Source organism: Carcharhinus amblyrhynchos, chromosome 4 (genome assembly GCF_965287045.1).
Source record: "Carcharhinus amblyrhynchos chromosome 4, sCarAmb.v2.hapA, whole genome shotgun sequence".
Taxonomy (NCBI): Eukaryota; Metazoa; Chordata; class Chondrichthyes; order Carcharhiniformes; family Carcharhinidae; genus Carcharhinus; species Carcharhinus amblyrhynchos.
In genome coordinates this window covers 832,108-893,055 of record NC_137327.1, presented here as the reverse complement: position 1 = coordinate 893,055, position 60,948 = coordinate 832,108, and the positions used below count along the sequence as shown (strand labels likewise).

Here is a 60,948-nt window from a genome sequence, read left to right as displayed (position 1 = left end):
GGCTGTGGAGGCTCAGGCATTGAATATACTAAGAAGTGCGATTGATAGATTTCTGCATGTTAAAAACATCGAGAGGTACAGGGATAGTACAAGAAAATAGTGTTAAATAGATCAACCATGATCTCACTAAATGGTGGAGCAGGTTCGAACGGCTGTATGGCCCTCTCCTCCCATTTCTTATAGGCATTCCTCTCTAAGACAACTATAACCGCCCTTGGGACCAAAACTGTACCCCAGGTGAGGCTCATTGAGGCCTTACACACTTGCCCTTTACATTGTGATAAAGCCTAATGTAACCCTTGCTAGCACACTGCTTTATAATGTGTTGTAAATGTAAATCTTTCTTTATGTGGCAGAAGTGACAGTGTTTAAGGAGAGAGTTTGAATATGCGATCAAACTAATTTTCCAAAAGACAAAGGGCATGCTGGCTGTATAAGGCTGGATGATTGGCTGGGATGTGGCCATGGAGGGACAAAGAATGAAAACTTTAAACAGAATGTTTTCAGGGACTAGGAACCACTGGGAATCTGTGCGATCAGTGAGCAGGGCCTGGTGTAGGATAATATGGTGGCTGCCTTTGGGCGAGTTGCAGTTTGTGAAAGGGGAGGGAAGATGGTTTTGGGAATATTAGTGGAATTGATGTTGAAGAGGGCAGAAATGTGATTGGATGTTTGAAGTGGGGATAGGTCATGTGGAAATGAATATTCTTGAGATATGTTCTCAAGCAAGTTTGCAGATGACACTAAGATGGCTGGACTGGCAGACAGTGAGGAGCAGTGTCAGGCAATACAGCAGGATATAGATAGGCTGGTATATTGGGCAGATAAATGGCAGATGGAATTTAATCCAGATAAATGTGAGGTGATGCATTTTGGAAGAAATAATGTAGGGGGGAGTTACATGATAAAGGGTAGACCTATTAAGAGTATAGAAACGCAGAGGGACCTCGGGGTGCAAGTGCACAGGTCTTTGAAGGTGGCAGTACAGGTGGAGAAGGTTGTGAAGAAAGCTTACAGTTTGTTAGCCTTTATAGGAAGGGGTATTGAGTGCAAGAGCTGGCGTCTAATGTTGCAGTTGTATAAAACGTTGGTTAGGCCGCATTTGGAGTACCGCGTCCAGTTCTGGTCGCCTTACTACCGGAAAAACGTGGAGACCCTGGAGAGAGTGCAGAGGAGGTTTACCAGGATGCTGCCTGGTATGGAAGGACTGGGTTATGAGGAATGACTGGGCAAATTGGGGCTGTTTTCCTTAGAAAGAGGGAGCATGAGGGGAGATCTGATAGAGGCGTATAAGATTATAAAGGGTATAGACAGAGTAAACAGTGGTAAGCTTTTTCCTAGATTGGAAACAAATATTACGAGGGGCCACGGGCTTAGGGTGAGGGGGGGGCGAGGTACAATTCGGATGTTAGAGGGAGGTTTTTCACACAGAGGGTTGTAGGGGTATGGAATGCACTGCCAAGTAAGGTGGTGGAGGCAGGCACACTCGAGTTGTTTAAGGGATACTTAGATAGGCACGTGAGCGGGATGGAGATGGAGGGATATAGGAGACTGTTTTAAATAAGGATCAAGAGTCTTGGGACGTCCCTGGGAATCAATTAATTCCTATGGACCTTCCAACATATTTTCTGGCTCACTTGTTTTACTTTTGAGCTTCTGGGGATTCCCTTGAATGTTTGAGTAAGATGTGCATGTTATTGATGTTTTTTTCTTTTAATCCACAGGTTCTTCGGTCCGCCTTGTTGTCCAACAAGGGGCATACACGCGGTGGGTTGTGCGAGGGCTGCTCTTGGATGTTTCGAGAGTAGCCTAGTGCTTCACGTCGTTAGTGTACGCTTAAACTGGACCAGCTGATAGGCAACATGACAGCTCAGTGACTATCACTGTTTGCTGTGCAGATACATGGATTAGGGCCAGTGTCTGTGGGAGTTTGCGCATTCTCCCCATGCTTGTGTGGGTTTTCTCCGGGTGCTCCGGTTTCCTCCCACACTCCAAAGATGTGTTGTTAGGATGATTAGTGTAACAAATTGTCCCTAAATTAGTCTCCCCTCAATCAGGTTTCCAGTGTGGACTGCCGTGGGTGTAGATAAGGGTCATGGGTGGAGAGGGGACTCACAATGTTGAAATGGCGGTGCGGGCTCGTTGGGCCGAAGGGCCTGTTTCCCGTGCTGTGTTGTTCTTTGTTCTCAACTCTGATCTAAACTGCCCTCCCCTTATCTTGAGGCTGTGCTCTCTAGTCCAGCTATCCTTTCTAAGCAGGAAGAATCTCTCTACCTCTACCCTATCTAGCCCCTTCATTATCTTATATGTCTCTATAAGATCCCCCCTCAGCCTTCTAAACTCCAACGAGTACAGACCCCGTCTATTTAGTCTCTCTTCATAGGCTAACCCCCTCATCTCCGGTATCAGCCTAGTGAACCTTCTCTGCACTCCCTCCAAGGCCAATATATCCTTGAGCAAGTGCAGTGACCAAAACTGCACACAGTACTCCAGTTGCAGCAAGACCTCCCTGCTTTTATATTCTATCCCCCTTGCTATAAAGGCTAACATTCCATTCGCCTTCTTGATCACCTGCTGCACCTGCCATTTGTAATATATAAGTAAATGATTTGGAGGAAAATGTAGCTGGATTGATTAGTAAGTTTGCGGATGACACAAAGGTTGGTGGATTTGCAGATAGCGAAGAGGACCATCAGAGGATACGGCAGAATATAGATCGTTAGAGACTGGGCAGAGAGATGGCAGATGGAGCTTAATCCAGACAAATGCAAGGTAATGCATTTTGGAAGGTCTAATACAAATAGGAAATACCCAGTAAACGGCAGAACCTTTAAGGGTATTGATATGCAAAGGGATCTGGATGTAGAGGTACACAGGTCACTGGAAGTGGCAATGCAGGTGAAGAAGGTAGTCAAGAAGGTATACGGCATGTTTGTCTTCATCAGCTGAGCATTGAGTTTAAAAACTGGCAAGTCACGTTGCAGTTTTATAGAACCTTAGTGAGGCTGCACTTGGAATATAGTGTTCAATTCTGGTCGCCAGACTACCAGAAGGATGTGGAGGCCTTGGAGAGGGTACAGAAAAGATTTACCAGGATGTTGCCTGATATGGAGGGCATTAGCTATGAGGAGAGGTTAGAGAAACTTGGTTTGTTCTCACTGGAATGACAGAGGTTGAGGGGTGACCTGATAGAAGTCTACAAGATTATGAGGGTTATGGGTGAATTAGACAATCAGAAGGTTTTTCCCAGGGTGGAAGAGTCAATTACTAGGGCGCACGGGTTTAAGGTGTGAGGAACAAAGTTCAAAGGAGAGATACGAGACAGATGTTTTACACAGAGTGTGGTGGGTGCCTGAAACTTGTAGCCAGAGGGGTAATGGAAGCAGATATAATAGTGACTTTTAAGGGGCATCTTGACAAATACATGAATAGGTTGGGAATAGAGGGGTATGGTCTTTGGAAGAGTAGGGGATTTTAGGCAGCGTGGTTGTTGCAGGCTTGGAGGGTCTGCTCCTGTGCTGTAATTTTCTTTGTTCTTCATTCCAGACCCCAACCAATCACTGTGTGAAAGTTTTTTCTCACATCTTTTACAAAGCACTTTAAATCTGTGCCCTCTCATTCTCGATGCTTTGACAAGTGGGAACAGTTTCTCTCTGTCTCCTCTGTCCAGTCCCCTCATGATTTTGAACATTTCTATCAAATCTCCTCTTAGCCTTCTTCTCTCCAAGGAGAACAGTCCCAACCTCTCCAATCTGTCCTCATAACTGACATTTCTGATCCCTGGAACCATTCTCGCAAATCTCTTTTGCACTCTCTCCAATGTGTTCACATCCTTCCTATAGTGTAATTGAGGGATAATGAGGGGCATGGACGGGGTGGATAGCGAGCAGCAGTTCCCTTTAGTTGAAGGGCCAGTTACGAGGGGACGCAAGTTAAAAGTGAGGGATGGGAGCTTTTGGGGGGTTTTGGGGAAAAACCTTTTTACCTAGAGGATGGTGATGGTCTGGAATGCACCAGGATAAGTACTTGGCATGCCATAACAGTCAAGGCTATGGGCCAAGAGCTGGCAAGTGAGATTAGATAGACAGGTCAGGGCTTTATATGTTTGTTGCGTGATCGAATAAAGAATAGAGAGCACTGAGGGATGATATTGAACTTGTATGTGCCGTCATGTTTTCGGGTGGTTTTGGATGTAACAGATTTATCGGTTATACAATTTTAACAGAAACTCTCAACTAGTGGACAGTCTGCTGTGGGCACACAGGACTTGTCTCACTTGGATTTCATGGTAACTCAGTGCTAAATGATTGCGGCTTGATGTCATCGTGATATTCCTGTAAACGTTCCTGACCTTTGCCAGCTGTCGGCAGCGGATTCCAGTCAGTAACTCTAGCCTCTCCCTGTCCAGATGACTAAGATATTTCTTTGAGGATGTGGCAGATTTTCAATTGGAATGTATATCCTAAAATATTATCTCGTTCTCCTGTCCACTCTGTGTTCTTCAGCTTGGACTGGTGGTGAGAGGAGCCTTGCCTTGTTCTTGTGTAACTCACTCTGCCTTATGTGAGGACAAAGGATCTGAAATCCTGACCTCAATCAGATAGAATGCTGAGTCTCTCCTGCTCCAAGAAGCCAGTTCAATTTTAAATTTAAAATGTGTTCCGAGGCTCTCAGGTGACACCAGTGATTTCAGTCCAGAGAGTTGCTACTGAATTGCAGTACACTTCAATCGATAGGCAATTGGATTCAAAATCTCTGTAATAAGAACATAAGAAATAGGGGCAGGAGTAGGCCATCTAGCCCTTCAAGGCTGCCCCGCCATTCAATAAGATCATGGCAGATCTGAAGTGGATCAGTTCCACTTTCCCGCTTTCTCCCCATAACCCTTAATTCCCTTGTCTGTCAAAAACCTATCTAACCGTGACTTAAATATACTTAACGAGGTAGCCTCCACCACTTCAATGGGCAGAGATTCACCACCCTTTGAGTGAAGAAGTTCCACCTCAACTCCGTTCTAAACTGCGCCCTCCCCTTATCTTGAGGCTGTGCCCTCTAGTCCTGCTATCCTTTCTAAGCGGGAAGAATCTCTCTACCTCTACCCTATCCATCCCTTTCATTATCTTATACGTCTCTATAAGATCCCCCCTCATCCTTCTAAACTCCGAGTACAGACCCAGTCTATTTAGTCTCTCTTCATAGTCCAACCCCCTCATCTCCGGTATCAGCCTAGTGAACCTCCTCTGCACTCCCTCCAAGGCCAAAATATCCTTCTGCAAGTGCGGCAACCAAAACTGCACACAGTAAATGAGATAACTAATTATCTTTTGTCTAATTACTTCCTTCAGGAGCACAGTCAACTATCTTAAACCCATTCACTGTTCGAAACATTGTGATCTCTGCAAGGAGAAAAGGCTGCTGACATTTAAACTAGTTTGAGTTTGGGTACCTTGGACACACATCCCATACAAACATACAAATTAGGAGCAGCAGTCAGCCATCTGCTCCCTCGAGCCTGTTCCACACTCGATAAGATCAAGGTCGAACTGATTGGGCCTCAACTCCACTTTTCTGCCAACCTCTGATAACCTTCTTCACTTTTGTTAGTCAAGAATCTATCTACCTCTGCCTTGACCTAATCTCTACCACTGTTTGTGGAAGAGTCCCACAGTCTCATGACCATCTGAGAGAAAACATTTCTCCTCATCTCTGTCTTAAGTGGGAGAGCCCATGAGATCTTCCAGGCCCACCAGCTGCGGGAATATTGGCGAGCAGGAAATATTAATTTGTTGTGAAGCCAAAAATTGGATTCTCAATGATGGGGTGAAATGTAGCTGTTCTATTCTTGGGACATTACAAACAGTTAAAGGCAGCTCAAGCTCCTGATGAACAATGTCAGGAAGCCCTTTTGTAAACACAACATGCTCATCAAAAGGTCACCTGGCTGGAGTTAAGCCCTGCTCCAAATTTAAGTTCCCCACCAGCAAGAAATGAAAACGTTCACATTCATGACTGCACAGAATTGCCATGCATCTGGCAATAGAGACTTCTTCCATAAGTAATACAGAGTTGACCCTTCATTGTCATCTTTGGAAAGGCAGTGTAGTAGCTGGTCACTGGACTAGAGACCCAACCCAATGCTCTGAAGACCTGGGGTTCGAATCCCACACTGGAGACAGTGAAATTTGAACTCATTAAGAATCTGAATTTATAAGTCTCATGGTAACCATGAAACCATTGCCATAAAAATCCAACTGGCTCACTAATGTCCTTTAGGGAAGGAAATCTGATCTGTCCCACGTGTGACTCCAGAGCCACAGCAATATAGCTGACTCTTTAAAGCTTTCTCAAATGGCTTAGCAAGCCATTCTATTCTAGGGCAATTAGGGATGGGCAATAAATGCTGGCCTAGCCAGTGATGTTCACATCCCATGAATAACATTTAAAAAAAGATGCTAGCCTATACTTGCAATGGGTGATGGCAGTGCAGTTGCATGGAGGATGCTCAAGGAAGAACTAATGGGAAGGGTGAAACCAAAAGAGAAAACACTGGAAAATCTCAGCAGGTTGGCAGCATCTGTAAGGAGGGAAACGAGCTGACATTTCAAGTCCAGATGACCCTTTGTCCAAGCTGTGGGGAGGGTGGAGCAGTGGCTGTATTATTATCAAGTTTGTGGATAACACAAAAATAAGTGGGACTATAAGTGATGAGGATGGCTCAGTCTACAGAGGGATATAGACAGATTGAGAGAGGGGACAAAACTTGGTACATAGAATATAATATAGGAAAATGTGAAGTTATGTACTTCATAGGAAGGATTTATCAATGATTTTAGGAGGGGGCTGAAGGGTGGGTCAGTAAATTTGCTGATGACATCAAGATTGGTGGAGTAGTGGATGAGGTGGAGGGCTCTTGCAGGCTGCAAAGAGACATTGATAAGAAGCAGAGCTGGGCCGAAAAGTGGCAGATGGAGTTTAACCCTGGTAAGTGCGAAGTGATTCATTTTGGTAGGACAAACTTGAATGCAGATTACAGGGTCAATGGCAGGGTTCTGAGGAATGTGGAAGAACACAGAGATCTTGGGGTTCATATCCACAGATCTCTGAAGCTTGCCATTCAAGTCTCTAAAGCCGTGAAGAAGGCTTATAGTATGTTCGCATTTATTAACAGTGGGTTAGAGTTTAAGAGCCGTGGGGTTATGCTGCAACTGTACAGGACCTTGGTGAGACCGCATTTGGAATACTGTGTGCAGTTCTGGTCACCTCACTATAAGAAGGATGTGGAAGCATTGGAGAGAGTGCAGAGGAGATTTACCAGGATGCTGCTTGGTTTGGAGGGTAGGTCTTACGAGGAAAGATTGAAGAAGTTAGGGCTTTTCTCTTTAGAGCGGAGGAGGATGAGAGGCAACTTAATAGAGGTTTATGAGGTGATGAGAGGGGTAGATAGAGTGGACGTTCAGAGACTATTTCCTCAAGTGGATGTAGCTGTTACTAGGGGGCATAATTATAAGATTCATGGTGGGAGATATAGGAGGGATGTCCGAGGTAGATTCTTTACTCAGAGTGGTTGAGGTGTGGAATGGTCTGCCTGCTGTGATAGTGGAGTCAGACACTTTAGGAACTTTCAAGCGGTTACTGGATAGGCACATGGAGCACACCAGAATGATAGGGAGGGGATAGCTTGATTTTGTTTTTGGACAAAGCTCAGCACAACAATGAGGACCGAAGGGCCTGTATTCTATGTTCTATGTGTTTCTATCTAATAAAGGAGCTGATTGTTTAAATGGAGAAAGAATGCAGAAAGCTGCAGCACAAAGGGATTTGAGGATCCTTGTGCATAAAGCACAAAAAGCTAGCATGTAATTCAGCAGGGAATAGTGAATACAAATGTAATGTTGGCCTTAATTTCAAAGGAAATGGAGCCTAAAAATAGGAAAGTTTTGCTAAAACTGTACAAGACATTAATTAGACCACACCTGGAATACTGTGAACAGTTTTGGTCCCTGTATCTAAAGAAAGATACACTGGCATTGAAGATAGTCCAGAGAAGGTTCACAAGGTTGATCCCAATTATGGATGGATTTTCCAATGAGGAGAGGTTGAGTAGGTTGCGCCTGTATTCATTGGAGTTGAGAAGAGTGAGAGGTGACCTTATTGAGACATGTAGGAGTCTCAGGGGGTTTGACAGGGTAGATGCTGAGAGGCTGTTTTCCCTTGTGGGAGAGTCTAGTGCCAGAGGGAATAGTCTCAGAGTAAGGAGGTCGCCCCATTTAAGATAGAATGAGGAGGAATTTCTTCTCTTAAAGGGGAGTGAATCTGTGGTAATAAAAACAGAAAATGCTGCATAAACTACATCAAGTGTAGCTAAATTTGTTTCCCCCAAGTTTATTCCCACAGATATTTCTAAGTGACTGCAATGGCCCTTTCAAGTCACTTGGATTCTTATCTGGAAAGTAACTCAGTATTTCACTCACATTTTTAAATATTTCCTCATTATCCAATTCAATTCAAGGAAAGTCAACTGCAACATCCACCATCCTTAATTCCTTTTCCTGATTCAACATTGTTTATATCTTCTTCCTGGTATCCTCACCAACAAAGTACTTACTGAGCATATTTATATGACATACCTCTGGACTTTTCTTCTATCTGGAGTTCTTATAGAAAATCCTACAATGCAGAAGGAGACCATTCGGCCCATCAAGTCTGCACCGAACACAATTCCACCCAGGCCCTACTCCTGTAACCACACTTATTTACCCAGCTAATCCCCGAACACCAGGGTCCAATTAGCATGACCAATCAACCTAACCTGCACATCATTGGACTGTGGGAGGAAACCCACACAGACACAGGGAGAATGTGCAGACTTGCAGGTAAAATTTTATCTTTTAAAAAGTATTTAGACAATTACATGGATACGATGGGTATAGATGGATATGGGCCAAATGCGGGCAATTGGGATTAGCTTAGGGGTTTTAAAAAAAAGGGGGCATAGGCAACTTGGGCCAAAGAGCCTGTTTCCATGTTGTAACCTCTATGACTCCACACAGACAGTCACCTAAGCCGGGAATCGAACCTGGCTCTGTGAGGCAGCAGTGCTAACCACTGTGCCACCCTTGTATAATATATCTCACTTAGTTTCTTGCCCATGAAACCCCCTGCCTTTAATGGTTTACCTGTTGCTGATAACAAAACCAACACATTTTCTCTTGCAAAAAAGATACAAATCTCTGCCGTCATCACATGCTATGATATTTTCAAATATTCTTTAGCTAACTCACAAGCTGTGTTTGCAGTGTTTAGCTGCCTCACAACGCCAGGGACCTGGGTTCGATTCCTAGTTAGAGTCACGGTCTATGTGGAGTTTGCACGTTCTCCCCGTGTCTGCATGGATTTCCTCTGGGTGCTCTGGTTTCCTGCCACAGTCTGAAAGACGTGCTCGTTAGGGTGCATTGACCCCAACAGGTGCTGGAATGTAGTGACTAGGGGAATTTCACAGTAATTGCAGTGTTAATGTAAGACTTACTTATGATTTATAAATAAACTTTAACTTTATCTTTCCCTGAACTTACTCACATAGTCCAGGTATCAGGCGGCAGTCACACCCCTTAGACTAACTACCTTGAATTTGCCCAGTGATTCCTCTTCCATGTATGCTTTCTGATACAACTGTTTTATTTCAATACCTTTCTGTTGTAACTCTGCCAATGGAGGAGGAGAAAGTGGGTTCCCGGACATGTGCCCTTTGTTTGAACAGAGGGGAGTACGGTAGGATGAGACCGGAATTGGCGGATGTTGATTGGGGGAGCGCGTTGGAGGGTAGGTCTGTTGAGGAACAGTGGAGGATCTTTAAGGAGATCTTTCTTGGTGCTCAGCAGAAATTTATTCCGATGGTTAAAAAGGATCGTAGGAGGAGAGGCAATCAGCCGTGGATAACGAAGGAGGTAAAGGAAAGTGTTAAATTAAAAGCGGATGCATTTAGAGTAGCTAAGAGTAGTGGACGAGAAGAGGATTGGGAGAGGTTTAAATGTCAACAAAGATTGACAAAGAAGTTGATAAAGAAGGGTAGGATAAACTATGAAGCTGGGCTAGCGCTTAATATAAAAAAGGATAGCAAGAGTTTTTATAAATATATAAAAAGGAAGAGGCTGGCTAGGGTGAACGTTGGACCCTTAGAGGATGAGAGGGGGGTCTTAGTGGTAGGGGATGGGGAAATGGCTGAGGCCTTGAATAACTTTTTTGTTTTGGTCTTCACGGAGGAGGACATGAATAATTTGCCAGGTGTTAGCGATGGAAAGATGGTAGGAGTGGAGGGCCTGAATGACATTATTGTTACTAGAGAGGCAGTGCTCGACAGACTGGAGGGACTGACTGTGGACAAGTCCCTAGGACCGGATGGAATGCATCCAAGGGTTCTGAAAGAAATGGCAGAGGTGATAGTGGATGCCTTGGTGATTATTTTCCAAACGTCGCTGGATTCTGGGGAAGTGCCGGAAGATTGGAAAACGGCTAATGTTACGCCGTTGTTCAAGAAGGGTGGCAGGCAAAAGGCAGGGAATTATAGGCCGGTTAGTTTAACGTCTGTTGTAGGTAAAATGTTAGAATCCGTCATCAAGGAGAAAATAGCGAGGCATCTTGAGGAGAATTGTTTGATAGAGCAGACGCAGCACGGTTTCGTTAAGGGGAAGTCATGTCTGACAAATTTATTGGAGTTCTATGAGGATGTGTCTAGTGCGGTGTATAGAGGAGAGCCGGTGGATGCGGTGTTTCTTGATTTTCAGAAGGCGTTTGATAAGGTGCCTCACAAGAGATTATTACAGAAGGTCAGGGGGCATGGAGTTGGGGGTAGGGTGTTAGCGTGGATGGGGGATTGGCTGTCAAATAGGAGGCAGAGAGTGGGGGTCAATGGGTGCTATTCGGATTGGTGGTTGGTGACTAGTGGAGTGCCCCAGGGGTCGGTGCTGGGGCCTCAGCTATTTACCATTTATATAGATGATCTGGAGGAGGGAACCAAGTGTATGGTGTCGAAATTTGCTGATGACACCAAGATTGGTGGAACGGCAAATTGTGCGGAGGGTGTGGAGAGTCTGCAGAAGGATCTAGATAGGCTGGGCGAATGGGCCAGGAAATGGCAAATGGAATTTAATGTTGGCAAGCGTGAAGTTGTCCACTTTGGTAGGAATAATGGTAGGAAGGACTATTACTTACATGGCGAAAAACTGCAGCAGGCTACGGTGCAGAGGGACCTCGGGGTCCTTGTGCATGAGTCGCAAAAACCCAGCCTGCAGGTGCAGCAGGTGGTCAGGAAGGCGAATGGGATGCTGGCCTTCATAGTGAGGGGGATTGAATATAAAAGTAGGGAGGTCTTGCTGCAGCTGTATAGGGCATTGGTGAGACCGCAGCTGGAGTACTGTGTGCAGTTTTGGTCGCCGTACTTACGCAAGGATATTTTGGCCTTGGAGGGAGTGCAGAGGAGGTTTACTAGGCTGATAACGGAGTTGAGGGGGTTGAGCTATGAGGAGAGGCTGAATAAACTAGGCTTGTACTCGTTAGAGTTTAGAAGAATGAGGGGAGCTCTCATTGAGACATATAAGATGATGAACGGGATGGATAGGATAGAGGTGGAGAGGCTCTTCCCGCTCAGAAAGGACAGTAGGACTAGAGGGCACAGCCTCAAGATAAAGGGGGGCAGTTTAGCACAGAGTTGAGGAGGAACTTCTTCACTCAAAGGGTGGTGAATCTCTGGAATTCTCTGCCCGTTGAAGTGGTGGAGGCTGCCTCGCTAAATATTTTTAAGACACGGGTTGATAGGTTTTTGATAGGCAAGAGGATTAAGGGTTATGGGGAGAGGGCGGGAAAGTGGAACTGAGCCACGACAGATCAGCCATGATCTTATTGAATGGCAGGGCAGGCTCGAGGGGCTAGATGGCCTACTCCTGCTCCTATTTCTTATGTTCTTATGTAGGGTTTTCATGGAATCACAGCATATTTACACCACAGAAGGAAGTAATTTGGTCTGTCATATTATCACTGGCCTTCTGCAAGAGCAAACCGCTTAATCCCACCTTCCAATATTTTCCCTGTAGTCCTCATTAATTGTAACTCTCCAACCCTTTTCTTGCAAGAGTCAAATCCCTTTTAGAAATCTGTGTCCACCAAATCAATTGCATTATCATGAATTGTGTTATCTTATTAAAAAACCTCAGGCAATTTAGTTAAACATGATTTATCTTTAACAAATCTGCGCTGACTTTCCTTAATTAATCCATATTTATCCAAGTGACTATTTTTGTCTAAAGGTTTTCCTGCCATTGAGATTAAATTGACTCATCTATAGTTGCTGGTTTATCCTTACCATTATTGAACAAGGGTATTGATAAGGCTTGGGAGCAAGAATGGGATAGGCTACTTGGTTCTTTGAGCCCGCTCTGCTATTAGATTAAAATCATTACTGATCAGGTTGTGGTTTCAACACCTTATCCCATAGGAACAGAGGTAATAAAAAAATTACAAGTGCCTCTGCAATTCTACCCATATTTCCTTTGGTGTCCTCAGATGTACAGAGTGTAACAAACTATTTATTACATGGTGTCTCCTCTTTAACAGTTTTTAGCATAACTACCCTCCTCTTTCACTGTCACTTAGTCAGTTTTTTAATTTTTGGTAAAGTCAGATGCAAGATACTCATTTACGATCTCAACTAGGCTATGTGAAGGTCAGTAATTGATCACAATCCATTTAATGATCCATCACGCAGTCCAGCCTCCCATCCATTGACTCCACCTACACATCCCGCTGCCTCGGAGAAGCAGCCAGCATAATGAAGGACCCGCACATTCTCTCTTCCACCTTCTTCCATCGGGGAAAAGATACAAAAGGCTGAGGTCCCGTACCGACTGACTCAGCAGATACCTGGGAAGACCAGCAGCTGGAGGTTCCCCTCCCAGTCACTCACCATCCTCATTGGGAAATATATCTCCGTTCCTTCACAGTCACTGGGTCAAAATCCTGGAACTCCCTCGCTAACAGCACTGTGGATTTACCTACACCACAGCGGGTTCAGGAAGCAGCTCACCATCACCCTGAGCGGTCATTAGGGATGGACAATAAATCCAGGCCCAGCCACTCACACTAACCCACACCTTGCGGAAAGCGCGGGAACGGGGCAGGCATCACGGCACTGAGTCTGCGCAGCAGCAGTTCATCCGGGCCATCCCGCTGCAATGATGTAATGGCGAAGTCCCAGCGTACGCGCACGTTGCGCGATGATGTAATGCGCTGTCCCAGGGTGCGCGCACGCTGTGATGATGTATTGGCGCAGTCTACGGGTGCGTGCGCGCTGCGCGATGATGTAATGGCGCAGTCCGGTGCGCGCGCTGCGCGATGATGTAATGGCGTTGTCCCCGGGTGCGCACGCTGCGCGATGATGTAATGGCGTTGTCCCCGGGTGCGCGCACGCTGCGATGATGTAATGCGCTGTCCCCAACTCGCCCGGCCATGGAGCGGAGAGCGGCTCCGAGAGCCTGTGCCCCGGGCCCGGCAGCGGCAGCCTGCACCTCCGGCTCCAGCTGCGGCCCAGGGCGGCCCCGCACTCTCTTGGACCTCCCTCCCGAGCTGCTGGTGGAAATCTTCAGCTTCCTCCCCGGGGTGAGCCTGCCCAACCTCGCCGCCGCCTGCAAGAAATTCCATCAAATCCTCAACACCGACACCATCTGGAGGAGGCGCTGCTGCGTCGGTGAGGCCCGGCCCCGGGGGGGGGGGGGGTGGAGGAGGGAGGGTGTCGTTTCCCCGCCCCCAGTGTCGTGTCGTCCCCCCGCCCCCAGTGTCGTGTCGTCCCCCCGCCCCCAGTGTCGTGTCGTCCCCCCGCCCCCAGTGTCGTGTCGTCCCCCCCCCCCAGTGTCGTGTCGTCCCCCCCCCCCCCCCAGTGTCGTGTCGTCCCCCCCCCCAGTGTCGTGTCGTCCCCCCCCCCAGTGTCGTGTCGTCCCCCCCCCCCAGTGTCGTGTCGTCCCCCCCCCCCAGTGTCGTGTCGTCCCCCCCCCCAGTGTCGTGTCGTCCCCCCCCCCCAGTGTCGTGTCGTCCCCCCCCCCCCAGTGTCGTGTCGTCCCCCCCCCCCCAGTGTCGTGTCGTCCCCCCCCCCCAGTGTCGTGTCGTCCCCCCCCCCAGTGTCGTGTCGTCCCCCCCCCCAGTGTCGTGTCGTCCCCCCCCCCCAGTGTCGTGTCGTCCCCCCCCCCCCAGTGTCGTGTCGTCCCCCCCCCCCAGTGTCGTGTCGTCCTCCCCCCCCTCAGTGTCGTGTCGTCCCCCCCCCCAGTGTCGTGTCGTCCCCCCCCCCAGTGTCGTGTCGTCCCCCCCCCCCAGTGTCGTGTCGTCCCCCCCCCCCCAGTGTCGTGTCGTCCCCCCCCCCCCCCCCCCCCCCAGTGTCGTGTCGTCCCCCCCCCGCCCAGTGTCGTTTTCCCCCCCCCCAGCCCCAGTGTCGTGTCGTTTCCCCCCCTCTCGTGTCGTGTCACCCCCCCCCCCCCCCCCGGTGTCGTGTCGTTTCCCCCCCCCCCCCCCAGTGTCGTCGTTCCCCGTCCGTCTCCCCCCCCCCCGCCCAGTGTCAGTGTCTGTGCGCCCCCCCACCCCTCCCCAAGCTCTGACCGCAGTCACTCTGCTGCAGACGTTGCCTTATCCATTGGGAATCACTGGCTGTTGGCCATCCCTGATTGCCCTTGGGAAGGTGGTGGGGAGCTCCGGAGGATGTGGAGAGAGTCGATCTGTCTCTGCACCGTGGCTATGAGGCAACACTGGCGAGAATGTCCGGGCTGCGTGGCCTCCTTAATTATACTGGCAGCTTTGCCGAGGCAGCGGAAAGTGTAGACAGAGTCAGTGGATGGGAGGCTGGTTTACGTGATGAATTGAGATACATTCATAACCTTTTGTAGTTTCTTGCAGTCTTGGGCAGAGCAGGAGCCCATACCAAGCTGTGATATTCATGATGTGGAGATGCTGGCATTGGAATGGGGTGGGTACAGTAAGAAGTTTCACAACAGGTAAAGTCCAACACGTGAGTGAAGAGATGGGTTCAGAAACATGGCATGTGTAGACAGAGACACAATTACAAGGTAATGGTTGGAATGCGAGTCAATACAAGTGGAGAGAGACACCACAGCGAGAACTGCACCGACCTGCTCAGAAGACAAACACGGGACACGGTGGACAGAATACCCTTCGTCGTCCAATACTTCCCCGGAACAGGAAGCTACAACATCTTCTCCGAAGCCTTCAACATGTCATCAATGAAGACAAACATCTTGCCAAGGTCATTCCCACACCCCCACTTCTTGCCTTCAAACAACCACCCAACTTCAAACAGACTATTGTCCGCAGCAAACTACCCAGCCTTCAGGAGAAGTGACCACGACACCACATAACCCTGCCACAGCAACCTCTGCAAGAGATACTCGATCATCAACACGGATTCCGTCAACTTGCGTGAGACCATCATCCACCAGTTACGTACTCGTGCAACTCGGCCAACGTTGTCTACCTGATACGTTGCAGGAAAGGACGTCCCAAAACACGGTACATTGGGGAGACCATGTGGACGCTACGACAATGGATGAATGGACACTGCTCGACAATCTCCAGGCAAGACTATTCCCTTCCTGTTGGGGAACACTTCAGCAGTCACGGGCATTCAGCCTCTGATCTTTGGATAAGCATTCTCCGAGATGGCCTTCAAGACACACGACAACACAGAATCGCTGAGCAGAAACTGATAGCCAAGTTCTGCACACATGAGGACAGCCTCAACCAGGATCTTGGGTTCATGTCACACCACGTGTAACTCCCACCATTTGGCCTGGGCTTGCAAGATCCTACTAACTGGCTTGAGACAATTCACCCCTCTAACCTTTGCTTAATGCTTTCTCCATTTGCATTGTCTGCACCTGAAAAGACTTGCATTCCAACCATTATCATGCAGTCATATCTCTGTCTATATATGCTGTGTTTCTGAACCCAATTCTCCAAACACCTGATGAAGGAGCAGCGCTCTGAAAGCTTGTGATTCCAAATAAATCTGTTGGACTTTAACCTGGTGTTGTGAGACTTCAAGCTGTGATATAACCAGAAAGAATGCTTTCTATGGTGTGAGAGTTGTGGCTGGAATGCCAAATTTCCTTCATCTTCTGAGAAAGTAGAGGTGTTGGTGGGCTTTCTTAACTTTAGTGTCAAAGTAGATGGACCAGGACACCTAGAAACTTGAAGCTCTTGACCACTTCATCCCCATTGATATAGAGGAGGGCGTACCCTCCGCTATGCTTCTTGAAGTCGATGACTATCCATCTCGTTCGGTTTACTGACATTGAGGAAGAGATTATTGTCATTGCATCAGTTCACCAGATTCTCTATCTTTCTCCTGTACTCCATCTCATCATTGTTTGAGATCCGATTCCCCTACGGTGGTGTCATCAGCATACTTGCAAATGGGAATTGAGGTAGAATTTGGCCACATAGTCATAGGTGTATAAGAAGTATAGTAAGGGACTGAGGACACAACGTTGTGGGGTTGAGGATGATTGTGGAGGAGGTGTTGTTGCCTATCCTTGCTGTTTGCATCCTGTGGGTTAGGAAGCCTAGGATCCAGCTGCAAAGGAAGGAACCGAGCCCCACATCATGGAGTTTGGAAATGAGGTTTGTTGAGTTAATGGTGAAAGGCTGAGCTGTAGTCAATAAATAGGAGTCTGACATTGGTGTCTTTGTCATCTTGGTGTTCCAGGGTGCAGGGCCAGGGAGATGGTGTCTGCTGTGGGCCTATTACAGTGATAGGTGAACTGTAGTGGATGCTGTAGTAATGTGCTTTTCTGTCTTGTTGATTTCCTTACCACCTGCTACAGAGCTACTCTAGTCAAATTTTTGGGATTTGGCCAGCCATGTCCATAGTGATGTTACCAAACCATTCAATGGACATTGATGTCCCCCACCAGATAACCATTCTGGTGCCACCCTCAGCGTTTCTGCCAAGTGGTGTTTGACATGCCTCATGAACTGAGGGATGTGGGGGTGTAAGCAGGTGCTTTCCTTGCCCATGTTTAACCAAATGCCACGAGAATTCATGGAGTCCAGAGTCAATATTGTGGATTCCCAGGACAACTCCCTCCTCACTGTGCTGCTAGTGGGATGGTGATGTCTGGGATAATGTCATTAAAGTATGGTTCTGTGAGTAGTTTGTGTGTCAACTCTCCCAGTTCTAGCACCAGTTGTTAAGAGGATTTTGCAGGATCAGTAAGGTGGAATTTGCCATTATCATTTCTGGTGCCTTGGTCGATGCTGGATACTGGGTATTTCAGAGTCAACCACGTTGCTGTGGGTCTGAGTCATATGTAGGCCAAACCAGGTAAGGATGGCTGATTTCCTTCCCTAAGGGGCATTAGTGGGCCAGATAGGTTTTTACAACAATAGACGATGGCTTCATGATCATCCTTTAGATTTCCTCGCTAAATATATTTAAGACGTGGGTTGATAGGTTTTTGATAGGCAAGGGGATTAAGGGTTATGGGGAGAGGGCGGGAAAGTGGAACTGAGACACGACAGATCAGCCATGATCTTATTGAATGGCGGGGCAGGCTCGAAGGGCTAGATGGCCTACTCCTGCTCCTATTTCTTATGTTCTTAATTGAATTCAAATTTCACCTTTTGCCGTGGTGGAATTTGAACCCAGGTCCCCAGACCATTAACCTGAGTTTGTGGATTACTCCAGAAACCACTGCCTCTGCCAACACTATTGTGTCATATTATATTTTTATCAATAATTTCAGATCATGGTTCCATGGCTTCTGACATATATAATTACTTTTTCGAATTGACTTGCAAGTTACTCCTCCATACTTTAGTGCACGATTGTGTTCTCAGTGTTGGAACAAACTTAAAGCCAGGTTCTGTCTCTGAACTAGTTACAATTTCTGACATTTACTGGAAGCTGCTGATACTTAGACAGTGCCTGAGGATAGGATTGGAGTCTGCTGTGCTACACCTCAATGTTAACTATCCTCAATCTCTTGAACTCATTATGGAGGGTAGCTGTTGCTTTCCCACTCCCCACAAACCCACTGCAATCGGTTGACAACAACTGGCTTTGTCATTTCTTCCGTCAATTTTGGCATCTCTTCAGAATAAAGGGCATTCTTTTTTCTGTAGAATATGGAGTTTCGGAAAACCTGCGGCGTTTGGAGATGGTTGGGGTCGCGTGCCGTGACTTGTACATCAAACGTAAGTAGCAATAGTTCCACTTCTTAATTATTGATTTCTTATGATTTTGGGGCTGCTTGTTTCACTTATTGATTTGTTCCAAGAGGGAGCTGCTCCGGATTGGAGGAGGGTTTGGGGCACGAGACTGCCCCGGAGCGGGGGAGGGTTTGGGGCGAGGTAGTGGATGTGGGGGGAGGGGGCTGACTGTCACCCTTCCGGGATACAGGCGTCTTCTACGACTGCTTACTCATTTAACCTGGGCGGGGTGAGTCAGCAGAAAGGAGTTGAGGGAGCTGTGGTTGTGGTTTCGTGATGTGTCGCTAACACTGCATTGAAGTGAAAGCTGAGGGTAGATGTCTCATTTTCATTGGTTGGCCATTGAGGCACTGGGACAAGAGGGAATATCCCAGCTATAGCTCCTATTTGTCCAGAGTTTGCGGACATGTATTTAACAGGGAGGTAGAGTGACTTGGGCTACAAAAAGGTATAGACGGAATGGTCAAATGGGCAGATAAGTGGCAAATGGAATTTAGTCCTGAACAGTGTGAGGTGATACACTTTGGAAGGTGTAATTTGACAGAAGTATTCTGGGGGAGCGCATTGGAGGGAGGGTCTGTTGAGGAGCAGTGGAGGATCTTTAAGGAGATCTTTCTTGGTGCTCAGCAGAAATTTATTCCGATGGTCAAAAAGGATAGTAGGAGGAGAGGTAATAAGCCGTGGATAACGATGGAGGTGAAGGAAAGTGTTAAACTAAAAGCGGAGGAATTTAGAGTAGCTAAGAGTAGTGGGCGAGAAGAGGATTGGGAGAGGTTTAAATGTCAACAAAGATTGACAAAGAAGTTGATAAAGAAGGGTAGGAGAAACTATGAAGCTGGGCTAGCGCTTAATATAAAAAAGGATAACAAGAGTTTTTATAAATATATAAAAAGGAAGAGGCTGGCTAGGGTGAATGTTGGTCCTTTAGAGGATGAGAAAGGGGACCTAGTGGTAGGGGATGGGGATATGGCTAAGGTATTGAATAACTTTTTTGTTTCTGTCTTCACGGAGGAGGACGTGAATAATTTGCCGGGTGTTAGCGATGGAAAGGTGGTAGGACTGGAGGGTCTTAATGACATTACTGTTACTAGAGAGGCGGTGCTCGACAGACTGGAGGGGCTGATTGTGGACAAGTCCCCAGGGCCGGATGGAATGCATCCAAGGGTTCTGAAAGAAATGGCGGAGGTGATAGTGGATGCCTTGGTGGTTATTTTCCAGACGTCGTTGGATTCCGGGGAAGTGCCGGATGATTGGAAAACAGCTAATGTTACGCCGTTGTTTAAGAAGGGTGCCAGGCAAAAGGCAGGGAATTATAGGCCGGTTAGTTTAACGTCTGTGGTAGGTAAAATGTTAGAATCTGTCATTAAGGAGGAAATTGCGAGGCATCTTGAAGGGAATTGCTTGATAGAGCAGACGCAGCACGGTTTCATTAAAGGGAAATCGTGTCTGACAAATTTACTGGAGTTCTGTGAGGATGTGTCTAGGGCGGTGGATATAGGAGAGCCGGTGGATGTGGTCTTTCTAGATTTTCAGAAGGCGTTTGACAAAGTACCTCACAAGAGGTTATTGCAGAAGGTCGAGGGACATGGAGTTGGGGGTAGGGTGTTAGCGTGGATAGAGGATTGGTTGTCAAATAGGAGGCAGAGAGTGGGGGTCAACGGGTGCTATTCAGATTGGCGGATGGTGACTAGTGGAGTGCCCCAGGGGTCGGTGCTGGGGCCTCAGCTTTTTACCATTTATATAGATGATCTGGAGGAGGGAACCGAGTGTAGGGTGTCAAAATTTGCTGATGACACCAAGATTGGTGGAACGGCAAATTGTGCGGAGGGTGTGGAGAGTCTGCAGAAGGATCTAGATAGGCTGGGCGAATGGGCCAGGAAATGGCAAATGGAATTTAATGTTGGCAAGTGTGAGGTGGTCCACTTTGGTAGGAAGAATGGTAGGAAGGACTATTACTTACGGGGCGAAAAACTGCAGCAGGCGACAGTGCAGAGGGACCTCGGGGTCCTTGTGCATGAGTTGCAAAAACCCAGCTTGCAGGTGCAGCAGGTGGTCAGGAAGGCGAATGGGATGCTGGCCTTCATAGCGAGGGGGATTGAATATAAAAGTAGGGAGGTCTTGCTGCAGCTGTATAGGGCATTGGTGAGGCCGCAGCTGGAGTACTGTGTGCAGTTTTGGGCACTGCACCTGCGCAAAGATATTTTGGCCTTGGAGGGAGTGCAGAGGAGGTTTACTAGGCTGATACCGGAGTTGAGGGGGTTGAGCTATGAGGAGAGGCTGAATAAACTAGGCTTGTACTCGTTAGAGTTTAGAAGAATGAGGGGAGATCTCATTGAGACGTATAAGATGATGAATGGGATGGATAGGATAGAGGTGGAGAGACTCTTCCCGCTCAAAAAAGACAGTAGGACTAGGGGGCACAGCCTCAAGATAAAAGGGGGGGCGGTTTAGAATGGAGTTGAGGAGGAACTTCTTCACTCAAAGGGTGGTGAATCTCTGGAATTCTCTGCCCGTTGAAGTGGTGGAGGCTGCCTCGCTAAATATTTTTAAGACGTGGGTTGATGGGTTTTTGATAAGAGAGGGGATTAAGGGTTATGGGGAGAGGGCGGGAAAGTGGAACTGAGCAGCGACAGATCAGCCATGATCTTATTGAATGGCGGGGCCGGCTCAAAGGGCTAGATGGCCTACTCCTGCTCCTATTTCTTATGTTCTTATTTTCTTATGAATAGTGAGACACTAAAAAGTTCTGTGGAACAAAAGGACCTTGGTGTGTTTGTCCACAGATCTCTGAAAGCAGAAGGGCATGTTAGTAGGGTAGTGAAAAAGGCATATGGGACACTTGCCTTTATGAATTGAGGCGTAGATTACAAAAGCAGGGAAGTCATGTTGGAGTTTTTCTGTGGAGCATCGGAGGCTGAGGGGTGATCGTATAGAGCCCTATTAAATAATGAGGGGCACAAATCAGCTGGATAGTCAATAGCTTTTCCCAAAAGAAGGGGAGTCTAAAACTAGAGGCCGTAGGCTTAAAGTGAGAAGGAAGAGATACAAAGGATGGTGACTGTCTGGAACAGCTGCCAGAGGTAGTAATAGAGGTGGGTACAATTTTGTCTTTTAAAAAGAGTTCAGATACGTAGATAATCTGGGTATAGAGGAATATGGCCAAATGTGGACAGTTGGGATTAGCTTAGGGGTTTTAAAAAAAAATGGCATGGACAAGTTGGGCCGAAGGGCCTGTTTCCATGCTGTAAACCTCTATAACTTGAAGGCACTTGCCTTGCTGCCTGGTTTAAATGTTTTAAAATATTTGGCAATTAACTGTCAGCCACCATCAACCAGTGCATTCTCCATGGCAATGCCTCTATTAACCTGGATCCACTTGCCAACCAATCATAGGTTTGTAATGTTGTGATTGTACTGATGAGTACAAGATGAAAAGCTTTGACAAATCTTTTTTTTGTAATACACAAGTAGTGTGTTGGTATTGTTTCACTGTATAATGGCAAAGATGTGAATATGCAACTGGACCATCCAGAGTGAGGGAAATTTACCTCAACATTTCAAGTTGAATTTGTCAGGTTCTGTGATGGTTGGAATTGTTTTGAATTTGTGGATTGTCAGATTGAACAGAGCTCTGGGAGAACTGTTGGGAACAATCTCCAATCCTGCTCTCACCTGTTCGTTTAGGTATTAATCCTCGAGTCAAATCAGGAAGGTTTGTCAAGTTGCTTCCTGACTGTGAGAACAAGGCGCGGGATGTGTACACGTGCTGTATGTATGATTCTGGGTTTGATTTAATATCTGAAGCATTGCATGATGCAAATGAAGTGTTTGTCTCTTCTTTCTGCTCCCATCGCTGCTCTGATTTGTAGGAGGTTTGTGTTCAAGGCACTTGGAGATGGAGAGGAATAAGTAAAGAGATTCTTCTACCTTGTAAAAAGTGTTGGCATGGTGATCTCAAAGGACGGTGGTTTGGGTGTCTTGGTGATGATTGACTATTGCAGTTGATTTATTTCTGTGTTCTTCCCTCTGTCTGGCTGAAACTGCCTTTCTATGAAGGTGCCCTGCACATGCCTCATTTAGTTGGCCAATCTTCATGCCAGTTCAAACAGAGTCCCAGGACATTGTTTGATTCCACTAGGGAGGCAAACCTAGCACTTCTCTCGACAGCAGCTACACAAAGGCCTGCTGGATATTGGAAAGGTGGGGTAGAGGCTAGAGAATAATTTCCATCTCCCAGAGGGGAAAGAGCTGAGGCAGTCTGTAGTGACCCAACCATTACTCCAACTAAGAGCTGTAGGCTTGCCTGTGCATGGTCTTGTGTATGTGTTGGGGAGAAATAAGATTCAGTTCCATCCTTGAGTTTGCATATCCTTTGCTGGATCTGTAAAGTGAACTCTCAATGCTAATTTTCCAGCTGTTTAGTGCCCATGTCTGCCCAACCCCCCGGTCTGCACTGCTCCTCTTTCCTGCCCATCAATTCCTTCTAGTACAGCACTCTTATCCTCAGGCTTTTTCTCAGCCTGTCAAACTCTGATGCTGGTTATCCCACTCGGTAAGTCGTGCCACTGAGCTGAAACTGCAGAGGGTTACAATGCTATTGGTGAGGTGGAAATTGGCAGAGAACTTGCTCAAAATGAGCAAGGTGGGGAGGGGGGAGGTGGATTGAGGGGTGAAGAGGCTAACAAGTTCAGGTTGGGTGTTGTGCTGTCCCAGACATTCACAGGCTTTGCTAGAACTGTTCTCAGAGGCTGCTTGTATCTCATTTTGCGGCATGTCTGGAGCTTTAGGCTGTACGATATCACAGCTGATGGCTTACACTAAAGGTTTTGACTGTGGATTCTGGTTTTGTGGCTTTATAAAGATCAGGTGCTGCAATTTTTGCCTGTCCTACCTTTTAATTTCGTGTGTGATTGGGAACATTGATCTGTTGCTTGTTGTATTGCTGTTTTAGAGTAGAACAGTTTGTGAAACATTACCTTACAATCTGATGGCTAAAGTTTCATCTTTACTGTGGTAACTGTTGAAGACAAAACTCCCATGTATGATAACACTCTCAAGTGGAGAGGGCTCATTGGCTCAAATGTTTTTGCAGGATGGAAGGCAGATGCAGTTTCTGTACGCTGAAGTAGCTGGATCCAAATGACCAATAGGCTGCACAAAGCTCCACCTTGAGGATGCTTGCCAGTGCGATGTGAAGGCCCTAAACACTGATTTTCACACCAGGGAGACACCAGCTAACACAAAGGGAACTGGCAACATTTCCTGTAGGCCAATGTGCACCCCATGACCAGAATCAGCAATAGTGGATTGAAAATAGGCAGTGAAACCAGTCAACTCTGACATGGATAAGCTGCTCTTTGTGGAATTTAAAGCTGCCTCTCACTCACTGAGAAATGATTAATTACTCACCCGTCCCCAGCGGGTGGGGGGCCCGTCCCTGGTGGATATGCTGGATTTCTGTCTTGTGCTGATGAAAGGATACAGACCATGTTGAAGTAAAACTTCAAAATAAGTCATTGTTATGTAATTAAACCTTGGTGAAGATGGTACTCCAAACAACAGATTCTATTGTAATTTTGTCTGGGATTAACCAATTGGTAAATATTAATAGCACTGAGGGGCATAACATCACTGAGACTTTGAGCTTCACTTACACTGATTGGGAATAACTGCATTTTATAGATATGATTTAACCACGTGCACTGCAGGTTCACCTGGTGGTTACAAGATCTGTAAATGGCTGGACCATTCGGCTGTACTGCCCTCCCCTGCCTCCCAGTGGGCTGTGACTGTGCCTGAATGATAGGTTGGAGGAATAATCTACCTGGTATGTTTTGAGAGAGACTAAAATTAGCTGTAATGTGTGTTGTAGTGCTGCACCCTTACCGTAACATCCTGGGCTTGTGGCAGCCGGACATTGGACCCTACGGAGGACTGCTTAATGTTGTTGTAAGTAACAGATTTTAAAGCTCGTTATATTTTGTCTTTTTTTTAAACGGACATTTGGGTTTTATTTCCAGTTTCATTGTGAATGAAGTCTGTTTTCTATCCAATTACTGCATCAAAGTCCAGGTTTTTCAGTGTGTGTGGGACACTGAAGACTGAGTTTTGCAGTTTGGTTTCTCTGATTAGAAAAGTTGCTTTAAAATCTCATGCAGTGTGATTGTTCAGAGAGGAGGCTCCAGGAACTGTTGATGAACATGTAAGAAAGAGTGAGTGGCAGAGAGCTAGCAACACATTCTGCTATCTGACTGTAATCCCATATTAGCACCAACTCTAACCTTAACACTATCATTATCCCCTCTACACCTTTGCTATTTATCAATGTCCCCTGGTTCTAGAATTCTCCTTCAAGGGAAACAGAATGGATAGGATAAAACTATTCCCCTCCCAATAAATCAAGTCATCCTTCAGCCTCCATTGTTCCAAGGAAAATAGGCCCAACCTCTCCAATCTCTTGTCATAGCTATACTTTTCTAGCCTTCATGACATTCTTGTAAACATATATCCAACATTACATCCTTATTTCTATATTCTATATCTCTGCCAATGTAGGAGAATATTCCATTTGCCTTCTTTACAAATTTATCTACTTGAACTGCTGCCTTTAGGGACCTGTGTACTTGTAGCCAGGTTCCTTCATCTGCCCTTCAGTTTATTCCCATATTGTGTACTCCCTATAACTGTTTGACCTCCCTAAATGCATCACCTCACACTTCTCTGCGTTAACATCCATCTGCCACTTTACTGCCCAGTTCACCAACCTATCAATATCATTTTGTAGATTATAGTTATCCTCTACACTGTCCACTACTCGGCCAATCTTTGTCTCATCTGCAAATTTCATAATCATGTCCCACACATTCATGTTCAAATCTATAATATATAACACAAACAGCGAAGATCCCAACACCCAGCCCTGTGAAACACCACTTGAAACAACTTTTCATTCGACCATTACCTTTTGTGTCTGTTACTAAGCCAATTTTTGATCCAGTTTGCCACATTACCCTGTATCCCATGGGCTTTTACCTTGTTGACCAATCTGCCATGTGGGACCTTGTCAAATGCCTTGCTAAAATTAAAATCCATGTACACAACGTCCACTGCACTACCCTTATCAACCCTTCTTGTCACTTCCTCCAAAAATGTAATTAGATTTGTGAGGCAAGAGCTTCCTTTAACAAATCCATGTCTCACAAGTCCATGCCTTTTAATGTGACAGTTAATCCTGTCTCTCAGGATTGATTCTACTAATTTGCCCATTACTGATGTAAGACTAACTGGCCTGTAATTATTTGGCATTTCTTTCTGTCTCTTTTTAAACAATGGAACTGTGTTTGAATTCCTGCAGCGCTCTGGTAGCTCTCCTGTATCTGGTGAGGATTGGAAAATCATCCTCAGAGCATCTGCTATCTCCTCTCCAACCTCCTTCAGCAGCCTCGGAAATTGTCCATTGACCCTGGTGATTTCGCAACTTTCAAAGATTCCAAGCCTTTGAGTACTTCCTCTCCCTTTAAGATTATCCTGTCCAATATCTCAGCGTTCCTCCTGGAATACTAAATCTGCATCATCTTTTTGTAAACACGGAGACAAAATATTCACTTAAAACCATAGCCTCTGCGTCTACACACAAGTTCCCTTCTTCATCTCTCTTAGGTCCCACTTTTTGCTTAATTAACCTTTTCATAGAAATCATAGAAACCCTACAGCGAAGAAAGAGGCCATTTGGCACCAACCATATCCAGGCCCTATCCCCATATCCCTACACATTTACCCACTAATTCCCCTAACCGACACATCTCAGGACACTAAGGGGCAATGTCAGCATGGCCAATGAACCCAACCTGCACATATTTGGACTTTTAATCTTCGGACATTAATATATTGGTAAAATATCTTTGGGTTATCTTTAACTTTATTTGCTAATCTTTTCTCATGGCCTCTCTTTGATTTCCTTTTTCACTTTGACCCTGTACATCTAGGCTATTTGCAGTGCTTAGTTTTTTGTATCTTTCACGTGCTTTCTTCTTCTGTTTACAACAAGAATATTAATTAATCATTCCTTTACAACAAGAATATTAATTAATCATTTCTTTCTGCACAATACTTAATTTAAAATAATCCATTCTCTTCATTTTTTACAGTTTCGGAAAACCATCTCATGTACATTAGTACTAATTGGGTTTACCCAGTCTAGATGAAGATTGGTGTTCCCCTGTGATTATTGTATCACCCTTGTTGCATATACTTCTATGGGGAGAAAGCAGGATTAGGCTATTGAGTTGGACGATAGCCATGATCGTGATGATTGGCAGAACAGACTCAAATGGCCTCCTCCTATCTTCTATGTTTCTAGTTCTTGATTTACAGCATGGTCTACATTACCAGTGCTGTTTGGGTAGCATATAAACAATTGTTTGTTTGATACTCAGTGCTTGCTCTTAGCTCTACCCAAACTGATTCCTTTCCCCATTTGGCTATCCTTCCCAGATACCTTGAAGATTCAATTCCCAGCCTCAATCATCTCTGTAATGGCCATTAGGACATTTCTGTTTACTTGTACTATCTATTTACCTGCTTTGTTATAAATGGTGTGTGCATTCAGATGGAGTGCCTTTAATTCTGTCCTTTTATTATTTTGCAATCTCTAACCTTATCTGCACCTTTAAGTATGTTTGCTCTATCCCCTCCTAATCTCCTCTGATTAGTATTCTAGAGTGTTGGATACTGTTTGTTAAGTCCTAATGAAGACTTTGTAGTTTTTAAGTAGGTTACAGATGTATTTATTAATTACAAGAGCTCATTTCATACATAGTGAAGGGTTCAAGCCAGGAGCTATCCCCATATTTGCTTGTGCACAAGGCTCTGTCAAATGCTATTCTGTCACATTACTATTCTATCTTCTTGATTTTCACCTTACGTTTCTTTATTTTCTTCAGCTCTGTTCTATCTTGTACTCGAAATTTTGTTCAGAACTTGAATAGTTTGGTTCATTGACGATTTACTATCTCGTGCATTTTCAAGGTGATTACTCAGCTTGAAATTCAGCTTTGAATCTTCCAATTCAGTTCCGATACAAACATTTTCCAACTTTATTTCATTTTCCTTTTGCAGGATTGTCCCATCAGATACTTCTCATCCATTCATAACCAGCTGTTCGCTCTGCACCGTCACCAGCTATTGCAGTTTAGCCAATATGTCAATTTCTGAAAATATATATTTCTGAGACTCTGAAAAGTTCTGACTCTCCTGTGCCCTGCTGTGATTTACTTAAACTTTGTCCTTTTTTTCCTATTTAGAGGTTTATTGGAATTTTTCAAATGCCTTTTTTTAAAGTTCTGCGCACTTCACATTTTGAAGTTTAAAATATTCACCAGAGGTTATTAATGTTTTGTCGAAGCAGGTTGAGGATTCATCAGTGCACTGCATTAGGATTGCTTCAGCAAATTCTCCAAAACCATTATAAAAAGGTATTAATCAGAACTTTTTCTGACTTTCTATTTAGACCTGATGCATTGCAAAGGCATTGAACCCTGACTGTTGCTGGTCTTTAAATCTGATTCTTCAGTCAAAGTTCCTCCAAATTAATTTTTTTCTTCATTTTCAGAGTGAGCGCGTGTTTGGGGAGCAACTCAGGAATCTGGTTTTTCTGACAGTTTTTAAATGTCAATTTTTGACCATTGAACTATTTAAATTTTTCTCAGCACTGGGTGATTACTGGAATTTTAAGTGTTTATCTGACTCCTGATAGGTCATTCAGTGCTGCATTCTGGGAATTGATGCTGGAGTCTTCAGTCTGGAGTTTTATATTTCTGCTTTCAGCTTCCAAGTTCTCCTTTGGAGCTTTTCCTGGGTGATTTTCCTCTCCACGTCTGCTTCTCAAGTTTTCTTCAGGTCCTTTGAATTTTCTTTGTTTTGCAGAATTCGAGTTTCTCTCCGCACTGCTGGAGAGATTTTGGGTTTTTCCATTCCCGTCGTGTTGGAGGATATTGTTGGTCAGCTCCCATTGTCTCCAGTAATGGCTTCAGTGCCCCAGGGATCAAAAATCCATTTTCCCTGCACCAGTCTTTGAACCACGCGTTTAACGCAGTAACCGTATTTATGGCCAATTTACTCATGGCTCAAGTAATAATCCAGAAATTATTAGCTTTGAGATTATGCTTTTTAATGTAGTCCCTCACTGCTCTTACTTGCCAAGCAGAATCTTTTTCCTCATCCTATGTCTCACTCTTATTTCACTGAAAGTCCTGATTTTAAGGAACACACTAACTGTGAGTGGCTCGCTGTATTTGACCTCAGGCTGCGCATTCGCACTATCATTAAAGCCATCAGCTCTCATCTCTGTGACATCGCCCTCATCCATGTCATCACAAATTCAGTTTTCCATATCCTGATTCTCAACAAATTTCACTCTGTTTGTTGATCCAGGTTGGCTCCTGGTCTGACAACATCTGGATGCTTGTTTTTAAATAACTCCACAATCGCATCCCTCCCCCTTTCTCCCTCTCTCTGTCAAACATTATCCAGCACCATGACCGTCAGATCTTTGTGATCCTCCAAATCTGCTTCTTGAACATCCCTGATAATTGCTCCACCAAGGACACTCCTTCAAAGCTTTGGCCATCTGCATGTAATATCTACTTGAGGTTTGCTGAAGCTTGGTGGGATGTTTTACCATGTATAAATTTAATGTGGTGCCACATTCTGCCGATATAGCCGTCTATGGATTGTGAGTGTTGCAGTGGGTTTGAGTGTCTTGAGGCTTTTTGTGCTTGTGTTTGCTGATGTGATGGGATACTCATTGGTATGTTGATTTGCAGGTAGACGGGTTGTTTATTATTGGCTGGATGTACCTTCCCCCTCATGATCCCCGAGTCAACGATGCCATGCGCTGCAAACCTTTGTTCCGGATTCACCTGTGGGAAAAGAATAAGGCAGAAGTGGAATGCATGTATGGTCACAAAGGATCTCACAAGGGTGATATACAGGTAGGACAAATGCTGTTTTTGTCCATTCATCTTGTCAAGAAATAAAAAACGTTCTAAAAAATAGAATGCACAAGAACTGACTTTTTCAGAGTTTTTAATTTTTCTGAAGCCTTTGCTGATCCCTCCAGGTCCCAAATCTTACCATGCAGAGAGAATAGCAGAGTGTGGGTAACAAGCGACCCCTTTAAGGTCTGTGTGTGTTTGGTGGTGTCGTGTTGGGGGTGTGGGGCAGAGGTTTGTTATTGTGAGGAGCTTTCTTTAGAACTATCATAAATGGACAGTGCAACACAACAAATGGGCATCATGCAATAAAAGGAAATTGAACAGACATCGCCTGTGTCTTTTGACTTTTAATTCCTTTTCCGATTTATCAGTCTACTGTTTTGTAATTTACTGCCACAGATTAAATAATGTTGAAATTCTAACAGGATTGAATAGGATAGATTCAGAAAAAATATTCCTAATGGTGGGGGAGTCCAGAACAAGAGGTTGTAGTTTGAGGATAAGGGGTAAACCCTTCAGAACTGAGGTGAAGAGAAATTTCATCACCGAGGGTGGTGAATGTGTGGAATTCACTCCCACAGAAAGTAACTGAGGCCAAAATATTGTCTGATTTCAAGAAAAACATTAGAGAGATCTCTTGGGGCTAAAGGGATCAAGGGATATGGGAGGAAGGAGGGATCAGGATATTGAATTTGACAATCAGCTATTATCAAAGTAAATGGTGGAGCAGGCTCAAAGGGCCAAATGGTCTACTCCTACTACTATTTTTCTATCTTTGTATGAACTGAACCATTGTGAATAGATTTAATACTTTTTATCTGCAGAGTCCTGTATATGGTTGGGTTGTTTTTTTTTGCAGATTGTGAAGAAAGATGAGTTTTCAACAAAATGCAATCAGACGGATTTTCACCGGATGGCTGGAGGCCGACAGGAGGTGAGGGTTTGACGTTCTGGAGGGGGAGGGGGGGGCTACGTCCCTGTCAGGACAGAAAGATTTTCCGTGTGAGGGGCTGATATTGTGTGGAGATGAACAACCTTTATTTTAAAGTGATACACTTGTTTTGTCTGTCTCTTCAACCCCACCACCCCCCAACCCCCATCCTGGGACTTGTAAATTGTCATCGGTGTCCCATCCTGTGCTGGACTTCTCTTGTTAATGCAAACAGTAAAGTTTCATCAGCCCTGTCTTTGATTCTGATTTAATTGTGTCGATGCAAAATGTCTTTAATTTCTATTTGGTTTTGTTTTGGAGCCAGCTTGCTACCCCTGTGTTCGTTGTCCTCTGATTCCATTTGCTTTGACCTGGGTCATGAGTTTACTATTCAGTACTTCAAAGAAAGATTTGCATTGGTATAATGTTTTCTGTGACCTCAAGAAACCCCAAAGTCCTTCACGGCCCATGAAGTACTTGTTTTTTTGAAATGCACATAGTTATAATATAGGAAACAGGACTGCCAATCTGCACACAGCAAACTCTTTAAATAATGCAATGTGACACTTGACCAGATAATCTGCTTTTTGTGATATTGTTTGTGAGATGAATATTGGTAAGGATACCAGAGAAACCACTCTTATAAATGATGCCTTGGAAACTTGTACATTGACCTGAGAGCAGCTGGGGCTCTGCTTTGAAAGACAGCTGTTCCAACAATGCAGCAGTTCCTCAGCACTACATTGGATCATCAGCCTAGATTTCTGTCTGGATTCCGCAATGGTTCTTGAATCCTCCTCCCTTTGTCTCAGAGGCCAGAATCACCTTGCAATCACAGGAGCATTCTTTTTTTATTTGTGAGCTGAGACCAGCATTTATCATAAAATCAAAGCATGATTCCATCACAGAAGGATGTCATTTGGCCTATTCTCTGTGTGTGTGTATGTGTGTGCGTGCGCCCTCACTGCAAAGACAGCTTAGCTAGTCCCACTCTTCTGCCTCTTTCCCTATGGTCTTACATTTTTCACTTCAGCTAGTTATCCAATTCCCTGTTGAAAGCTTTGATGAAATTAATCTCTATCTTACAGGCAGTGCATTCTAGATCCAAAACAGTGTTATGGTTCAGGCTAGAAACTCCAAAGTGTTTTATGATGCCTGTCTGAATCATAAGTTTTGCATCCTGAATTTGGCTAGGATAAGCATGAGATGTTCCACTTCAAGTGTGATTCAAAAGACCCAATGGGGGGCTTTTACTAAACAAAGGTTTTACTTAAGAATATAGTCAACATGTATAGTAAGAAAATTAGCAAGAACTTTTTATCAATTGCATACAAGAAACAAGGCAATCACTGTAATATATATCTCTTAACAAAGATGTCTAATGTGTACCAAACAAACCAATCTCCATAAACAACCCTTTAGGTTCAACAGCATAGACTTGGGCTCACGTGATACTGGGATTGAGGCCATTAGTTGAATTCTGCAGTAAAATGCTCTTGAGATTCCGAACACCAGAGAGACTCTAACTTCCAATAACATCAGATTTTCACTCTTCAGAAAAGCAAGAGAATTTCCAAAGGGAAAAACGAGAGAGAGAGAGAGAGAGACTTGCAGCTAAAAAGCAAATTTTTGCAGATGCTGGAATCTGAAACAAAAAAAGAAATAATGCTGGAAAATCTCAGCAGGTCTGGTAGCATCATTAAGGAGAGAAAAGTGCTGATGTTTCAAGTCCAGATGATTCTTTGTCAAAGCTTTTGGTTTCAGAGACTTTCAGCTTGATGCTGCTTCTAAAACTCAACTCTCAAAACTGAAACTGAACTCCTGTCACCTGACCGGCCCACAGCTTTTTTCCTCCCAACAATACATCACTGAGAGCATGTGATACACTGACTGTGAAAGCTGCAGTGATCATGATTTAAAAAAAAAATTCTTAAAGGTACACACATCACAAAAGGTTCTGTGGAAAAGAGGTTTTTTTTGTCATCTTTGGTTCTTAACATACATACAAGGAGCAGGGATAAACCATTCAGCCCCTCAAAGCTACTCTGTCTTTTAATAAGATTATGGCTGATCTGATAGTCACCTCAAATCTGCACCCCATCTACCCCGATAACTTTTCACCTGCTTGCTTACTAGGAATCTATTCAGCTCTGCCTTAAAAATGTTCAAGATTCTGCTTTCGCTGCTGCCTTTGGAAGAGTTGCAAAGACTTGACCCTCAGAAAAAATTGTGCCTCATCTCCATTTCATCTTGTTTTTAAAACAGTGATTCCTAGTTCTAGGTTCTCCCACAGAAAGAAACATTCACGTTCACCGTGTCAGTACCCCTCAGGAACTTATGTTTTCATTTCCAGGATGTAGGCATCGCTGGCTAAGCCAGCATTTATTGTACATCTCTAATTGACCTTGAGAAGATGGTGAAGGGAGTGAAGGTTTGTGGGAGATGTGCCATTCAAGCAAGCTGCTTTGTCCTGGATGGTGTCAAGCTGCTTCAGCATTGTTTGAGCTGCAACCTTCCAGATAATTGGAGATTATTTCTGCTCCACCATTCACTGATAACTCTTCAAGGTTCCTTTAGGCAGCACCTTCTAAACCCACAGGTACTAGCAGACTGAGGGCAACAGATACCTGGGAACTCCATCACCTGAAAATTCCCCTCTAAGTCACCATCCTGACTTGGAAATATATCTGTTCCTTCATTGTCACTGGGTCAAAATCCCTCCCTAACAGCACCGTGGGCGTATACACACCTTGGGCTGCAATCTTCAGGAAGGCAACTTGCCATCATCACCTTGAGGGCAGTTAAGGATGATGAACAAATGATGGCCTTTCTTGCAACACCCAGGTCTAAGAAAATTAAAATGTAGTGCCGAGTGAGAGGTAAAATCTTACCTCCAGCCAATGAACCTTGGTGGAGTGGGCGACATGGTAGCACAGTGGTTAGCACTGCTGCTTCACAGCTTCAGGGTCCTGGGTTCAATTCCTGGCTCGGGTCACTGTCTGTGCGGAGTTTGCACATTTTCCTTGTGTCTGCATGGGTTTCCTCCAGGTGCTCTGGTTTCCTCCCACAGTCTAAAGATGTGTGGGTAAGGTTGATTGGCTATGCTAAAAATTGCCCCTTAAGTCCTGAAATGTTTAGATTAGAGGGATTAACAGCTAAATATGTAAGGATATGGGGGTAGGGCAGTGCAGACTCGATGGGCCAAATGGCCTTTCTCAGCACTGTAGGGTTTCTATGATTCTGAGTGTCGGCTCCAAGGAGCAGGCCTTCTGCTGAATTCTTTGGTGGTGGGGCAGGAAACCTTGCTATCAAAAAGAAAGTGGTGACTGCCCAGGCAATTAAACAAAAGCAATAGCTGCCAGTCATTCCCTGGTGCATTCTCCATGGCAATGCATTGATCAATCAGCACGTTTTTCTCATGCCATACAAACTATTGCTCCCTTTGAAATTTGGCAGTCTTGTTTGCTTCAACAATATCTTTTTTTCAGAAATACTTGATGTTTTCTATTTAGAATCCCACCTGCCAGGTTCCTGTGGTTTCTGGTCCTAATTGTCACCACCATTTTTCACCTGTACTTTCTCTTCCCTTATTGCCAGCGTTGCTGTGTCGTTCCAGCATTTGCTGTTTATATTTTTAGTTTTCAGTGTTTGGAACTTGACTGAGCTGCTGTTTCGGCTGCTGCTGCTTCCCAGAGGTGGTGTTGACAGGGATTTGCTGCCAGTGACCCAGAACAGCTTCACTGAGCAATGATTTGGCAGCTGATCCGAAGCCACCGAGCCCTGGAAAAGCACCAGAGGTCGGTGCAGGAGTTTGTGTCCTGGATAACAATGGGTTCCTTTGCAGCACTGAATTTCTTTGGTTAAATTGTGTTTGGATAATAGGAATTCCGGACATGGCTGGCAGAGGAATGGGGTCGAACTCTGGAGGATATTTTCCATGAACACATGCAGGAACTAATCCTTATGAAGTTCATCTACACGAGTCAGTATGAGTGAGTGACTGTCCACATTCAGTAATAGGGACCTCTGTTACCTGGAGAAGAATCTGGGCCACAAGGCTGGCGATGTCTATGGTCTGAGTTCCAGGGTGCTGGCGTTGGTAGAAGGGCCTCAGATTCTTCTCCTCAAAATTTGCCTGCTTTTGCTCCATTGTGTGTGTTTGGGGGGGTGGGCTTGTGGAGCTGCTTTGTGGTAATCTCCATTGGGAATGCTCAGGTGAGGTTGATATCATTGATATGTTTGGGTCCACTAGCTTTAAATTGAAAGGCTTTTCCCTTCAGTTAAAAGACCAGTTAGCAAGTGGTCAGGCATGCTGAGTGAGGTTGGTGTGTGACAGGCAGGGTCAGAGCCTAGTTTGATCGTACAGTCCTTTGGTGGAGTGAGTCTGCTGATCAGGGATTAGAAAAGGTGATTTTGACCACTCTCAACGGAAAGGTGAGGTGCCCTAATACCTTGTGTTTGTGTTTTAGTAACTGTCTGACGTATCGTAGAATCTACTTGCCACCATCCAGTCCAGAGGATCTGATAGCACCCGGCCTCTTTAAAGGAACGTACGGGAGCCACGGGCTGGAGATAGTGATGCTGAGCTTTCACGGAACCCATATCAAAGTAACAAAAATCACTGTAAGTGATTATAAACTGTTATTCCTGAGATAATGTATTTGCCTCAGATCTGTGGGAATAGTCCTGTGGTGTTTGCTGACGGTGCCAGTGGTGACCCCACTAGTTTCTCTGCCCCCCCACCCCCCCCATGGCTGGTCTCTGTGGCCCCACTAGTTTCTCCGCTCCCGCTCCCCCTTATCCCCTCCCTGGCGCATTTCTCCACGCTCAGCCAGGCAGTCATTGCTAGTCTGTTGCTGCCTGGCCCATGATATTTGAAAAGGGTGAAAACTCTGAGAGGAGGGGCTGATAAGCCCCTCAGTGAGCTTTTGCTGGTAGAAAACATTTTCCCCCTTTTGAGTTGATTTGGTTTTCTAGGTTTTTCAGTAGTACTGACAGCTTCTACCCGTTCTCTGTAATCCTGGAAATCTCTGAATTATCCAAAGGCCCTGCCTGCTGATTGCCCACTTGACCCAGTCGGTGGCAGCATCCTCTGGGCCCAATAAATATGGATTCAAGTCCCACTGCAGTGCTTCTGAGTGAGTGCTTCAATGTTGCTGGTGCCATTTTTTAGATGTGATATTACCCTGTGCCTGTTAAAGGAGTGTCAGACAATAGCAAGACACCGTTCAAAACGCAGTCGAGAATTCTTGTAACCTGAGCCAACGTTCATCTCTGAACTAACACCAAGATAAACAGCACATCCGGTTACTCATTTTCTGTTGTGGCGCCTTAATGTGCACAGATTGATTGCCAAGTTTGCTGACAACATGTTGGGTATTTTGATTTTCTGATACTTGTCACAGCACTGTGTGAAGGTAGTTCAGAAATATTTTTATTAGCCTAGTGAATAAGGCAGTGATTTCTGAAGCAGAAAGATGTAAACTAACTGTTACTTTTTGAACATCGAATACAGGGAGACCCCAATGTACCTGCGGGTCAGCTGACTTTGCACATCGATGTCACTCATCCTGTCCAGTTTCCGGACATCGAGCACCTTCGAAGCTTTGACAAACTCTCACGAATTGTTCTGGAGATTCACCAACAGGTGCAGTGTGACCAACAGAGCCAGGAACACTGGCAGGGAGATGCTCAGTGCAATACAGACAGCTTGCAGCCCATGTGTAATGGTGACCAGGGAGCTAAAGCTGCTGGGATGAACACGAAGCTTGAGACAGGAGGAGCAGAAGGAGCAACTGCAGGAGGGTCAGCAGCACCGCCAGTGCCTGGGCAACCCTTTGTACTACCTGTGGGAGTGATGGCGCGAAATGAAGTGTATCCAAGGATGTGTAGGGCTTGGTAAGGAATTGTCAAGATTTGGCACTAAATACCAGCAAGTTATTGGTTTTCTAAGGGTCAAAGATATAATCTTGTGGCAGCAGAGGGCATGAATGAGTATTAATGATCTACTTTGCATCTAGCTTCACAGAAGAGGAGGATGGAGTTAGTGTAAGACTCCAGAGGAGAGTATTAGAGATAATCAATAAGATAAAAATCAATGAAGGAGATGTTTAATAGATTGTATCACTCAAATTTAACAAGTCACTTAGTTTCTGCTAGAAATGGCAGAAGCTCTGATCACAATCCTCCAATAAGAGGAGGGGAGATGATTGCAGATGTTAAATCTCTAATTTAAAGAGAAGTGGAGAGTGATATTCTGATAACTACAGGCCAGTCAGATTGATGGTAGTGATGGAGAAAAACTACAGGCCTAAAATTAACACTGTCCCAGAGAAGCAGGGATTAATAAGTGACAGTCAGTGAATTTTTAAAAATTAAACTCTGCTAGGCTAATCTGATTGTATCCTTGAAAATAACAAGGATAATTAATGTAGATAATGTTTAATGTTGTACATGTAGATTTTCAGTTGGCATTTAGTATCAGATAACAGACTTGTTTGGAAAATGAAAGCCCGTAATACAAAGAACAATACAGTACAGGAACAGACCCTTTGGCCCACCAAATCTGTGCCAATTCCTAATCCTTATTTAGATCCACTACTTAATGCCCATACATGATTTCAATCCTTCTGTTTGCCTCCCGTTCATGTGTCTATTAAGGTGCGCCTTGAACATTGCTAACTTGCCTGCTTCCACCATCTCCCTAGGCAGTGCATTCCAGGCACCCACCACCCTCTGTGTGAAAAACTTTCCCCGCACATCTCCTGTAAACTTACCACCTCTTACCTTGAATCTGTGCCCTCTTGTAGTTGAACTTTCCACCTGAGAAAAAGCCTCTGACTATTGATAGCATGGTGGCAACTTGGGTATATACTTTAAGCAATTAGATAAGGGATTGGTGATGGAGAGCAGTGGTGAATGGATATTTTTGTGACTCGGAACAAGTATGCAGTGGGTCCCCCAGGAGTCAGTATTAGGACCATTGCTTTGCTTATTGAATAGATCTAGATGTGGGTATAGAAGGTACGGGGGGCATGGAGAAATTGGTGAAATTGGTGAATCTCTGGAATTCTCTGCCCGTTGAAGTGGTGGAGGCTGCCTCGCTAAATATTTTTAAGACGCGGGTTGATGGGTTTTTGATAAGAGAGGGGATTAAGGGTTATGGGGAGAGGGCGGGAAAGTGGAACTGAGCAGCGACAGATCAGCCATGATCTTATTGAATGGCGGGGCAGGCTCGAAGGGCTGGATGGCCCACTCCTGCTCCTATTTCTTATGTTCTTATGAAATAGGCAGCATGTGCAACCTTGTATATCATTAGAAAGATGTTGATTAAATGAATGGACAGAACTTTGGCAAATAGATTTCAATGCAAGGTTAACTACTTTGGACTTAATTGATGAAGCAGGGAATCTGTAAATGGCGGAAAGTTGGCAACGTTGGGGATCAGAAGGAATTTGGGAGTCAAGGTTCACAGAGCTTTAAAATGTCAAGAGAAAACAGAAAATACTCAAAGGGAATAAAAGGCTAGAATACATGTGGGTAGAAATCAGGCTACAGACATGTTTACTTTGTAGTTCCGAGCACCACTCTGTGGGAAGGATATATTGGTCTTGTAAGGATTGGCAGCGTAAATGTGACTAAATTATGGTTGGACTCCAAGGGTTGAGTTACAATGAGTAATCTCACAAACTAGGATTGAATTTCTTGGAATTTAGAAAATTAAAGGAGTGACTTGATCAAAGTTTTCAAGATATTAAGGGGAACAGATAGATCATTTCACTGGTTGGAAGTCTAAAAATTAGAACCAGTTCTTTCAGGGGTAAAATCAGGATAGAGACACGAAGAGTGGGCAAAGTTTGGAACTCTCATCTGCAAATGGCACTTGATATCAGCTCAACTGTTAATTTTAAAACCAAAATTGACAGACTTTTGTCAGCCAGAAGTATGAAGGGATATGGGACAAAAGATGGAAATATTAGATTAGATCACTGGTCAATCATGATCTTATTGAGTGGTAGAACAGGCTCTAGGGGCTAAAAAAGTAGGTCTTTTGCTACTGGAGGAGTGCTGCATTAACTGCAGCCTTTCAGATAAGATATTAATAGAGAATTTGTCTGTTCCAATGGGTATTAAATAGATCAAAACAATATTCAGAGCCAAACTGAAAGTTCTGATATCCTGGACACACTTTGCATTGAATATCAGCAAAACAAAAACAATAGTCTTATCCTGGCTTTGACAAAACTTGTCTTGTGGTTGCTGTCACTTGGCTAAACTTCCAATAATGGCAGTAGTATGTTCCTACCACAGTCATATCTTAGTCCCTCCTCCTGCAAAAGCTTCAGCCTATTCCATCTCTCACACCCCTCCTTTAAAAATTCTCAATGTCCAGCAATCCTGCAAACCCCACTGCAAGTTTCTCCTTGCACTATTCCTCCCTTAGATTCTGAACTACTTCAAGTTCAGCAATCTGAATTTCCATCTCACCCTCTTGTCTGCTTTCTGGTTGTCCTGCCCTTCCCAAACCTATTCCTCCTATTATTACCTTTTCAAATACTTCCCCCATTCAGCTCCGCTCCTTTGGAATTCTAACCCAGGGCTTCGGTTCTGGTCCTCATTCCTTTATATTTTTTCTTCTCTGTAAAGCACTGTGGGTCTTTTTCTACGTTAAAGATTATTATACATGCAAGTTTCTCATATCTGAGATATTTAAGAGTTGTGATTAGTCAATCTAAAAATTCAAGTCTGACTCTTGCTAAGATTGAGGGCAGATTTTCCTCCGATATTCTTGCTCCTCTCTCCAGTTGGTTACTGGAATCCATTTATAAAAATTTATAGCTTTCAAACTGGATGAGGGTCCTGTGTTGTGGAATGGATTGTATTCAAATATCTATCAGCTGTTACAGAGTGACCTAGTTCTATCAGTTTATAATAATGAATGCAAGTAAGTAGCTAACAGACCTTTTGTACACAATTATTTTTTCAACTCCTTTCAGTGATTCTGAATGCATGTTGTCTTCCTTCTTGCTAGTTTTTACGGCACTGGCCTGATAGCAGGGCATGGATTCACCAGTCCCGAAAGGACACCTGGGCTTTTCGTTCTATTTGATGAGCGATGTTTTGGCTTCATCTGGCTGGATCTGAAATCCTTCAGCTTGTACAGCAGGATTGAAGACTCGCTGAGAAGTGCTCAGGCTCCTTTCAAAGAAGCTTTTGAATTGATGCTCAAGAGCATGCAATCATGGACATCCTGACTAATGTCAGCTCTCAGGGAATGAAATGTTGCACCTTTGAGCAATCACAGCTGTGTAAAGCAGTCCCCCCGCCCCAATGTCCACTAAAGCATGCACTTTGGAAAGAAAGACTGGTGTTTGAAATTGCCAGAACCACTTACCGCCGCCTCCTCCTCCTCACCTTAACCCCACCCCCTCTCACCTGAGCTACTACCCGACAGTCATATTGCTGCAATGGTTTTGTAATAAAAGTTTCTTTTAAAGCTACCTTGTCAACAGAGTAGAGAGCAAAACTTGTCTGGGAGTGCAGACACCCTCCCAATGCTTGCTTGTGCATTAACAACATAGGTGCAATGAATGATGATCAAATGAAGCTTTGACTGTGCTATTTGCTGAGTAGCTTCTGTTGGTTCAGTGAGGGTTTCGGGAGGGGCTTTGTCTTTTAATTTTCTGACAAATTGTTGAACAAATTTCCTTTTGTATTGCTGAAGAAAGAGACGTTCTGTCTAAGCTTTTTGTCATGTGTAAGATGAGAAGTTTAGACAGCGCATCTTTCTTTTCCAGCAATGCCTCTCAAGTTCTCGACTACAAAATGACTACATTTATTTTTATCGTGTTTGGAGAGGCATAAAAATGAGGAAATGATGATTTTTGTATTTGATGTCACAGAAACTCAATTATATCTGGGCCGGGTGTTTCTCTCAGACCTCATAACACTCCATCTTTCTCAACTTGTCAATGAAAACATACTGACGTTATATCAGGAATTAAAGTATAATTTAAATTTCAGTTTATATAATTATTATGCTTAAGATTTTAATATTTATGTTAAAATTTATATAGGAGAAATTTTCAGTTTAATGTTTTTATGTTTGAAAAGAATTATTTAAGTTTTGTTATCTAAAATCTAATTAAAGAAACTTTTGGAAATTGTGTTAATGGTTCCTGCCTATACTGAGAACAGACTCCACTGGGAACAGAATCCCAGCTTTGAATCGATCTGCATCTCACCTTTAGGTCAGTAGGAATTCTACTGTGAACAACGTGTTTCCTGACTCCCTAATGCCTGCTCTCCACCCACAAAGAGCATGTTAGACTTGTGATGGAGCATCTTAAATCTGTGCCCTCTGGTCCTCAATCCTTCTAGCAATGGGAACAGCATTTCTCCCATTTTTCAGCACTTGGTCTGTAGCTTTGTATGCTATGGTGTTTCAAATGCTCCTTAAATATGAGGGTTTCTGCCTCCACCTGCCTTTCAGGCAACTAGTTCCAGATTTCCATCACCCTCTGAAGATTGAGGATTTTCTCAAATCCCCTCTAAATCTCCTGCCCCATTCCTTCAAATGGTTATTGACCCCTGGCTAAGGGGAAAGGTTTCTCTTTATCAAAGCTATTTATGTTCCTCATTATTTTGTACACCTCAATCATGTCCCCCCTCAACCTTACGAAGAACATGGAATCCAGGGAAAGCTAGCAAATTGAATATACAATTGGCTTGATGGTAGGAAACAGAGTAATGGTGGAAGGATACTTGGCGGACTGGAGGCCTGTGACTAGTGGTGTGCCTCAAGGGTCAGTGCTGGGCCTGTGACTGTTTGTTATCTGACAACGATTTGGATGAATGTACAAGGCATGATCAATAAGTTTGCAGATGACACTAAAATAGGTGGTGTTGAAGACAGTGAGGAAGGTTATCAAAAATTGCAGCAGCATCTTTATCAGCTGGGGAAGTGAGCCGAGAAATGGCAAATGGAGTTCAATACAGATAAGTGTGAAGTGTTGCATTTTGGAAAATCAAATTTAAGGTAGAACTTTCTTGCTGAATGGTAGGACCTTTGGGCACATCGTGGAACAGAGGGACCTCGGGGTTCAAGTGCACAGCTCTCTAAAGGTGGAGTCATGGTAGATAGGGCAGTGAATCATAGTATCCTACAGTACAGAAAGAGGCCATTTAGCCCATCAAGTCTGCATTGACCACAATCCCATCCAGGCCCTATCCCCACGACCCCATGCATTTGCCCTAGCTAGCCCCCGACACTAAGGGGCAATTTAGAATAGCCAATGCACCTAAACTGTGCCCACATCTTTGGACTGTGGGAGGAAAATAGAGACATGGGGAGAATGTGAAAACTCATACAGACAGGAGGCATTTGGCATGCTGGCCTTCATCAGTCAGGGCATTGAATATTGAAGTTGGGAAGTTATGTTGCAGTTGTACAGGATGTTGGTGAGACCGCACCTGGAGTATTGTGTTTAGTTTTGGTTGCCTTGCTATAGGAAAGGTATTTAACTGGAGAGAGTGCAGAAGAGATTTACAAGGATGTTGCCAGGACTCAAGGGACTGAGTTATGGGGAGAGATTGGGCAGGCTAGGACTTTTTCCTTTGGAGCATCGGAGACTGAAGGGTCTTATTGAGGTGTATAAGATCACGAGAGGCAAAAATAGCACGAATGCATTTAGTCTTTTTCCCAGGATTGGGGAATCAAGAACTAGAGGGCACAGGTTTAAGAGGGAAAAGAATTAAAGGGAATCCAAGGAGCAACTTTTTTTACAGAGTGGTATGTATGTGGAAGGAGCTGCCAGTGGAAATGAGGCAGAGACATTGACAACATTTAAAAGACATTTGAACACATGCATGGATAGGAAAGGTTTAGAGATATGGGCCAAATGCAGGCAGCTTGGGTGGGTATTTTGGTCAGCATGGAGTCATTTGGCTGAAGGGCCTGTCTCCTTGCTGCTGATTCCATAACAGTACAGCACAGGAAGAGGCTTTTCCACCCATCAACTCTACACCAGTCACATTGTCCTATCTACACCAAACACTTATACCCTCTATTCCCTAGTCTTAAATGTGGTTAACATAGAACATTACAGCGCAGAACAGGCCCTTCGGCCCACGATGTTGCGCCAACCAGTTTTTTTTAAAAAAAACACTGACCCACTAATCTAAACCAATCCCTTTTCGTCCATAAACCTATCCATAGATCTCTTAAACGCCCCCAAACTAGGCGCATTTACAACCGCAGCAGGCAGGGCATTCCAATCCCTCACCACCCTCTGGGTAAAGAACCTACCCCTGACATCCGTCCTATAACTACCACCCCTTAATTTAAAGCCATGCCCCCTCATGCTAGCATTCTCCATCCGAGGAAAAAGGCTATCACTATCCACCCTATCTAAACCTCTAATCATCTTATATGTTTCAATAAGATCCCCTCTTAGCCTCCTTCTTTCCAGCAAAAACAACCCCAAATCCCTCAGTCTCTCCTCATATGACCTCCCCTCCATACCAGGCAACATCCTGGTAAACCTCCTCTGCACCCTCTCCAAAGCCTCCACATCCTTCCTGTAATGTGGGGACCAGAACTGCACACAGTACTCCAAGTGCGGCCGCACCAGAGTTGTGTACGGTTGCAACATGACGCTGCGACTCCTAAATTCAATCCCCCTACCAATAAACACCAAGACACCGTATGCCTTCCTAACAACCTTATCTACTTGATTCCCAACCTTCAGGGATCTATGTACACATACACCTAGATCCCTCTGCTCCTCCACACTATTCAAAGTCCTCCCATTAGCCCTATACTGAACACATCTGTTACTCCTACTGAAATGAATTACCTCACACTTCTCCGCATTAAACTCCATCCGCCACCTCGCGGATGTCTGCCTCAACCACCTCACTTGGCAGTGCGTTCCAGACCCCCACCATTCTGCAAAAAGAAACTTCTCCAGCACATCTCCACTGAACCTTTCTTTCCCCACCACCCCCCCCCCTTATCTTGAACTTGTGCCCCATTGTAATTGTCATTTCTGCCCTGGGAAAAAGCTTCCAACTGTTCACCCTATCCATAACCCTCAATTTTATAAATTTCTATCAGGTCACCCCTCAGCCTCTGAATTTCCAGCGAGAACAATCCCAGTTTATTTAATCTCTCCACATGACTAATCCCCTCCATATCATAGAACATAGAACATTACAGCGCGGAACAGGCCCTTCGGCCCACAATGTTGCGCCGACCAGTCTTGTTTTTAAAAAAAAACATTGACCCACTAATCTAAACCACTCCTTTTTCGTCCATAAACCTATCCACCAATCTCTTAAACGCCCCCAAACTAGGCGCATTTACAACTGCAGCAGGCAGGGCATTCCAGTCCCTCACCACCCTCTGGGTAAAGAACCAACCCCTGACATCCGTCCTATAACTACCCCCCCTTAATTTAAAGCCATGCCCCCTCGTGCTAGATTTCTCCATCCGAGGAAACAGGCTATCACCATCCACCCTATCTAAACCTCTAATCATCTTATATGTTTCTATAAGATCCCCTCTTAGCCGCCTTCTTTCCAGTGAAAACAACCCCAAATCCCTCAGTCTCTCCTCATAGGACCTCCCCTGCATACCAGGCAACATCCTGGTAAACCTCCTCTGCACCCTCTCCAAAGCCTCCACATCCTTCCTGTAATGTGGGGACCAGAACTGCACACAGTACTCCAAGTGCGGCCGCACCAGAGTTGTGTACAGTTGCAACATGACGCTGCGACTCCTAAATTCAATCCCCCTACCAATAAACGCCAAGACACCGTATGCCTTCTTAACAACCTTATCTACTTGATTCCCAACTTTCAGGGATCTATGTACACATACACCTAGATCCCTCTGCTCCTCCACTCTATTCAAAGTCCTCCCGTTAGCCCTATACTCAACACATCTGTTATTCCTGTATATCAGGCAAAACCTTTTCTGTATTCTCCAAAGCCTCCACATCCAGAAGGATGTGGTAGTGTGGACACAGTATTCCAAATGTGGCCTAACTAATATTTTATACAACTGTAACATAATTTGCCAACTTTTATACTCAATGCCCCATCTGATGAAAGCAAGCATGCCATATGCTTTCTTCATCTTTTCCACCTGTGCTGCCATTTTTAATGAACCTGCATGCCCTGTTCTGTGTGTCTATGCTCCTGATGGTTCAGCCGTTTATTTTATAGCTCCCATCTGAACTGGATTGACCCAAATGCATCACCTTGCATTTGTCCAGATTAAATTCCATCTGCCATTTCTCTGCCCAATTTTCTAGCCTATCTATATCCTGCTGTATTCTCTGACAATCTTCATCACTATCTGCAACTCCAACAATGTTAGTATTGTCCACAAACTTGCTAATCAGACCAGCTACGTTTTCTTCCAAGTAATTTATATATTACAATCAGCAGAGGTTCTAGCACTGATCCCTGCAGAACATCACTAGTTACAATCATTCAGAAAAACACCCACCATACCCTCTGTCTTCTATGGCTAATACAGTAAGAAGTCTCAGGACACCAGGTTAAAGTCCAACAGGTTTATTTGGTAGTAAACGCCACTAGCTTTTAGGGTTTGCCCCTTTGTCAGGTGAGTGGGGAGTTCTGATCACAAACAGAGCATATAAAGGCTCTCACAGTTTACAGAATACTGATTAGAATGCGAGTCTTTACAGCTAATCAAATCTTCAAGGTGCAGACAATGTGAGTGGAGATAGCATTAAGCACAGGTTAAAGAGATGTGTATTGTCTCCAGCCAGGACAGTAAGTGAGATGTTGCAAGCCCAGGCAAGTCATGGGGATTACAAATAATGTGACGTGAACCCAAGATCCCGGCTGAGGCCATTCTCGTGTGTAGAACTTAGCTATCAGTTTCTGCTCAGCGACTCTGCGCTGTTGTATATCGTGAAGGCCAACAGGAAGGGAACAGTCTTGCCTGGTGATTGTCGAGCGGTGTTCATTCATCCATTGTCATAGCGTCTGCATAGTCTTCCCAATGTACCATGCCTCGGGACATCCTTTCCTGCAGCGTATCAGGTAGACGACGTTGGCCGAGTTGCAAGAGTATGTACTGTGTACCTGGTGGATGGTGTTCTCACGTCAGATGATGGCATCCGTGTTGATGATCCGGCATGTCTTGCAGAGGTTGCTGTGGCAGGGTTGTGTGGTGTCGTGGTCACTGTTCTCCTGAAGGCTGGGTAGCTTGCTGCGGACAATGGTCTGTTTGAGGTTGTGCGGTTGTTTGAAGACAAGAAGTGAAGGCGTGGGGATGGCCTTGGCAAGATGTTCGTCTTCATCAATGACATGTTGAAGACTCCGGACAAGATGTCATAGCTTCTCTGCTCCAGGAAGTACTGGACGACGAAGGGTACTCTGTCCACCGTGTCCCGTGTTTGTCTTCTGAGGAGGTCAGTGCGGTTTTTCGCTGAGGCACATCAGAACTGTCGCGCCATATCCTGTTCTTATGTTCTGTAAACTGTGTGTGTCTTTATATGCTCCGTTTGTGATCAGAACTCCCACTCACCTGACGAAGGGGCAAACCCCGAAAGCTAGTGGTGTTTACTACTAAATAAACCTTTTGGACTTTAACCTGGTGTTGTGAGACTTCTTACTGTGTTTACCCCAGTCCAATGCCGGCATCTCCACATCATTTCTATGGCTAAGCCAGTTCTGAATCCATCTAGCTACTTCATTCTTGACCTGGTGTGGTTTCACCTTTTGCACCAACCTACCATGAGGGACCTTGTCAAATGCTTTATTAAAGTTCATGTAGACAACATCCACAGCCCTTCTCTCATCAATCATTTTTGTCACTTCCTCAAAAACTCAATTAAATTAGTGAGACATGATTTCCCTCGTACAAAACCATGCTGTCTGTCGCTAATGAAACCATTTAGAATCTCTACGCATTTAGAACTATCTCCAAGAATGTTCTCCAACAGTTCCCCTATCAGTGACATTAAGCTCACTGGCCATTTGGCCCTTTGCACCTGCCCTGCCATTCATTAAAGATTATGGCTGATCATTCAATTCAATAGCCTAATCCTGCTTTTTCCCCGTAACCTTTGATCCCATTTGCCCCAAGTGCTATATCCAGCCACTTCTTGAATGCATTCAATGTTTTGTCATCATCTGGGCAGAGTAAGAAGTCTCACAACATCAGGTTAAAGTCCAACAGGTTAATTTGGTATCATAAGCTTTTGGAGCGCTACTCCTTCATCAGGTGAGTGGAGCAGCATTCCGAAAGCTTATGATTCCAAATAAACCTGTAGACTTTAATCTGGTGTTGTGAAACTTCTTACAGTACCTACCCCAGTCTAACACCAGCATCTCCACATCATCAGTAATCTGATGGGATTGATGCCATCTGGCCCTGGTGATTTGTCTACCTGAATGCTTTTTAATACACCACCTCCCTCTTAATGATGACTTGCTCTGAAAGGTTTACATATCCCACTAAGACACCATCTATCGACGTGTCCCTCTCCTTTGCGAGTAACGATGCAAAGTACTCATTAAGGATCTCACCCACTTCCTTTGGTTCGATGCATAATTTCCCTCCTTTGTCCTTGGGGGACCAACTCTTTTTCAAGCTACCCTCTTGTTTCTAATATATGTATAAAATGTGTTGGGATTCTCCTTAATCCTGTCTGCCAAGGACATTTCTTGACCCCTTTTTGCCCTCTTAACGCCCTGTTTGCGTTCTTTTCTACTTTTTTGAGAAGGTGACCAAAGAGGTGGATGGGGGTAAGGCAGTTGACGTGGTATACATGGATTTTAGTAAGGCGTTCGATAAGGTTCACCATGGTAGGCTTCTGCAGAAAATGCAGATGTATGGGATTGTGGGTAATCTAGGAAGTTGGATCAGGAATTGGCTATCAGATAGGAGACAGAGGGTGGTGGTGGATGGTAAATATTCATCATGGAGTGCAGTTACGAGTGGTGTGCCTCAGGGATCTGTTTTGGGGCCACTGTTGTTTGTAATTTTTATTAATGATCTGGATGAGGGTATAGTTGGGTGGATTAGTAAATTTGCTGATGACACCAAAGTTGGAGGTGTGGTAGATTGTGAGGAAGGGTGTCATAGTCTGCAGGGAGACTTAGATAGGTTGCAGAGCTGGGCCGAGAGGTGGCGGATGGAATTTAATGCGGAGAAGTGTGAGGTAATTCACTTTGGTAGGAGCAACAGATGTGTCGAGTATAGGGCTAACGGGAGGACTTTGAATAGTGTGGATGAACAGAGGGATCTAGGTGTGTGTGTTCATAGATCCCTGAAAGTTGGGAATCAAGTAGATAAGGTTGTCAAGAAGGCGTACGGTGTCTTGGCGTTTATTGGTAGGGGGATTGAATTTAGGAGTCGCAGTGTAATGTTGCAACTGTACACTACTCTAGTGCGGCCGCACTTGGAGTACTGTGTGCAGTTCTGGTCCCCGCATTACAAGAAGGATGTGGAGGCGTTGGAGAGGGTGCAGAGGAGGTTTACTAGGATGTTGCCTGGTATGGTGGGGAGGTCCTATGAGGAGAGACTGAGGGATCTAGGGTTGTTTTCGTTGGAAAGAAGGCGGCTAAGAGGGGATCTTATTGAAACATATAAGATGATTAGAGGTTTAGATAGGGTGGATAGTGATAGCCTTTTTCCTCGGATGGAGAAAGCTAGCACGAGGGGGCATGGCTTTAAATTAAGGGGGGGTAGCTACAGGACGGATGTCAGGGGTAGGTTCTTTACCCAGCAGGTGGTGAGGGATTGGAATGCCCTGCCTGCTGCAGTTGTAAATGCGTCTAGTTTGGGGGCGTTTAAGAGATCTCTGGATAGGTTTATGGACGAAAAGGGATTGGTATAGGCTAGTGGGTCATTGTTTTTGTAACTGGTCGGCGCAACATCGTGGGCCGAAGGGCCTGTTCTGCGCTGTAATGTTCTATGTTCTATGTTCTCTAAGTGTATTATTCTTCTCTGTTCTAAGGAAAACAACCCAGCCTAACCAGTATATTGTCCTGTAACCTAAGGTTTCCCTCCTCGCTATTTACCACACCACCAATTTTCATGTCATCTACAAGCTTACTGATCACACTTCCCACATTTGGCCCATCGAGTCTGCACCAACAACAATTTCACCCAGGCCCTATCCCCATAACCTCACGTATTTACTCTACTAGATACTGACAATTTAGCATAGCCAATCAACCTAACCTGTACATCTCTGGACTGTGGGAGGAAACCCACACAGACACAGAGAGAATGTGCAAACTCCACACAGACAACCCCTAAGATCGGAATTGAACCCAGGTCCCTGGCGCTGAGGCAGCAGTGCTAACAACTGTGCCACCGTAATGTACAGCAATCCAGTCATAGAATCCTTCGATGTAGAAGGAGGCTATTCAGCCCAAAGATTCTATGCTATCTGTAATCTAGCACCCAGCACTCCCACTATGAAATTATAGTACAGCACAGTACAAGCCCTTCGGCCCTCGATGTTGTGCCAAGCTATGTCAAAACCCAAAATCAAGCTATCCCACTCCCTATAATTCTGGTGTGCTCCATGTGCCTATCCAATAACCGCTTGAAAGTTCCTAAAGTGTCTGACTCCACTATCACAGCAGGCAGTGCATTCCACACCCCAACCACTCTGAGGAAAGAATCTACCTCAGACATCCCTCCGATATCTCCCACCATGAACCTTATACTTATGCCCCCTAGTAACAGCTACATCCACCCGAGGAAATAGTCTCTGCACGTCCACTCTATCTATCCCTCTCATCATCTTATAAACCTCTATTAAGTCGCCGCTCATCCTCCTCCGCTCTAAAGAGAGAAGCCCCAGCTCCCTCAACCTTTCCTCATAAGACCTACCCTCCAAACCAGGCAGCATCCTGGTAAATCTCCTCTGCACTCTCTCCAATGCTTCCACATCCTTCTTATAGTGAGGTGACCAGAACTGAACACAATATTCCAAATGTGGTCTCACCAAGGTCCTGTATAGTTGCAGCATAATCCCATGACTCTTAAGCTCAAACCCCTTGTTAATAAATGCTAACACACTATAAGCCTTCTTCACGGCTCTATCCACTTGAGTGGCAACCTTCAGAGATCTGTGGCTATGAACCCCAAGATCTCTCTGTTTCTCCACATTCCTCAGAACCCTGCCGTTGACCCTGTAATCTGCATCTGATTGATCTGGTATGATCCTCAACTCTTTCCCAGCTTGATTATCCTGAATTTTCTTACTGATTGAAAATCTTTCTACCTCAGTCTAAAACAATATTACTTCTACAACCCTCTGTGGTAAACAATTCCACAGATTTACTACTCTCAGAGAAAAATAATTCCTCCTTATCTCTGAGATTCTGCCCTCTGGCCCTTGGCTTTCTCACAAGGGAAAACAACCTCTCAACATCTACCCTGTCAAGCCTCCTAAGAATCTGTTACGTCTCAATAAGGTCGCCTCTCATTCTTCTAAACTCCAATAAGTACAGGCCCAACCTACTCAACTTCTCCTTTTCGGAAAATCCCTTCATTCCCGGGATCAACCTCGTGAACCTTCTCTGGTGTGCCTCCAATGTCAATATATCTTTCCTTCGATAAGGGGACCAAAACTGTTCACAGTATTCCAGGTGTTATCTAACCAGTATCTTGTATAGTTTTAACAAGACTTCTCTACTTTTAAACTCCATTCCTGTTGAAATAGAGGCCAACGTTCCATTTGCTTCTCCATTATCTTGTTTGTGATTCATAGATGAGGGCCCCAAACCCCTCTGTGCTGCAGCTTTCTCAGATGGTCCATCTCAGTCTCCTCCACAGGTCCTCAGCATCACAGGTGCCAATCTTCAGCCAATTTGATTCACTTGATGTGATAACAAGAAACAGATGAGGACACTGGATACAGTAAGGGCTACAGACCCTCACAATATTTCTGCAATTATCCTGAAGGCTTGTGCTCCACAACTTGAGGATTTGAAAATAGGAGCAGGGATGTCTTGCTGCAGTTATACAGGGCTTTGGTGACATAAGAACATAAGAAATAGGAGCAGGAGTAGGCCAACTAGCCCTTCGAGCCTGCCCTGCCATTCAATAAGATCATGGCTGATCTGTCGTGTCTCAGTTCCACATTCCCGCCCTCTCCCCATAACCCTTAATCCCCTCGCTTATCAAAAACCCATCAACCCGCGTCTTAAAAATATTTAGCGAGGTAGCCTCCACCACTTCAACGGGCAGAGAATTCCAGAGATTCACCACCCTTTGAGTGAAGAAGTTCCTCCTCAACTCTGTTCTAAACCGCCCCCCCTTTATCTTGAGGCTATGCCCCCTAGTCCTACTATCCTTTCTGAGCGGGAAGAGTCTCTCCACCTCTATCCTATCCATCCCATTCATCATCTTATATGTCTCAATGAGATCTCCCCTCATTCTTCTAAACTCTAACGAGTACAAGCCTAATCTATTCAGCCTCTCCTCATAGCTCAACCCCCTCAACTCTGGCATCAGCCTAGTAAACCTCCTCTGCACTCCCTCCAAGGCTAAAATATCCTTGCGCAAGTACGGCGCCCAAAACTGCACACAGTACTCCAGCTGCGGCCTCACCAATTCCCTATACAGCTGCAGCAAGACCTCCCTACTTTTATATTCAATCCCCCTCGCTATGAAGGCCAGCATCCCATTCGCCTTCCTGACCACCTGCTGCACCTGCAAGCTGGGTTTTTGCGACTCATGCACAAGGACCCCGAGGTCCCTCTGCACTGTCGCCTGCTGCAGTTTTTCTCCACGTAAGTAATAATCCTTCCTACCATTATTCCTACCAAAGTGGACCACCTCGCACTTACCAACATTAAATTCCATTTGCCATTTCCTGGCCCATTCGCCCAGCCTATCTAGATCCTTCTGTAGACTCTCCCCACCCTCCGCACAATTTGCCCTTCCACCACTCGGGTAAGGCCACATGTTTGCAGTTTTAGTCTCCTAGTTTGAGAAAGGACACTCTTGCTATTGAGGGAGTCCAGCGAAGGTTCACCAAACTGATTCTTCCAACGGTAGGACTGATGTATGAAGAGAGACTGGATCAACATGGGAATGAGAGGAGGTTTCATAGAAACGTATAAAATCCTGATGTTGGGGAAGTCCAGAACTAGGGATCACAGTCTAAGAATAAGGGGTAAGCCAATCAGAACCGAAGTGAGGAAGAACTTCTTCATAGTCATAGAGATTTCCAGCATGGAAACAGGCCCTTCGGCCTGCAACCCTGTTTTTTATCATTAAGCTAGTCCCAATTGCCTGTGGTTGGCCCATATCCCTCTATACCCATCTTACTTATACAACTGTCTAACTGCTTTTTAAGAGACAAAATTATACCCACCTCTACTACTGCCTCTGACAGCTCGTTCTAGACACTCACCACCCTCTGAATGAAAAAATTGCTCCTCTGGACTCTTTTGTATCTCTCCCCTCAGGTGAAGTGAGTGACAGCCATTGACATCAAGACCAAGTGTGACATCAAGGAGCCCTAGCAAAACTGGAATCAATGGGAATGAGGGGGGAAACCCTCTACTTGCTGGAGTCATACCTGGCACAAAGCATATAGTAATTGTGGTGTCTGTCTCTGTAAGCAGAAAGAGAATCACTTGAGGGATCAATGGGGACTGAGAGTGAGTGATCATCCAGAGAATTGAGTCTTCCCTCAGACAGAATACATCTGGAAGCCATGGAGTAAACCTGAAAGGGCTGGAGCACTGAGGGCTGCTGTTACAGGCAGCAAACCCTCAGACATAATTCCTCTTCATAAATAAATAGCTTTTGTTTCTAATGAAGTCTGAGGTGTCTTGACGATGCCTGAAAGCCACAACATAACTAAGAAAGATGGTTGTGTTCAACGGAAGCCAATCATCTCAGTGCCAAGATATCAATCAGGTCAGCTAACATCCTTAGGGGAGTGACCTCAGCCCCAGCCATCTTCAGCTGCTTCTTCAAGGTTGTTCCTTTCAACATAAGGTCAGAATTGGGTATGTTTGCGGATGATTGCACAATGTTCAACAGCATTCACGATTCCTCAGATATTGAAGCAGTCCATGTCCAAATGCAGCAAGACCTGAACAATATCTAGGTTGGGGCTGACAAGTGACAAATAACATTCACACTTCATGAGTGTCAACAATCAACATCTCCAACAAAAGAGGATTAAATTAATTGTTAAAAATTGGGAAACTTTGGAGACAGGCAGAGGGATCTGGGTGTACAGGTACACAGGTCACTGAAAGTGAAGAAGGTAGTCGAGAAAGCATATGTATTGCAGTAAGTTTGCGGATGACACAAAGGTTGCTGGATTTGCGGATAGTGATGAGGACCATCAGATACAGCAGGATATAGATCAGTTGGAGACTTGGGCGGAGAGATGGCAGATGGAGTTTAATCCAGACAAATATGAGGTAATGCATTTTGGAAGGTCTAATACAGATAGGAAATATACAGAAAATGGCAGAACGCTTAGAAAGGGATCTGGGTGTACAGGTAAACAGGTCACTGAAAGTGGCAATGCAGGTGGAGAAGGTAGTCTTTGCCTTCATCACCCGGGGAATTGAGTTTAAAAGTTGGCAAGTCATGTTGCAGCTTTATAGACCCTTAGTGAGGCCACACTTGGAATATAGTGTTCAATTCTGGTCGCCACACTACCAGAAGGATGTGGAGGCTTTGGAGAGGGGACAGAAAAGATTTACCAGGATGTTGCCTGGTATGGAGGGCATTAGCTATGAGGAGAGGTTGGAGAAACTTGGTTTGTTCTCATTGGAATGATGGAGGTTGAGGGACGACCTGATAAGAGTCTGCAAGATTATGAGTGGCACGGACAGAGTGGATAGTCAGAAGCTTTCTCCCAGGGTGGAAGAGTCAATTACTCGGCGGGGGGACAGGTTTAAGGTGCGAGGGACAAGGTTTAAAGGAGATGTACGAGGCAGATTTTTTACACAGAGGGTGGTGGGTGCCTGGGACTCGCTGCCGAGGGAGGGAGTGGAAGCGGATACGATAGTGAGTTTTAAGGGGTGTTTGGACAAATCCATGAACAGGATGGGAATAGAGGGATAGGGTCCCCGGGAGGAGAGGGGGTTTAGTTCAGTCGGGGGCAGCATGGTCAGTGCAGACTTGGAGGGGCCGATGGGCCTGTTCCTGTGCTGTAATTTTCCTTGTTTAATATAAATATTATCTATAATATGAATATTAACTATGTTTACTCTCTGTCATGTTCAGGCTCCTGAATCAGACACTTCCGGCTGCTTTCCCTGTCCAATGGGTGAAGAAAATGCGCATGCGCCTTTCACTGGGCCACGTGATCCCTTCACAAAGATGGTGGCGGAGATCTCGCGCGAACTGGAGAACGGCGCATGCGTAGTGCGACAAGATGGCGACGCCGCTGAGCAGAGTGACAGAGGCCCTGAGGGAGCTGACCGAGGCCGGGGCCCGGGGTGAGGGAGCTGACCGAGGCCGGGGCCCGGGGTGAGGGAGCTGACCGAGGCCGGGGCCCGGGGTGAGGGAGCTGACCGAGGCCGGGGCCCGGGGTGAGGGAGCTGACCGAGGCCGGGGCCCGGGGTGAGGGAGCTGACCGGGGCCGGGGCCCGGGGTGAGGGAGCTGACCGCGGGCCGGGGCCTGGGGTGAGGGAGCTGACCGCGGGCCGGGGCCCGGGGTGAGGGAGCTGACCGGGGGCCAGAGTTGTGGGGGCGCGGACCGGAGGCTGGGTGAGTAGTTAAAACATGGAGTGGAGGCATTAAGAGGATTTGAGTTCAGGGAAGGGGGAGGTGAATGAAGTGGAGGAGGGAGGGTTATTGTGGAGTGTTGGGGAGATTGAAATGTCCGAAAGTGAGGGGATGAGGGCATGGGAGTGTGGGGGCGGGCCTGGGTATGGGGGGTTTTGAGTGAGGGGGCATGGGAGGGGGTCTGGAAGGAGGGCAGTGGGTACAAGAGAGGGTCACAGAGAGAGCTAGCTTGGTACAAACAGCAGTCAACTGTGATGAATTTTCTTTGTATTCAGAAGCCTCTGGGCCAGCGGTGCAAGGCAGTCGAGAGGATGTGCTACTGCAGACATTGTCTGACAATCTGTCCATCCTGGAGCAGAAGCTGCAACTGGATCCTAACTGGGCAACTTTGCAGCAGCTGAGGGAGTGTGTGATGTCTCAGTTCACATGGTCAATGAAGTCTGAGGATGTTGTGTGGAACTTTGTTACTGAGCTCCTGGTACTGCTTTTGTGTTTAAAGCAGGCGATGATTGAGTTGTTAGCAGAGTTCACACCCCCAAAACCAAATCGAAAGACCCCAGAGTGTGCACCGGCACTACCTCCTGATACCCTGAGTATCTCACAACAGAAAACAGTCCAGTCTGCACTGCAGTTTGTTGTCACTCTGGGGATTTGTCCTTACCTCCTGCCGGGGGTGGGAACTCCTTTGAGCTGCAGGTCGGATTTTGCAGCGACAGTTGAGAAGATGGTTCATCGCTTGGCATCTCTAAGGGGAATTTCAAGGCTTCACACTGTCACCATGGCACTCCTTGAGATCGCTCGTCATCCTTCCTTAGAGAGTTTGGTCCTCACCAGGCACTTTGGAGATTTGTTAGCCAGTCTCTGCCAACTGGGATATTCACCAAACAAATGTCAGCAGAATTCAGTCTCACAGGAGGACAGAGAGACACAGAAGGTATAGTAACCAATCCAGACAGTAATCAGCAGCAACTTGGAGCTATCAATATAGTAAATCAACTGCAGCTTCCTGCATGGTGGATCTGAGGGGAAGATTATTACCTGGCTCTGAATCTAGCAGTCAACATTCATAGAGAAATGTGCTGAACAGCTTGGCTGGTTCAATAGCTGGTCTATTCTCTCACCAGATACTGACACATCCCCGTGCTTCTGTTGGAGAGGCAATGCCCTCGTGGTATTATATCTAAACTATTAATTCAGAAACTACTCAGCTAATGTTCTGGGACCCAGGTTCGAATCCTGTCAGAGCAGTACTATGCCAGTTTGCCACCTGTGGGCTGGTCCAATTTTCAGCTTGGGTCACTGTCTGTGAGTCTGCATGTTCTCCCCGAGTCTGCATGGGTTTCCTCCCACAGTCTGAAAGATGTGCTGGTTCAGTGCATTGACCTGAACAGGTGCTGGAATGTGGCGACTAGGGGCATTTCACAGTAACATCATTGCAGTGTTAATGAATGCCTTACTTGTGGCTAATAAATTAACTTTAAACTTTAAAAAGGATGGTGGAATTTGAATTCAATAAAAAAAAAAATTAAAAATCTATTGATGACCATGAAACCATTGTCATTTTTCGGAAAAACCCGTCTGGTTTAGGGATGGGCCATGTCTCATGAATGAATGAAATTTTTTAAAAAACTTTATATATGTTTGGGGCTCTGTGGGAGTATTTCTATAGAAATGAAAAGGCCAAGATTCAGTTGTCAGTCTATGCTGCGTGGGTGAGCTCAGCTGGAGCCTTAGAGCTCACGACTAGTGTTCTTGTTCCTGATCGCTGTCACTTGACCCTTGAGGTCTCTCATCATTGAACAACCCCCTCACCCCAGGGACCTCTCTCATCTCACTCGCACACTCACTCACACACTATTGTCTCAAAACACGCACTCACTCCTTGTGCAAGGGTTCTGATCCCTGTCCTAGACCTGGATCCTGGCCTGAGGGTTCCAATTCTTGCTCCTTCTCTCACAGGCTCCACACTCACCATCACTCTGCTGTCTGCACTCACCTTGATCTATACAGTATGAGTATTGTACTGCTTCCTGTTTGTCCAATCAGAGGCTGGCTTTTTCAATTTAGCCTCATATTTGGATGAACTGGAAAAGACACAAAACTCAAATTGTATTGATCAGCTTAGCTGCTGTTGGAAACCCCTGGTCTAAATCATTAACATAGATTGTAAATAATTGGGAGCCCAGCACTGAATCTTGCAGGTTGACAATGGGCAAGCCGTTGATGTCATCTATATGGATTTCAGTAAGGCGTTTGACAAAGTCCCTCATGGTAGGCTGGTAGAAAAGGTTAAGGCGCATGGGATATGAGGTCAGGTAGCTAGGTGGATTGAGAACTGGCTGGGTAATAGGAGACAGAGGGTAGTTGTGGAGGGGACTTTGTCCAGCTGGAGGCCAGTGACCAGTGGTGTGCCGCAGGGCTCAGTACTGGGACCTCTCCTCTTTGTAGTCTACATAAATTACTTGGAAGAGAGCGTAGGTGGTGTGATCAGCAAGTTTGCTGATGACACCAAGATGGCAGGGTTGGCGGGTACCGAAGTGGATTGTCAGGTGATACAACAGGATATAGATAGGTTGGTGCATTGGGCAGATAGGTGGCAGATGGAATTTAATCCTGACAAATGCGGGGTGATGCATTTTGGAAGGAATAATGTAGAGAGGAGCTATGTGATAAAAGGTAGACAAATTAGGAGTATAGAAACACAGAGGGACCTGGGAGTGCAGGTTCACAAATCCATGAAGGTTGCGTCACAAGTGGAGAAGGTTGTCAGGAAGGCTTATGAAATGCTAGCCTTTATAGGAAGAGGTATAGAGTTTAAAAGCTGCCGTCTAATGCTTCAGTTGTATAGAACGTTGATTAGACCGCATTTGGATCCAGTTCTGGTCACCATACTACCGGAAGGACGTGGAGTCTCTGGAAAGGGTGCAGAGGAGGTTTACCAGGATGTTGCCTGGCATGAAGGGGTTGGGTTACGAGGAAAGGTTGGAGAAACTGGGACTATTCTCCTTGGAAAGACGGAGATTGAGGGGGGACATGATAGAGGTATATAAGATACTGAAGGGAATAGACAGGGTCAATAGTGAGATACTGCTCCCTAGATTGGTTACAAATACAAGAGGTCATGATTTAAGGGTGAGGGGGGAGAGGTATAATTTGGATGTGAGAGGAAGGTTCTTTACGCAGAGAGTAGTGGGGGTATGGAACGCGCTACCGAGCGGCGTGGTGGAGGCGGGAACATTGGACTCGTTTAAGGTTCAGTTAGATAGGCACATGAGTGAAACGAGGATGGAGGGTTATGGTAGGGGTTATTAAATAAGAGTTAGAACCTCGGGAGACACCGGAAAGGCAGGCTTGTGATTAACGTTTTTGTCTTTTTATTCCGCAGGTGGAGGTCCACCTTGTCAAACGAGGGGTATGCACACGGGTCGTGCGTGGGCTGCTCCTGGAGGTTCCGGGAGTGGCCTAGTACTTCGTGTTGGTGTGTGTGCTTGATCCTGGACCGGTAGACGGGCGCCGCAACAGCTCGGTGACTAGCACTGCTAGCTGTGCAGATACATGGATTTGGGCCTGTGCCTGTGGGAGTTTGTGCATTCTCCCTGTGGTTGTGTGGGTTTCCTCCGGGCGCTCCGGTTTCCTCCCACACCCCAAAGATGTACTCTTAGGCTGATTGGTTTTACCAAATTGACACTATTCTCCCCTGAATCTGGCTAAATCAGGGGTTCTATTTGTAGATACGCAGGGTAGAATAGGTGTAGGGTGATGCGGCGGCGCGGGCTTGTTGGGCCGAAGGGCCTGTTTCCCGTACTGAGTTGTTCTTTGTTCTTTGTAACTCCACTAATCACACCCTGGAAATGACTCATTTCACTATGCTTCCCATTTGATAACCAATCGTCTGTCCAAGCTAGTGTTTCCATGAGCACTTAGCTTACCCATTAACCTTTAGCGTGTTACTGAATCTCTTTTGTAGATCCAGGCATACTACATCTACTGATTCCCCTTTATCTACTCTACCAGTTACATCAAAAAACAAATACATTTGTGAAACACGATTTGACTTTTATAAAACCATTTTGATTGACTATGCCTTATCATTGCTATCATTTTTAGGTGCATTGTTAAAGAGTTTCTTGATAGATTAAAGGATTAATCAAGTAATAATAGGGACTGAAATTCTGTTTAGAAACGACCACATCCTGCAACCATGGCACATGATCTGTTTTGCTATGTATTTCCCGATTTAATTAGTTATAATTATTGTTCAGTCAATTCATCCAAGTTATCGTAGAATCCCAACAGTGCGTGAGGAAGCTATTTGGCCCATCAAGTCTGCACCAACCACAATCCCACCCAGGCCTTATCCTCGTAACCCCCATGTCTTTATCCTGTTGTTCCCCTAACACTGAGACGCAATTTACTATGGCCAATTAACCTAACCCACACATCTTTGGACTGTAGGAGGAAACCCAAGCAGACACAGGGAGAACGTGCAAACTCCACACAGTGACCAAAGCTGGGAATTGAACCTGGGTCCCTGACATTCAGGCTGCAGTGCTAATTATTGTGCCAGCCCTAGTATTTTAACTCTGTATTGATTAGCTTATCTTGTTCATTAATTTAATAAATACACATTCTGAATTCTTGAGTTTGAAACACTCTGTTAGCTTAATGAGTAAAATTAAAACGGCAGTACTTGTTGGATTCAGGATGATGTTTTTTCAGTTTTGTGTAATGTGTGTATTATTTCCAGGGTCTCACCACTACCGAGTGGCAGGGCTGCCAACAGGCTTTGCAGAATCTTCTGGATCGAGTATATCAGCCAATTGTTATCAAGGAGTTACTGATTTTACAGGGAGGAGTAAAGCAGGTAAACATCCCTGACCCCATACTGCTGAAACAGTCAATGGCAGAATTAGCAGTGGTAGGATTAAGGGAGGGGAATGTACCAGAGGCCAGAATTTGGGTAAATTAGAATAGAGCAAGTTATAAGAACATAAGAAATAGGAGCAGGAGTAGGCCATCTAGCCCTTCGAGCCTGCCCCGCCATTCAGTAAGATCATGGCTGATCTGTCGTGGCTCAGTTCCACTTTCCGGCCCTCTCCCCATAACCCTTAATCTCCTCTCTTATCAAAAACCCATCAACCCGCTTCTTAAAAATATTTAGCGAGGCAGCCTCCACCACTTCAACGGGTAGAGAATTCCAGAGATTCACCACCCTTTGAGTGAAGAAGTTCCTCCTCAACTCCGTTCTAAACCGCCTCCCCTTTATCTTGAGGCTGTGCCCCCTAGTCCTACTGTCTTTTTTGAGCGGGAAGAGTCTCTCCACCTCTATCCTATCCATCCCATTCATCATCTTATAAGTCTCAGTGAGACCTCCCCTCATTCTTCTAAACTCTAACGAGTACAAGCCTAGTTTATTCAGCCTCTCCTCATAGCTCAACCCCCTCAACTCCGGTATCAGCCTAGTAAACCTCCTCTGCACTCCCTCCAAGGCCAAAATATCTTTGAGATGGTGGCCCCTACACATGAAAATAGGAACTGTAATTTGAAGTCAGTACAAGGACGTTGATGCATATCGGTAGCAGAGTTACAGTTGAGCTGAAGTGTATTGAGAATGAAAGACCACCTACAAAAGAGCATTGGAATTGTTGAGTTTCGAACTGAAGGCTTCAACAGCAGATAGGTGGAAATGGGCAATGTATGAACATAAGAAATAGGAGCAGGAGTAGGCCATCTGGCCCTTCGAGCCTGCCCCGCCATTCAATAAGATCATGGCTGATCTGTCATGGCTCAGTTCCACATTCCCGCCCTCTCCCCATAACCCTTAATCCCCTTGCCTACCAAAAACACATCAACCCGCGTCTTAAAAATATTTAGCGAGGTAGCCTCCACCACTTCAACGGGCAGAGAATTCCAGAGATTCACCACCCTTTGAGTGAAGAAGTTCTTCCTCAACTCCGTTCTAAACCGCCCCCCCTTTATCTTGAGGCTGTGCCCCCTAGTCCTACTGTCCCTTCTGAGCGGGAAGAGTCTCTCCACCTCTATCCTATCCATCCCATTCATCATCTTATACGTCTCAATGAGATCTCCCCTCATTCTTCTAAACTCTAACGAGTACAAGCCTAGTTTATTCAGCCTCTCCTCATAGCTCAACCCCCTCAACTCCGGCATCAGCCTAGTAAGCCTTCTCTGCATTCCCTCCAAGGCCAAAATATCCTTGCGTAAGTACGGCAACCAAAACTGCACACAGTACTCCAGCTGCAGCCTCACCAATGCCCTATACAGCCGCAGCAAGACCTCCCTACTTTTATATTCAATCCCCCTCGCTATGAAGGCCAGCATCCCATTCGCCTTCCTGACCACCTGCTGCACCTGCAAGCTGCTTTTTTGCGACTCATGCACAAGGACCCCGAGGTCCCTCTGCACCGTCGCCTGCTGCAGTTTTTCTCCACGTAAGTAATAATCCTTCCTACCATTATTCCTACCAAAGTGGACCACCTCGCACTTGCCAACATTAAATTCCATTTGCCAGTTCCTGGCCCATTCGCCCAGCCTATCTAGATCCTTCTGCAGACTCTCCACACCCTCCGCGCAATTTGCCGTTCCACCAATCTTGGTGTCATCAGCAAATTTCAACACCATACACTCGGTTCCCTCCTCCAGATCATCTATATAAATGGTAAATAGCTGAGGCCCCAGCACCGACCCCTGTGGCACTCCACTAGTCACCAACCGCCAATCCGAATAGCACCCATTGACCCCCACTCTCTGCCTCCTATTTGACAACCAGTCCTCTATCCATGCTAACACCCTACCCCCAACTCCATGTCCCCTGACCTTCTGCAATAACCTCTTGTGAGGTACCTTGTCAACCCTCAGATGCATTCCATCCGGTCCTGGGGACTTGTCCACAATCAGCCCCTCCAGTCTGTCGAGCACCACCTCTCTAGTAACAGTAATGTCATTGAGACCCTCCAGTCCTACTACCTTTCGATCTC

At 45.4% G+C, this 60,948-nt stretch overlaps 2 protein-coding genes across 5 annotated transcripts in view; both read left to right on the top strand.

Annotated features, from left to right (window-relative positions):
- Positions 1-13,448: 13,448 nt before the first annotated feature.
- Positions 13,449-40,289, top strand: fbxo31 (F-box protein 31). 2 transcript variants are annotated; one of them, XM_080186608.1, is made up of 10 exons: positions 13,449-13,735; positions 18,175-18,246; positions 21,946-22,029; positions 24,134-24,210; positions 29,085-29,252; positions 30,115-30,189; positions 34,069-34,178; positions 34,656-34,809; positions 35,702-36,084; positions 39,218-40,289. In XM_080186608.1, exons 1-10 carry the CDS (start codon positions 13,498-13,500, stop codon positions 39,438-39,440), a joined length of 1,584 nt encoding a protein of 527 aa, XP_080042734.1. In that variant the 5' UTR covers positions 13,449-13,497; the 3' UTR covers positions 39,441-40,289. The 2 variants fall into 2 exon arrangements, with proteins under 2 accessions (XP_080042734.1, XP_080042735.1); XM_080186609.1 differs by lacking the exon at positions 21,946-22,029.
- Positions 40,290-53,552: 13,263 nt separating this feature from the next.
- The window catches only part of tango6 (transport and golgi organization 6 homolog (Drosophila)), a 117,675-nt gene continuing 110,279 nt past the window's right edge, over positions 53,553-60,948 (top strand). For 2 of the 3 annotated variants that reach the window (XM_080186605.1, XM_080186607.1), the window contains exons 1-3: positions 53,553-53,664; positions 54,229-54,887; positions 58,701-58,817. In XM_080186605.1, the coding sequence (XP_080042731.1) occupies positions 53,601-53,664; positions 54,229-54,887; positions 58,701-58,817 (840 nt within the window). In that variant the 5' untranslated portion in view covers positions 53,553-53,600. Of the gene's footprint in view, positions 53,665-53,727; positions 53,789-54,228; positions 54,888-58,700; positions 58,818-60,948 lie in introns of those variants that run through there. The other variant, XM_080186606.1, reaches the window with a different exon arrangement.

What these genes read in the sequence shown, in the direction of transcription:
- fbxo31 (XM_080186608.1), top strand. Translation starts at nt 13,498, where the DNA reads ATGGAGCGGAGAGCGGCTCCGAGAGCCTGTGCCCCGGGCCCGGCAGCG. An exon ending in CCGTGACTTGTACATCAAAC is followed by an intron (nt 18,247 to 21,945) that starts GTAAGTAGCAAT and finishes CTGTTCGTTTAG; the next exon opens with GTATTAATCCTCGAGTCAAA. An exon ending in GAGGACTGCTTAATGTTGTT is followed by an intron (nt 24,211 to 29,084) that starts GTAAGTAACAGA and finishes GTTGATTTGCAG; the next exon opens with GTAGACGGGTTGTTTATTAT.